Here is a 72089-nt window from a genome sequence, read left to right on the forward strand (position 1 = left end):
GTCATGTGGATGAGGTCAAACAGTGGGAGCCTGTGAACGAGACTCATAGTGAAAGAATACGTCTCAGACTTAAAGACAGAGATGATGGAGTGTTAGCTGGGAATGTGGAACAATTGTCCGATTCTTAGGAAGGGAGGGGAGGGGGTTGTGAGAAGAAAAAGTGGCAGGTGAGGAGATGGAATGGGAGCGTCAAAAGGAGGCCTCTGGAGCGATGCCAGGTATTGTGTAAGTGGTTCTGCAGCAGGCAGGCACACCTTGGTTTTTAAGAGTTACGCCACGCCACTGGATAAACAAAGGCCTGCAAACACTGCTGCGAAAACACACTCTCTCCTCACAGCATGAGCCGGCGGTTTATACTACTGTCAGAGCAGAGAGGAGCTCTGCTAATTTCCACTGACAGACAACATTACAAATCACAGGAGCAGTCCTTATCACAGAGAGAAAAAAACATCTTTAATGACAGCACAACACTTTGTGCCGTGTCAGCATGCCAATCTCTGAGATAAAGGTAACACTGCCGCTGATGTCATGTGGAAACCTCTCATATTTGAATTTTTCACTTCAGTGATACACAGCTGGACATTCCTGGACCAATTCACAGATGTGAGATCATCTGAGACCCCTCGGTTCATTTTTCATTTTTAAGGGGAGTTCCAAGAGATCTGGCCCCTGATAGGGTCACGGGTGGCCCCCCCAATCATTTTCTACAATAAAAACAAAGTGATCCACACTGGGATTTGTATTTGTACTTTTGGTAAAGATAAGGTGCCAGAGTGCATAAAATGGCATCAAAATAGAGCTTGTCCATTAAGAAAAGTGCCATTGGAGGATCCCCCACACCCTGACAGAGGCCCTAGCTAAGACCCTAATGTCCTACAATCCCAGAAATGTCCTGAAATCCTAGAAATGTCCTAAAATCTTTGAAACGTCCTAAAATCCTAATAATGGCCTTAAATCCTAGAAATGTCCTAAAATCCGAGAAATGTCCTAAAATCCTAACAATGACCTTAAATCCTAGAAATGTCCTAAATTCTAGATGTCCTAAAATCCCAGAGGCATCTCAAACTCATTGATCTATGAAAATGCCACAATGATGCACCCCCTACAGTCATCGTCTCAGACTCTCTTTATATTAGATAAATGTTTGTGAATGGCCCGTAAAATCACTGGAGGGGGAGCAGTCAAATCAGCCAAGCTCATAAAACCCAAACTCACAGATTTATCTGGTTCCTAAACAACAAAACACATCATCGTCCAATGACTGAAAAACTTTAAGATCCTTTGGTTTATTGAATATTTGTAAAAAAAAAAGTGCATGGTGGTAAAGCTAAAGTCAAGGCAAAGAGACTGAAATCCTGACATGATAACACATTCAAAATGGATTTTCAGTCCGTAGCAACAGTCATTTAAAAATAGAAAAATAAACTTTTCTTTTACAATTCTCTGAAAATATTTTCATACAGTGGGAACAAACGAGTGCTTGAAAATGAGTTCTTTGGCTGCACAATGTTGAATCGTACTGACTACCAACATCTCTGCTACAAAAATCAACTGCATCAAGGATGCATAAAAAATTCAGACATGATTTTTGCCAGTACGTAGTTCAGAGTCTGCACCAGTCTTTAACTGTCTGGTACTTCCCTGTGTGTTGTCCTGACAGACTCCTGAGAGGTGTCAGCGGCGCCCGGGGCGACAGCAGCACATGGATCCCCTGAGACACTCTCCACCGTCCCTGCAGCAGAGACAGGAGGTGCTTCAGGAGCCTGCTCACTGCCTTGATCACACTTCCTCTTCTTCCTCACATGATAGTGATGCTTTTTGGACTTCAGGTGAGCTGCAGGTGGAGAAAACAAACAGAGAACACTGTTGGATGAATTTGACATGAGACAATACTGTTTCTTCTCAGTGATTCAGGATCCAAAATGCATGCGAAGAATAAAGCATGGTGTCAAGAGCCAGGCTCCCAGAGGCCATCAGGTTTGTTGTCACTCTTTATGACACTGCGGCAAGTCTCACAACATGACTGTCTTTTACTCGTCATGGTTTTTGAAAGAAAACAAAAAGTTATGAGTTACAAAAAAATAACCTTAAATTTTGCAAAAAAAATAACGAACAGAAAAAGGCAAAGAACAAAAAACAACTACAAAATAATATGTAAACATATGGATAAAATAGTTAATAACTATAGTAATAATAAAAAATACAATTTTTCTGGACTTTTTGCCCATTATTATTATTTTTTTTCTTGCAATTTGTGGGACATTTCTTGCCAAGTTGCTCATTGCCATTATAGCCATGTTTTCAAAACAAAACAAACCAGTTTGTGTAGGTTTCAAATGTTTAAATGTATGTAAAAAGTCTGCAAAAGAAAATTGATGTCATTCCAGGTTTGAAAGGGTTAAGGTCTGTATGCAATGAAATGACTTGTGTTATATTGTGTAATGTGGGTCGGCTGCCTCACCTGTCCACTCCAGGTCACCAATAATCACTTTGTCACATAGATCACATGTGTGGTGGCTGCGTTTGTTTCTCAGCTCCGCCTCCTGCACTTTGATTGGCTGGATTACCGGCTCCTCACCCTGATGGATTGAGTGGAAAAGTTTTTTATTTTAGGTTTAAACATGCCTTTTAGAGCTGCTCTGTAAAGCTTATTTTCTGTTCAATATCATTTATCAAATCATGTGCATCATGTGGCCTATCTGTCAAACTAGGCAGCGCTGATCAGCATTTGCTGGACAAAATAACAACCAATCAGAACTGAGAATACTCGAAAGCAACGGTCAGTCACGTCACTGCTGGTGAACTGTCAAACTAGGCAGAGTGGATCATAATTGAATCAAGATGATGTTACTGTGTTGCCTATTTCTCATCTCAAATATCTTGAGAAACATATTTCAGTGTACTGTTCAGCTGTAAAATAAGAAAGCTGGTTCAGCTGGTGGGGGTGTTTCGTTTTGGCTCGACTGTTTCCAACATGGCCGCCTGGTCACAAACATTTAGGCCTATACAACTCCCTGCGTAACAGTAGATTTGTTCAATACAAATATTAAGACATTTCTATTTGTTTTTTTCTCATGAAGTTTTCATGTAGTTTGAACGGTGCTCATGGGAACATTCAGTGTGCCAGAAGCATTCGCAATATACTAAACATGCTGACAACGGATTGGAAATGTGCAGCATTGTTTTGATGGCAGCAGGGCCACATTTAGATGAAAATGACCCAACTAAAAACTGGAACGTCTTTCCTTTGCGCTTAAAATAAAAAAATTAAAAATTCCGCATTCACATGATAACATTGTGAGAACTATCCTTGTGTACACAGATCTGCAACAAAATTCAACCGCAAATGCTGTAGTATGCAGGCCTGGCCAGTAGTTGGCAGTATTACACCATAGAGGAACACCACACACCTGCGAGAAGTGTGGCTGCTCATTTCCAGTTTGCGACAGAAGAGGAGACGTTTTTAAAAGATAATACTCTGGAACCCGGTTTCAACAGTTTGCGTTTTCAGGCCCTCAAAACGCCACTGTCGTGTGAACGAAAAGTCAAACTGCAACAAAGGTTTAATGTTTCAGGCAAGAACCATTGCTATGTAAATGGTCCCTTGATATTGAACAAAAGCCAGAGATTGGACTGTATTAAGTTGCTGTGAGCTGTAAATTGGCGATGTCTAAGCAGAGGAGAGAAGATAAGGTTGTCTCAGAGCCACAGTGCAGAGTCTCTCCTCCTCAGTGCCGCTGCAGCATGTCTGCAACTGCCTGTACCAAAGAGTAGTGTGAAAGTCAAGAGCACTTACTCTACAGCAAAAACTTCCCAGAAGTACACTGAACAGCTCACTGACTGGCAAAAAGACAGCCAGACAGACAGAAGCAATTCCAGATGACTAAGGGGTCTCCGACTGATGATAAGAATCTCAGACTTTCAGGGGGCAAGCCGTCTCATTTTACATTTTTAAACCATGCACTAAAATATACTTCTGAAAACATTTGAGGTGAGAAATAGGCAACACAATAACAGAATCTTGATTCAATTAAGATACAGTCTGCCTAGTTTGACAGTTCACCAGCAGTTTTACATGACTGACAGCTGCCTCAGAGACTCCTCCTGCCTTCCTCCTTGCACTACAGGGAGGCAGAGGAGTGTGATTTTTTTTTTTTTTTTCATGTACCTCATGTCAGGATACATTGACAGTTCATAAAGCAGTTTCATAAAACATGATAAAAAGTTGTTTTAATAATCACCAGCTTTAATAGAGTGTTTAGGAAATGCTGTGTTTACCTGGTCAGTCATACCTACAGAGCAAAATGAGGAGGTTGGAAGAGTTGGAAAAGGTTGTGTAAAGCTAAAAATGAAAGGTGCATTGTGTAAGTTCTAGCCAATAGGGGGCAGTATTTCACCCTTTGGTTTCACCCTAATGTGTCCATACAACAGTAATTTACAGTCATCAGTCATAAATAAAGGCAACTCATAACTGACAGCAGAGCAAGAATACAGCTGGTCAGAATAAGGCTGCTGTCTTCTGATCTTCATGTGTGACGTTTGTGTAGAGTTTACTTTATAGCTCACTGAGCTCAGTTTTAGCAACACCACAGTGACACGAAAAAAGTCACATCACACCATCTGAAAAGTTTATAGCAAAATGTAAATGTAAGAAGCTGCTCTGTAGTCTGGTGGTTCTGCAGCAGATACTTCTGAATCTTTTTCCAGATGGCAGCAGGGTGAACAGACTGTGGCTGAGGTGGCTGCTGTCTTTCAGTATCCTGTAGGTTTTGTGCAGACACCTCACTTCAGCGAGGTCACTGATGCTCTGTAGAAGGGAACCAGTGATGTTCTGGGCAGTTTAATCACCCGCTGTAGAGCCTTCCTGTCCTGGGCCGCGCACGAACATGCTGCGTTCCATTGTACTCTTTGTACTCTGAACTTGGGAAAAGCAACCTTTAACTTGGAAAAGTGCAATGGAATGGCCACTCAAGTAGGGATTCCAAATCGAAAACTCGAGCAAGATCCATGTAGACCGAATTGTGATTGACGTCACAGCAATGTGGTGGCTCACATGGAGAATGTTAAACACAATTACCTGTTCGTCAATTTTTACTTTAAAGACGTGTGTGTGTTGTGAAACTTGCTATAACTTCATAGTGGCATTTCCATTCAGCTGATTTTTGTTTGATAAAAGTCTTTGTCAGCATGCAGTAGCTTACTAGCCTACTCCTCCTGTCTCTGTTAGCTACCTACAACAATGAATCTGCATGTAGCTGACTGTAAGATCTTAAAATCCCCAAAAAGACTTTTCTGTGGGAGGTGGAGTGTCTGGTGCTGTGGTAGCTCATGTAGGTCCTCAGTACAAGCTGCTGATGTTCAGAGGCTAACCTAACAAACATGAGTTTCCCGCAGACATCCATGTTTTCCGAGCAGATGCACTGGAACGCATTTAGATTGGAAATCAGAAAAACTGACATGGCATTATCTGCTTCCATATGCTCCAGCTGGCTCGACCTGTTAACTGTGTCCTGCGGCACACCAGAGACTACACTGACTAACTATCGCCTCTCAGGCCAGGATGTATCATTACAGCAGGACAGCCCATCCCTCGATGTTAAGCAGTGGATTTCTCTGCAGTACAGTAAAAAGGTACCTTGGACATAAAGTCAAATTTGTTGCTTCTTCACATTCTGTTGATAGGGTTAGTTCATGATTTAAACTAAAATTATGTCTTACATAATGCACCTTTAAAATACACAACAGAACAAGGGAAACAGGAAATGCTGTGTAGAAGTACAGTGGCAAAAGAAAAAGTGAATGCATGGAACAGAAAACAGAGAGGAGATAAAAAGAAGGACGAGGACCAAAAATTCGAAGTAAGTAAACCAAGGAGCGGGATAAATTAGGAGGAAGAGAACAAGCAGAGGAAAATGAAGTCATGGAAAGACGAAGAGAGAAAAAAAAAAAACAATGGGGAAAAAACAACAAAGTAAGTGATGAAAAAGTCAAGAATGAGAAAGGTGACAGGAAGAAAAGGGAGAAAAGGCAGTAAAGGCGGCAGCAGATTTATGATGCTGAGAGCTGCTGACAGCAGGCGGCTCAGGAGGCCCCACCTTAATGAGACTGTCCAGGATCTGCAGTGCAGGGTCCAGCACCAACTCCTCCCACCGCGACACGTCCGTCACATCCAGGCCAAACACCATGGGCACGTTGGCTCCTGGTCCTACACACACACAGACACACACAGACACACACACACAAACACAAACACACACACACACACACACACACACATACACACACACACATTATGGATTTTTCAAGCCCAACATGAACTGCAAATGAATGTAATAAGGGTTTGTTCAGAGGCAACATTTTGATTTAGTTTTTCCACTTTTTTTGTGAAGATTAACCCTCTGAAACCTGGCTCAAAACCAATTTTATCAATTTTTCTAACTTTTTGACCCTATAACTAAACAAACAGGTCTGATTTCTTTCCAGAAATATTGTGAAAAAAGGCAGTGACAAACTTGGCAAGAAATGCCCCACAAATGTCAAGAATATAGTAAAAGCTGACAATAAATTACCTAAAAAATGTTTAAAAATGGAGGGGGATCATTCTATTTTTTTAAAGAGGTAAATTGTCCAGAAAAGTCTTGAAAAAAATAGAACACACACACCTGAATTATATATTATAATAATTATATAAATACATATCTAAATTATGTCACAGAAAAAATATACATACATATTTTTGGAGCATATATATTATTTTTTGCACTTTTTTGGGTAATTTTCTGGTGTATTTTTGTTTTTTTTGTTTTTTACTTTTTTTGGCCTATTTTCAGGTAATTTTCCTGTAACTTTTCACTAATTTCCTTCTCAATTTGGGCCGCATCTTGTTCAGTTGCTTGTTGCCCTCTCCATGTTTTTAAAAGAAATCAAAACAATTTGCTTGGATTTAAAGGGTTAAAAAGCCTAACAACAATTCGACCGCCACGTCTAATGCTAAGAAGGTGTGTTAGTGACAATATTTCTTTAGAAAGTATTTCAGATGAGGCTTTCTCATGAACAGCCAGGGAACTGATCAGTTTTACACTCATCAAAGAACAGCAGAGGTCTACACTGAGACACGTTTGATTTTGAATACAATAAGATTTTCTTTCTGAATTATGATTGTTTTTAAACTGATGAAAACCAAACAGGCTCCAGGGTCAGTGATATGATATCAGAGAGGATGAATCCAATCCAAAGTGGGAAATGTACAGTGGCAGTGATGAGCCGGAGCCGCACCCTGAAGCTCTGTCAACCTGCTGACTCACACTGGCTCGATAATGTCTCTCCCTCTCTCTTTCCCTCCTTCCTCCCACCATCACTCTCTCTTTCGCCATCAGTCTGGCTTCAGCTTTCACTCACTCTCTCACTCCCTCCCTCCAACTCTTCAACCCCCGTGTTTCTATTTTGCATCAGTCAGCAGTCTGCAGGCCAGACCTCAGCAGTAAACAGCAGCAGCAGTCCCTGCCCTGTGTATCAGTCTGTGTGTGTGTCTGTCTGCATCCACAGCCACTGCCCTGCATCCACTGAACACACACAGATACACAGGAAATGGGCATGTGTGCACCTTGTAGAGAAAGTGAATTCCAACATCTGCAGCCGCGTGTAAACAAAGTCAAATATCATGCACACAAAATCAATTTTGAGTATCTATAAAACTATCAATTAAGTAAAATATGTGAGTAGAAAATGTTGGAAAAATAAATCAGAGTGACACTATAAATACACTATATGATTTTAAAAAAAGATAAAGGGTAGATTCATTTGTCATTTTTTGAACCCAGTTTCAAAAGAACAGATTTCAAGCTGGATTTATTCTTTTGCATTAATGGGTTACATCTACAGAGCATCAGTGACCCGCAGTTAAGTGAGGTGTCTGCACAGAGCCCAAAAGATACTGAAAGACAGCAGCCACCTCAGCCACAGTCTGTTCACCCTGCTGCCATCTGGAAAAAGATACAGAGGTATCCACTGCAGAACCCCCAGACTACAGAGCAGCTTCTTTCCCCAGACTGTGAGACTCCTCAACTCCTCCTTCGACGCCAAAAAGATGTAGCAGGATTTAAGATAAAATTTGAATTCAACTGATTTCTAAACAATGTTGAAAAAAAAAAGCCTAATAAATCTACCTTGTACATGTGTGGGCTCTGAAACTCCGTGTTCGGGCCCTGAACAGTGACGGAGATACCACATGGCAACTACAAGGACTGTGATTGGTCAGCTTGGACTGATTGTGTTTTCTCCTCCACCTCTTCAATGTTGCTGTTGTGATATGAAAAGTGAACTATAAAACAATATTTATGCTTTAGCTGATGGCATCAGGCCTCCCGTTAAGCCTCAGGCATAAATCGTTTGGGGCTGAATGCTAACATGCTCACACTGACACGGGTTCACGGCAAGAGACCACTTTCCAGACTGAGAAATGAAGCAGATGCCAAAGTGCCAAAAACTGCAGTTCATCAAATGGCCACTTGAGGTTAGCTCCAAGACAGAGTAAGGACTCATTAATGGTCAACATTAGATACAGAGACAGAGATGGACGGCGCCTCCTGTCCGTACTCTGCGTCCATTTGGTCCATATTTGTGCACGTTTTCTGAAAGCTTACAGATAAAGATGAAATAGAACAGTACCACCGGAAATTGTTGATTTTATATTATCTATGTCTAGGAAGGAATTCGCAAAAGTTACAAGAACATTGCATAAAATAGAAGAAAAGAGAAGTATAAAACAAACAAAACAAGAAAATTATCTTTAAAAGTGAAAAAAATTATATATTTTCCTTTTCTGTAACATTATTTTAAATATATTATTAAAAGACCTAAAACATAATTTTCTGGACATTTTCCCCTTGCTTTTTGATCATATCTAATTATCCCCACCAGCTGAATATTAATGCTCTTAATGTTGCACACAAAACCTTTAGGAACACATACTCATGGAGAAGAACCCCATTAACCTGCAAGGCATAACTCAGTTATGTCTTCATGTGGAGTTGAGGGCTGCTCGATACTGAAGACTGGACTAAACTTCATCTGGGACTCAGAGCCACAGTTCAACTCCCTCTGGTCTAACTCTGCATTCTGTTGGTTTAATTTACTGTCAGCCACTTAAACATGTGATGTATTTCCTTCATTTCCCATCTATGCCAGCTTTGCTTAATTGAATTGCTGACAACGGCACAACAAACACAAAGATCCTTCATGGCAACGTCTCCTGCACCTGCATCACTTTGCCTTCCTGTGTGTGTTTTCTCTGTTATACAGTCAATTTGTTAGCGTGTTTTTCTGTAAAAATAGCAGTGACTGTTAATGAAGGCCTCGGGTTTCACTGCTGTTTCTCTATACGTCAGAGAGGAAGTGCTTTGTGTTTATGGCACAATAGTGGGCAGGTGGTGGCGGTGAGCTCCACCTGGCATACCTACAGACGCAGAGTTAAGAGCTCGCTCCTGTAGCTGCTCCAATAAATACTTCACCTCACCAGCCGCCCTCCTGTGCCCTCCTGGAGCCTCTACCTCACTGTCTTTACTTAGTTCTTTTATCTGTCTCTACCTCCCACTGGGCACAGTGGTAAATAAGAGGCAGACAGGGTATGGTGGGTTGCCAGATGCTGGGTGGACCCCCCAACCCCCTCCCTCCTCTCTTGTTTGGGATCTGGTGAAATTTAACTCTGCTAATCCACTCTGTAGTGAATGAGGGCTGATAAGAAACACTGAGGGGACAAAGAGCAGGGTGGTCCATGCACGCACACACGCATGCACGCGCACGCACGCACGCACGCACGCACACACACACACACACACACACAGTGAGCTTGCCTTTCAAGCACACAGGGGAGATCGCTTTGCCAACAAGAAAGAGCATCTCCTGTCGCTAGGCAGCTGCTTGCCAGTGCGTGTGTGTGTGTGTGTGTTGAAACAGTAGTCCACCTGTTGTAACAAATGCGCCAGGAGTCATTTGCTGTGTCACCCTCATGTTTGCTAAGTGAGGATGTACCCCTGTGTGTGCTTTGCTTTAAAAACCCAACTACCAGTCTAAAGGCCCCCCCGCCCCCGCCCAGCTGTGCCTCTCTGGCTCTCCTCCACACTGAACATGACAGCTGTCTCCGTTTACTCAACAGCCTCCTTCCTCTTTCCTATAGTTCCTCTTCCACTTTTTGTCCTCTGTTAGCTGCTGTTCATGGGCGAGCGGGTCAAGTACAGGTCAGACACATTTCTGTAAGTTCGGTCAAACCGATTATGTACTCTATCAGGCTGTTTGTTGGGCTCATCCAGTCCCTGTACCTGTTATCTGTACTTTCATTCTCAATCATGGACTTTATCCTCTTACAATCCAGCTCTATTAAAGCCAAATCAATATTATTACATAAAATACATTAAAAAAGTATTTCACTGCTGGGAAGAAAACTGGGTGGTCTACCCCATAGATGCAAATACTTTTGAAATTTGTGCTACATGAGCAGAGAAAATAGAAAAAAAAATGACACTTGCTCAAGAGGAAGAAAACAACTACCAGAATGCACTGCGCTGCACAGGACCAACAAATGCTCCTGTTGGCAGGTGACATGATGCAAACATGTCTGTTTGACACTGTTTGGCAGCCAGCTAGTAACAAATCATTTCATATTATAGTTAAACTGTAAGCTAAAACATACTTCTGAAAACATCTGAGAGGAGGTAAAAGCAACACAGTGACAGAATATTGGTTTGTATTTGATTAGTATTGGTTAGTTTCACTGTCTGAGCTCCGTTTTTCTCTTGAGGATCCATTTTTACTGTGCAGGAAGCAGTACGGCGCCCACTTCCTGTTCACAAACTCACTATTTCAGCTAAACACTGCACTCACATATGTTTCTGGAACATTTTAGGTGAGAAATAAGCTTATTCTTTATTTATGGTGGTTTCTCTTGAAGAGGCTGAATTTTCTAGTCTTCCTACACTCACTGCATGGATAGAAACCTACCCACATTTACACTGGATCTCCTTTTAACTCTGTGTCAATCTCGTTCCCCTGCTCTCTCTTGTGTCTCTCTCCACCTCATAGAGGTGACAGCGAGGTCTTTGTGGCGACCATAACACTGGCTTGACTTTGTCCCCCTGGGAGGAGGCTGCGTTTGTGTGTATGGGTACATGAAAGCTTTGCACTTGCTAGAAAACAAGGGTGTAAACTTGCCCCACACCTGCTGCTCCAGCTGGATCAGATTACCTTCACTCTCTATCCACCCAGCTCCCCATGTGTGGCTCTTCTCTCTCTCCCTTCACCCATCCTTCACTCAATCGCCCACTCACTCACTCACTCACTCACTCACTCACTCACTCACGGGACTAAAAGATACCCACAACCCTGTTACTTAACACTCACGTGGCCTCAGTCAAATTACACCTGTGTGTCACGGTTACAGTGTGTGTGCTTGTGTGCATGTCTTTGGGGGAATTATGAAAAAAAAAAAAAACAACTGACGGTGCTGGCACCCTCTGCATAAAATGTGGCACTTATAAAATTAATAACCTTTAAATTACCATTTTCTTCATGGGTAATTAAATCCACTAATTAACCATTCCCCTACACACACACACACACACACACACACACACACACACACACACACACCCTATAAGCCTACACCCACATACAGACGCACTTAAAGGCAGGACAAATTAAGCTTGATTTCATTTGAGCTGGCTGACCTGCTGCTTAAATCCCCACAGCAACCAAAGGTGAGTCCATCAGCAAGCGTGAATCTTGCTGAAAAGTATTTAAGAAACCAAGCGCCCCTGAATGCTCCCTCACAGACAGTCACTGCTGGAATCTTTGAACTGTTAAACTAGGTTCAACTTGTGCCTCCCAGACGAGCATTTCTGTGTTCTCTATATGTACATGTACCATTCAGGCCAGTTTCTAGCTTCTCCAACCTACTTCATTGTGTTTGGCTCGCTGAGGCTCTCTATAATCTGCAGTTTTTCTTTCCCTTTGACCCACTAGTCTCTGTATGCTTGGGTTGGTGCGCGTAGCCCCCAGTGACCCTACTGGAGTTTGTGTGGTCGGGGCAAATTCCCGGCAGGTCTGTAATGCTTCAAGAGATTAGCCTGCTCAGCTGAGGCCTGCTGGCATCTGTGTGTGTGTGTGTGTGTGTGTCTGTGTGTGTGTGTGTGTGTGGAGGGCTCAGACAAAACAGAAAAGAGTTCAGCAGTCACAGCGAGGGAGCACAGATGATGCAGACAGAGAGGTGGGATGAGCGGGGTTAAAGAGCAAAAGCCTTGGGTTCAGACTGGAAGTGCTGATGTTTTTGTTGTGGACTTGAAGCTTCTGGTCAATAGCTGGATGTTAGTGTTAGCAGACAGTTTAACAGATATGGCGGCAACTTTAACTGTGAGCTCGGAGCTCTGCAGATACAAACACACACCTGGTCAAACTACCGCCAACACCACTCATTAAGTTAGATTGTTATCATAGCACCATTAAGCCTGATGATTTATTCTTTGTAATCTGGAAACAAACTAAAAGCTCTCCAGTTCGTATGTTAATAGTATTTGTGTATCGCAGTAGTGCTCCATGGTCGCAAAATGAGACTAAATAGTTGCGATCAGAGCTCTGCAAAAGCCCTGCTGTGTGTGTGTCTGTAGCCTCATTCCCACTGCACAAAAAAACCCTCTACCATCTGGCTCTTTAATGCAATGGGAATGCGTACAATTGGCATTCACACCCGGGTCAAATGACTCTGCAGTAGACACAGGTTTTTATCGCCTCTGGCTCCAATCGGCATTGATGGGAACACAACACCTGAGTGAATGCAGTAATTTCAGCTCTTTAACTGGCGAGATACAATAACACGCCGTCACTAATTACTGTCTGTGACCTGTGATGCAGCGCTAAAACACCGATCGAAATACATCTACACCGAGTTTGAAAGGGGGACTTAATAAGTAAGAGATAAACTAAGTGTAGAAAACCACTGAAATATTTTCAAAGACCTCTACTTCTGCCGCTGTCTACAGTTTACCTGCTCTCCGGCCTGTCTGTAACGTCACACGGACAAGACAATGCACACACAGACATGCCAGCTGACAGAAAGACTGACTCGCTCTCCAGCTGCAAGTTCAGTGGCAGTGGGAATAAAGCCATTTAGCTGGTTTACCTGTGTTTAAAAAACCCACATGCACCCGCTAATTGCGATGGTAATGAGGTATGTGAGAGGTAGAGAGCCATAGAAGAGACCCTTTTGAAGAGGCAGTCTTGGTCCAGTTACATTTAACCTCTTGTGCAGTTTGTTTGTGGTGAGAATACGTTCTGATCTCCGTCCAAACCAACTCCAGTTGCATTACATATTGTTTAGGTTAAACCAGCTCCTGTAGTCAGCTGTGCAGGGTATTATGGGCTGAGGAGGAGCACCAGTTTCATTTATTTCAACAACCAAAAACATTGCAGCACGATGACTCTGAGATTTAATAGAAACACTAGCGCGTTCTTATCCCAAGTTGTCACATAGTGCTGCTTTGCATCTAAATATTATGGGATGTCAAGAAATGCACATGCTGCCATCGATGGGTAAGGATTAGCAGAAGGAGGCACATGGTAAGGTGTAGAAGAAATGAAAAAAGGATAGGTATACGCACATCGCATAGGTGCAAAGCCTTCAAAAAACTTGCATGAGGAAGAAAAGTTAATGCCTGCACACTTACTCCACGCCATCCAAGTCTATCCAAGACAACATTTCAATCCCACATGGATCTTCGTCAGGTCAAAAGATCTGAATTATTAATACTAAGGTTTTTGATAAAAAGATGTATGATGGTATAAAGATTTTTGATATGTTTTCATTGACTGAGATAGGCTTGATGTTCTGTAATATGGCCTTGACATCACTTTTTTGTCTATTTGTTCCTTCTATGTACTCTATTTAATTGTTTATTGTCAATTGTTTAATTACCCCAAATGGTTTTGGATGGTTAACCACACCTGCAACCATAGAGCTTGTCAGCCTATTGGTGTGCATTATGTATAAATATAGGTGTGGTTTCATCTTTTCAACATTTGACCTGACGAGGAGCCAAGTGAGATCGAAACATTGTCTTGGGTGGACTTGTGTGGCATAGAGTAAGTGTGCAAGTGTTACCTTTTTTCCTCATGCAAAGTGTAGAAAAAAACCCACCACAAGACAGGTTCCGTCTGACCACGTTATGAACTTACACAGCTTGTCAGCATATCATGCTACCATGGCAGGTGCAGTCCGGCCATCCAGCAGTGTTTTATAACACAACAAACACTTCTGTCCTGCTGCATTCTCAGCTGATGCTGCCTGTTGACACATCATACAGCTGCGAAAAACACTGCAAAAGTGGCAGTATTTGCTGACTTAGGAATGAAACGGGCTGGAAACACTTTGGTCTGCTTGTAAATGCTGCCGTGAAAAAACAAGCTAACTTGTAATAAAATTGGCCCCTCATTCAGATCATAGCAAGCAAACTCGGTGTAAAAGCAGCTTTACTTTCAGGACTCAAGTCTTTGAGATCGTTTCTGTGAGTTGCAGCATTTGAGAAAGCTGTGAAGAACTCTGTGCTCAGATCAACCATCATGGCAAAAGATGAAATAATTGTAGTTTTGATAGCTTTTACAGAGCAGAATATCTAAAAGCACTGTGCAGTGTTTTGGCAGCTAAAATGCTTGAAAACTCCTGGATCTCTTAAACTACTCAAACTCCTGGATCATCTTCTCACTGGTACCTGAAGCAACACGCCCCCAATGCCTGTCAACATGTTCTTAATGCAGGACTGATTTTGTCTGAATGCCCACTGAAACCCTGGCTGACACACATCAGACTGCCTCTTTAACACCTTAAAAAACCTTCAAACCTTAACACTGACATGGACACTTTCATGGTTTTAAGGAGTTTCAGATTTTGATCTTATCCGCTGCCAGCTGTACTGTCATGTGATTTTGTAGATAACTGTCAGTCATGTTCAAAACTTACAAAAACACTCATTTTAAGCAAACATAGAAAGTAGTGTCAAAGTCCCCGCAGCCTCTGCTGTGAATGTAGAGCACAAACTACAATACCTGTGGGTATTTCGGGGGAATATTTTCAGTTTAGATGGTCTGACTTAAAGACGAGTTGTGAAAGCTATAGGAGGCTCACTCTTAGTGTCCTGATTGATGTTGCTCTTGCCAGAGTATATATTTCCTAAATGTTTCCAACAGAGGAGGTAAATAAAATGATGATGGTCACTGAAACATGGATTCTTAAATATTCTTTAAACACACCTTTATAGCATTTTTTGATTTAATAACCAACAGTTGGGAATGTGCTTTGGCCCTGACTATTTCCTGGGGGACATCATGGGGAAGAGTTTACAACCGCATTTCTATCAAAGGCTTTCTGTATAGTACCTTTCGAACCAAAAGTACCACCCACAAACATGTACTGTACCTGGACCTTAGATCTGTGCAGTGTTTTCACCGCAGACAGTACTCTTACATGTGGGCGAGGTTGTTGTCACTTGCTGCTCCATCCCGCAGCACTGAAGTCTGTACCTTGATCATTGTCCATAGAATGAGGGTGCACGCTGACATTTTTTAGAACAAAAAAGAGCAGGCTGCAGAGAGTCTCTCTCTGGCATATTTATAAAGGTAAGAGCGGGGGGTTTATTATGCCTGAGCACATCGAACGATTTTTTTCATATTTCATTTAAAATGAAAAAATAAAACAAAATCAAAAAATAATGTATTGTTTTGTTAATTGTTTATGAAACGAATATCAGAAAACAAATTGTTTGTTTTTTTGTACTTTGGATTTTATGCTCAAATCAAAAATAGGAAATGAAAAAAATGGGCCATAGGCTAAACTTGATTTGATATCTAATTTGTCTGATTTGCCGTGACCCAGAAGTTGCTCCTATGAGCTAGACGCTACCACACAGTTCCTCTCTGCCTCACTCCTTGCTGATGAGACAAGGCAACAACAACAACGGACACAGACAGCATGTGGTGTCACAGTAGGCCGCTGTGTCTAACCTGAGAAGTTTGGGTTTGCGTTGGCTTTATTTTAGTTGCTACTGCCGCTAACTGAAAGAGCATCTCCTCAGCTGCTGCCTGATCTCCTCCCAGCTGAGTAGTCTCATATGTGGGAGTGAGGCAGAAAGAGCATGGGCTGCAGTACAGTCCTCCATGAAATAATACTAAAGTAGCATGGAAAACAGCAATATGGAGCACTGAATTTGATCAAATAATGTAATAATGTCATTATGGATCCCACTACTTTTTCCCTGATTTAATTTTCCATTTTTGGATTTCAAATTGAAAATTATGAAATTATGACACACCGATTTTGTAAGGCCTAATGCTGCTGAGAACTGTCTTACAAACTGATGTGATCTGAGTGTAAGCAGTGTTTTTAAGGACAGTTACAACACACAGACAGAAACACATGCATGTACAAAAGCACAGACGAGTTCAGACAGATTAGTGCATATTTAAAAGTGCAGAGACACATGTGATGAAGACCATATGGTGCGTGCGCCGGGCAGGCAGGCGGGCAGAAAGAGGGGTATTGAGATTTAGGGTCTGGCGTGGCCTAAGCCACTTGGGCCTAACAGGATTAGGGGGCTGGGTTACTACAGGGCATGCTGCTGGTGGACACAGAAGCTAGGTTTCCATTTGGGACACAGAGGCACACTCAGCCTTTATACACACTTTAAAACATGTCTGACTTCCAGGGGTTGCTACCAGGGTGGGAAATCAGCAGCTGCCAAACACGGGTTGATGTTGGCTGTGTTGGGTACATTTATCCATCCTGCAGTGCCAGAAACAACCACATTGGTTGGTTCATTTTATACATTTGGTGGCACAGGGGACTTAATGCTGGAAAAAAGCATTAAAGGGTCTTAGCTGCAGGTGGATACTGGGGATGGATCTTGAAACAAGATCCCCTCTATAACGTCACTGCAGCTCACACACACTGGATCAGATCTAATCCAATGTTGTGCCAGTGAATAAATTAATCTGATGATTTCCACTATTTAAAAATATAGTGATAACAGACACTCCTTTCTCCAGAAAATACATAGTCATGTTTTCAGACCAATATGTCATTTTGACCATAGAAACAAACAAACAGTAAACCTGAACTGTTAAAGGAATAGTTCTGTTTTTGGTTTCTTGCTGAGAGTTGGATGAAAATGTTGACATAGTAACTTTCATATATTTTGCTAAATTTAAAGGTACATCCAAGCAGCAGTTAGCTTAGCATAGGTTACAGACTGGGAACAGTCTCTATGGGCTCATGAACCTCATTAAAGACAACAATGACTATTGTAGCAAACAGCAGCACAGGTGGAACTCTTCATGAGCTCTTTTTTTCCACAGCAGCAGTTTGTAACTCGCGGGGTGTATAAATGATCTGTTGATCAGTTCAGCTCTGGTCAGATCAGCTCAATGGACGAGAGGTGCAGCTGCTGCAAAAAACAAACTTTCAGACCCAGCAGAATGAACAGTTAAGTTTCACTTTCACTGTGCCTGATGTTCTGCTGCTCTGTCTGTGCCCAGAGTTCGCTATGCATTGCAGAACTGAAAGGTATATATATTTCTATAGTGCTCCTAATGAACGGTCCAGCTCCAAAACTAGAAAATCCATGTGTGGCAGTAGATAGTTTAATTATGGCCGAACAGTATAAGTAAGCCAGATTGAAGAAATAAGAATTACGTGTTAATTAATGCGCTTGAAGGCTGAATTCCACTGGGTCCGTCAACGTGTTACAGCCACAGCACGGCCAGGGCACGGCCACGGCATGCTGATGATTCCACCATCTCAGAAGCATCCCAGACAAGGCTCGCAGAGAAGTCTGTTTTTTGCTGGGGGTGGACAGCAGTCCCATCCAGCCACAGAGTAGATCGTACCAGGCAGGAAGTCAAGCAGCGATGCCTCCGGTCAATTTTCAAAATCAAATGCATTGCACGGACTCAGGATCATGTTTTACTTAACTAATGTTACATCCACCGTATCTGCTCCTTCTCCCTCCAGCAGCCCTCTGGATTCTGTCCAGTGCATCTAAGTATTGTTATAAATACATAAATCAAAGTGGGACCCAAGGTGCTTTTATTTTGAAGGACCTGGCTCGTCTCAGGATTTGAGTGTTGATGTTTTTGCTGTGGACTTGAAGCTTCAGGTCAACAGGTGGATGTTAGCATTAGCAGACAGTGAAACAGATACCGTAGCTCCTTTAACTGTGAGGATTCATTCACTGTGAGCGGCAACAAACTATCAGCTCTCCAGTTCAGAGATTATCAATATTTGCAAGTTGCACTGATGCTCCGTGGTCGCAAAATTTGACTAAATCACTGCGATGGAAGCTCCGCAAATACAAACACACACCTCACCTGCTCACACTACCATCACTACCACTCATTAAGTTCACTGTAAGCTGGAAACAAACTAACAGCTCTGGAGCTCTGCAAAAGCCCTGCTCTGTGTGTGAGCTGCAGGGGAGAGTGAGAGAACCAAAAAGCTGGAGGCTTATAAAAACAATGAATAATTTATACTTGATTTTTGCGATAGTCATTTTATATATTGCATTTGGAAAAAGCTGCGATACAATTTTCGATATATCACCCAGTTCTACGTCCAAGTGAATGTTTGAGCCAAATCTAAAAAAAAAAAAAATGACTTCAAGGTGTTGTTGAGATACTGCATTCACAAGAATGGGATGGACGGACAACCTGAAAACATAATGCCTCCATCGTCAACTATCACCATTTCAAGTAAACATGCTAAATTTATATCTAGAAATAGTGTGATTAATAATTAAAAATTAACTATTCTCATATTTCCTACAAACAACTTAACTGAAAAAATGTTACAAAATAAATCACGGCAACTAATGATTGTTTTGAAAGAGACATCACCCCAATCCTGGTGTGTATACACAAGCACACACTCAAACACACACACACACACACACAAACACACACACACACACACACACACACGCACTCTGTATACTCTGTAACACAATGCGGTGTCTGAGAAGAGCTTATTGTGTCTAATGGAGTGACTGAATCTCATCTTGTTAAAGAGAGTGCCGATTGTTCAGGAACTGGACACAAACGCACACACGCGCACACACACACACACACACACACACACACACACCACAGACTGCATGAGGTGGGTGAAGGGTACTCACGTTTAAGGAAGCGGTTACGGACCCATTTATTCTGTTTGCGGGCATAACGCCTCGTAGCAATCTTCAAAGCTTCTATACCTACGAAGAGTTTAAAATAGCTCATTATAGGAGGAGATTCTTCTGGTTGATCAGTCAACCACTGCAACGACCACTGAGTCCATCTGTATGACTTTGATCAAGTATCTCTCTGACCTTTGTCTCGGAGTGTGTCTCTCTCCTGCTGGGTGCAGCTTTCACGAGTGGTCAGGTAGTCATGGAACTCCTTGAAACCAATCGACTGGAAAATCCCATGTTGATAGTTCTGACTGGAGTGGAGAGGAGAGGAGAGGAGAGGAGAGGAGAGGAGAGGCGAGGAGAGGAGAGGAGAGGAGAGGCGAGGAAACTTAATCCATCTATAAAAAAAACTTTCTGTCTCCTACTTGACATTTGTAGACACCCGGTGGTGACTCATTTCACCTCCTCCTCTATCTCTCCTTCCCTCCCTGGACAAAGACTATCACTGTGAGCAGATGTGAGGCCTTTCGGGGGAGAAAGTGACAAGAATGACATTAAAAAAAGTGAATGGCACTGGCAGAGCGACCCTAGGGTGCAGGGACTCAGTAGCCTGACTGGAGTGACATTAGGCCTGGGCAGCAGCCCACTGGTTACCTCTTCAGACAGTCCAGACACAATGTTTCCATCAATGTCAAACTGCATCATCCCAGTCTGAGCACTGCTGCGTTTTGTGGCCGGCCGTACTTTTACAGATTACAGTAATAGCTCCATCTTTGGTATGCGTGTTTGGTCCAATGCCGTGGAGCTTTTGCTGAATTGGGAGTGATTGCTAAAATAGTATAGGTCAGCTGTGGCGGCATTTTTGTTTTTACATTTTTTTTCCCTTCATAACAGTAGAGTTGATGGACGAAAAATCATGTCTGGTCTCAAGTTGGGTCGATTTCCAGTTTTGCCAGTCTGGACCAGTGTACAAACTAACCCTATGCAAAACGGCCGAAGCGGCATTTGTCATTATGTCACATTCCTTTACATACTGCATCTCCAACGTCCACGTAGCATTAATTTTTGAGGACACGCACAGGTCGTTGCACCAAACCAACACAGGGGACACATGGCAGCCATCATGAGTATGCGTACACATAGTTGACAGCAAGTTCATCTCCACACACCACTCAAGTTACCCTTACAGTTTGCATCCATGTCTGTGAAAACATGAAGTCTTCACACACATCTTCCTGCTGGCAGCTCAGAAGATCTCTACAGTCAGCACTGTTTACAGATTAGCGTCACTAGCTCAGTATCTGACCAAAAGTCTCTTCTTCTATGAAGGGTTTCCCCACACATTTTTTTATTTGTGGCAGGCTACCACAAATAATAAAAATGAACTATTTATTAGAAGCGCTTTTGGAATAAATATACATTTGGTTAAAAATTACATTAAGGTGTTATTAAGATATCACACTTATAAGAATGAGACGTATGGATTCAGACCACCTGAAAACATAAGCCTCTGTGCCTGCGTTAGCCTTGGCCAGAGCTTTTATGTTTTTATTAAAACAACACAAGACTGGTGAAAAGTTATTGATGATGAACCACACTAATGTTTCAATAATTTACTCACAACACCTCTTTGTTTTTAGCCTGTAGCCTCTGCTGCTGTGTCTGCTAGCACTTCCTGTTTGCACTGTACAGACTACAGACAACTGCTGCATTACTTTAATACTGAGGCCAAAATCTGAAGCGTCTCTCTCTATGATTTTCAAACAGATTTATGAATGGCGATCAAAAAATAAGGATAACGCAGTGCTGTTTGTGTATGTTCAGAGCGCAATATCTGGTCACATCCATGTTGACATCCCTAATAAACACTAACAGTACAACTGCACTGCAATTTGGGAGCTTTCTGCCACCATCTTAAGGCCTGATTTACAAAAAAGACACAGTTTAAAATTATAATGCAACTACAATTCTTCAGAGGATATTCCAGAACTCACTGTTGCACAATCATCTGTTCAGTTTATCATCATTCTTAGCTGTTAGGGATGCACTTTCTACATGTGACCTGTATTCTGATAATGTCTAATAAGCTCATCACACTGACTGCAGTTCGTATTCATCGACTTTGATGTACATGCTTACTTTTATCTAATCGTTTGTTTAGAGTTTTTATTTCGTGTACTTTTCACCCGTAATTCATTGTTTTGGGGTTTTTTTTGCTGTCAATGTTGTCTCTTTGTCGAGCACTTTAATTTGCCATTTAACACACTGTATAACAAACATTATCACAAAATAATTACTACTTTTGGCCAGTAACATGCATTTGTAACAGAAACAGGGGAAGGAAATAACAAAAATAAATCTGGCTAGACAGGCAGAGACAGAAATTTGAGAATAGCTACAGAGCACAGGAAATGTAGAGTCAATGGAGGGAGAAAGAGAAAGACGGAGGGAGGGAGGGAGGTAGAGATATGACCTTGATGTCTGGCCACAGCAGCCAGCCGGGGATGGAGACATGAGGGTAAAGGACAGACAGACAGAGGAGGGGAGGGAGAGCAGAGTGCTTGGGTGATCAGATTGCTGAGAGGGCAATAGTGGCAGGGATGAAGAGAGGAGGAGGAGGAGCAGGAGGTTGCTGCTGGTGCATGAGGTGGGATGGGGTGATGAAAAAAGGAAGAGACGAAAGAAGAATTGGCAGCTTCCTGGGCAGCGTTCCACCAATGCATCAAGTCCTTACAGCCACACCCCATCACACACACACAGTATCAATATCTGCTGCCAACACACACACACACACACACACACACACACACACACACACACACACACACACACACACACAGACACACACACACACACACAGCATTGTTCACTCAGCGGATCTGTTGGAGCCTAAAGTGACGCCCACACACGCGTTTATACAGAGTTTTATATATATCTATATCAGAACATTGTTGGGCTGGTTTTACTGTAAGTTTAATCCTCTGGTTTTAATCATCTAGCAGCTATATTCATGTGTCGTGGTAACCCAGAGACACTGCCACACAACACTAATGAAATATAATGACAATTTAAAAAGTATTATTCTGATTAAATAAATCAAAGCAGGACCCATGGTGCTTTTATTTTGAAAGACCAGGCTCGTCTCAGGCTGAAGTGTCTATGTTTTTGCTGTGGACTTGAAGCTCCCAGTCAACAGTTGGACAATTAAACAGATACCGCAGCGCCTTTAACTGTAAGGATTCATTCACTGTGAGAGCTGTCGGAGAGCGCAACGGAGCCCAAACGTTGGTGGCTTATAAAAACGACGTGACAATTTATAATCAATGTTCTCGATATAGTCATTTCAAATATCACAAGTGGAACAAGCTGTGATACATCAAGTATATTCAATATATCGCCCGCCCCTAATCTTGCTCATATTAAGATTATCTTTAAATAGCATCTTTAAGAGACAACATGACACTGTGAGTAATATGCTCCAGCAGAATGTCCATTCAGTGTGAGGCCCTGAGAGTCAGAACAATCACCACACTCCCCTGTTAGCGCTCATGTCCTATGGAGGCCGCTTATCTCTGCAATTATTAATAATCACTGGACATCCTGAAGAACTATCAGTCCAATCTGAGCTCCACTCACAGCACTGTGGGCCAGATCTAAATTGGTCTGTAGGCCTTTGGGAAACAGAGTGACCTGTCAGACTGGGAAGGCGAAATTAATAACTGGATAGCTGCTTGACCGAGTTCAGTTCACTGCTGTTGCTCTGGTTCCATAGAAGAGAGAAAGACATGTCTGGATCCAGACTCAGTGACCTGATTTTACACATCACAGCGTGTTTGCAGGTTTTGGGAGTAATATTGCATTAAATTAAAAATCCCTTTATGTCTCCAGAGAGAGCTGCACAACTACTGATGATAAATCAATTTTTCTGTCAATTTCTGTCATTTTTCTGTGAAATCATACAACGCCTGTGAAATGAGATCTGTCTGCTCCTTCAAGCTGCACACTACAATTTGTCCCTTTTTGCATCGGCCTGTAGACTACCAGCTTAAAAAATAAAAACAACCATCCGCTTCTCTGACAAAACTTTTGTGCATCTGAGTTGCACTGTAGATGAAATAGGCTCTAGATTTTAAAAACAAAGACAATATCACTGATTCTGCTGCATGAATTTGGACCCTTTTTTTAATGCCTCTGCTGTGGCAATACCTGTGGCCTGGAAGCGTTACGTTTTAAGGTTGTTGGTCCATAGATCTGTCCATTCCTCACATGACCTATTGCTATGACCCGCCCGTGAAAGCCAGGAGCCAATCACATTTCAGGCAGTGACACAATGCACTCATACATCCTCCTTGTAGACCTCCATAGAAAAGCATCAGAAATGCTGATTTTACTGGTTTTTTTTTTGTTTTTTTTAATTTATGCACATTAAAAAATGGTATAACACTGTGCATCGGGTTAATTTAAACACTGATACGAGGTATCCTGAGTGGCTAGAGAATGGAGTGCATACAAGGATGGTATGACAATATTGTGTTAAAGGACACACGTCAAGTGTACATAACCTCACACATAGTGTATAACGTCACCTTGCAGCAAACATTGCTAGGTAACATTAGCTTAAGTTAGCCACTATCTGCTAAAGTTATGGCCAATTTCAGCTTGGTAACATCAGCTCATCATGTCATCTGTTCAACTTAGTCTCAGTATTTTTGTTCTTAGACAGTGGGACATCAGTGTTAACTGTAGCAAAAGGTTGTAATTAAAGCTCATCCAACTGAAAACCATTAACGTTAGCTTAGCTGCAACAAAGAAAGCAAAGGCTGGCTAACGCTAACACCACGCCATAGTGAGGACCCTTTTGGTGGCTTCTGTGTGAAAAAAGGAACTTCTGTCCCCAAAAGTTCTATAAAGCATCTTTGGATATGTCTTAGACACTAACAGCCGCCATTGTGAATTTAGGCAGCGCCAATTGTTTGTTTGCATGAGCTAAAGGGGCGGGCTTAACATTAGGTCAATTAACCAAGTACATTTTGGTGATCAAAGGCCAGGGTCACTGTGATCTTGCATCCATCTCATTCTTGTGAATGCAGTATCTAAAGAAGACCTTGAGCAATTTAAAGGAAAAAAAACTGGCACAAACTTGGACTAAACAATAAACTAGTTAGAATTTGGTTGTCAGTTGTCATTGTCAGTACGCTGTGACCACCTGTGAACCACATTTGACCACAACTCAAGAATTCATGCGCTATGACAAAACACAAATATCTAATAGGATAAAATGTCCAAAAGGTCAGAGGTCAAATTCATTGTGACATCATAATGTTTTCTGGCCATTATTCAGCATCTCATCTCAGGAACATAAGGGAGCACAGTTGCTTAGACACTGAGTTGGTGATGCTAATCTGTAAACTGATTGTGGAGATCTTCTGTGCTACGGGGGGGGGGGGATGTGTGAAGCGTCATGTTTTTACAAACATGGATGTAAACTCTGAGAGAAACCTGACTGGTACACTGAGGCATAAAACCATGAGGCGATAAGTGTAGTTTTAAACTGTCTATCATAAGCCGACTAAGTTATAGAAGTCTGTGCTAAAATGATGCAGTTCTCTTTCAATAAAATACCTTCAGAATCACATATATGTAAGCCCTGCATCATGTGACCCTTCATTAGACAAGATTCCCCTTATTGCAAAAATAGAACAACTGGTAAACAAGATCCTGTCAGTCCTTTTTTTTGCTTTAAGTAAGACAATTTTGGACAGCACTTAGAGATATTCAGAACAGGAGGAGGTTGACTGTGTTCCTTCTGCAGCTGGTTCTGCTAACCTGTCATCCTGCACTTTCTGCTGATTGTAGCGGACATGGAAGTCTCTGAGCTCCTCTATGAGTCCGGCAGACAGCATCTTATCTACACGAGCATCCAAGCGCTTGTCCAGAGCTGGAGAGGAAGAAATATAACACAGACACACATAAAGACGTTTTTCATACTGTGCTGAAGCTCTCATTGCTTTTCTTTAGTTGTTTTGAAAAACAGCATAACTCTTACCATCCATATCAGCATGCAGCCAAAAGATGCAGGGGTCTGGGTATCTCAGCGGCCCCCCCAGCTCATCGCCTCCCTCTTGCCCCCTTTGCTCCTCCAACCAGCGGCTGTGGGAGACGCCTGTCTCCTCATGGATCTGAAGACTCCTGTGGATAAAAAAACATACAAGCAGAGATGTAGAGGTTAAATAAAACCCTTCTCCACTGTGCAGACACAACCAAACAAAGTAGATTCTGATATTGCATGATAGTACTCTATGAGTTTACATGCTAGTCCCTGTATGTCTGGCCGCAGTGGGTAAACTGAGATTAGATGAGTTAAACAATCACTCATCCATTAAATCCAGTGGAAATGAAAATCACAACCCCCTGTCTGAAGCACAGATTTAGTCTAGTTGAGAGCAGCAATTTAAATGATTAACACACCAGCAACAATGAATTCTACAGAATTTTGAAAGAGAAGAGATAAAACAAGTAGAAATATGAATCAAGATAAAACAAGTTACGTGTATGAAATCACCCCTTTTCTCACACAGTTAATATTCAGTCAGGGCCAAACAATCTTTGAGATGCTGAGATTTAAATCCAAACCAGCCACACCACGCTGCACTCTAAGGTTATGAGGAAAAGGTGATTCCTGTCGTCTCCTGTCAGCGAGAAGAACAGGGTAACCTAACCTGCTCACACACAACACCAGAGTGCACTGACTGCTACTTATCAAGCTGTGTGTATGTGTGTGTGTGTGTGTGTGTGTGTGTGCGCACATGTTTGTGTGCGCACATGTTTGTGTGTGCATGCATGTATGTGTGTGTGTGTGTGTGTGTGTGTGTGTGTGTGTGTGTGTCTCTGTAAACAGACACTCGTCAGTGTAGAGTGGGTGGAGGCCATATAATGTGACTGTCCGCCTGAGACAGAGCGAAAGCCCTTTAGGACCTTGGACAAAACGTGAAAACTCAGCAGCGACTCAGACAAGTTAGCATGAGACACAACACGAAACAGCACACACCACATTATGGTATGGTGGAAGAATCATTTTGCCCATAGATTGTGGAAAGTGATACTAAAGTTATCATCACCCTGGTTCCCTGGTTTGTAGGATTTTTCCATTGGATTGGATCTTTGCAGAAGATAAGCTCTGTGGCAAACAAACGTTTATGATACGTTTTGTTCAGCAAGATAATCTTGACAAATGAACACTTGATGATTTCTGATTTGCAGAAGTAGAAACTAACATTAGGCTATAAACAAACTACACTATTGTAACATGACTTCACATCCCCACAACACGGATGTAGGACATTGGTCTTGTGGAGGTCTGGTGGAGTGCCCTTCTAGTTATGGATTATTTATGGCTAATGATAGCTAAAAATGGATATATGTGATTATTTTATTTAGCATTTTTAATATATCAATCCCTTTTGAAGACATTACCAGTTACATCACCTGGCTATCTTGCGTTTGTCATTGGGGTGCAACATGGCAGCCATTTTGGGGTCCACCTCCACTAGTCGTTTATGTAACTCAGCTCCTCCCAGTTTCTCCAGCTCCAACTTCCTGTTTGGAGGCCCATCTCCTCCATTCCCTGGCTCCTCGTTCTCTTGCTGTGAGACACATTTCATTTGTCATGTTAGAGTTTGCCACAGCTGCTTTCAAATACTCCTCTAAAACTCTTGTTTTCATATGCTTGAGATATGAACATGTCCTGTTAGTAAAGTTCTTGAAGTTAGCCAGAACATGCAAGACACAAGGAAATCAGAAAAATAGAGAACCCCAGGAATGAGTCCAAAAACCCGGAAATGAGTGAGCATTTCTGCAATTCTGGTTCCCTTGTCTTGAATTCAAAGGGTTTTTTGAATGGGTTTTGGTTATAAAAAAGGTCTGTGGTTTAACACATGGTGAAGAAATTTTGTGTTGTTCTATGACATAAAATACGGCAGTAAAAATCCCACTGTGAACTTTGAAGTGTTTTGTCTTAAAAACGGCAGTTGCTAACAAGTGGCTAAATGCGACTACAAAATGTCATCACATCAAGCTGCGCCGAACACTTTACAGCTTCGTAGTCGTTGTAGTGTAACCGTAGTGTATTTTGTTTTAGCCTAACATTAGCTTTTTCAATTCATTTGCATTTAAGCTTCAAAAACCCAAAAAGTTGTGCTCATTTGTGAAGATTATCTTGCTGAACAAAATGTGTAAGTATCTAAATGTATGTTTGCCACAGAGCTTATTTTCTGCAATGATCCAAAATCCAATGGAAAAATCCCATAGGCTTTTTGATGAGGGAACCAGGGCGAAATTAGCTTCTGGGCTTGCCTAAAGAAAAATGTCATTCCTGGGGCACTCTGTGTTTGCTTTTACATCCAAAAATGTGGATGAAGAGACATAAGAAACAAGCACATAGAGAGACACAGAGAATGAAGCTAGGTGTATTTGTGTCTTGCACTTACCCCTGTATCCAGCAGCACTCTCCACAGCAGGGACTCAATGTAATAGTTCGTTCCTCCTACAACCACTGGCAGTTTGTTTCTGTTGTGCATGTCATCTATGTTGGGGGCTGTTAAGGAGGAAACTGATTTATGCAAGTTTTATGTAAATGGCACCAAGGGTGGTTTCACATGTTGCTAATTTTGATAGTTTTTACATAAATGCACAGTTTAACACATTCTGAAATTATCTGTTGAGCCCATGTGATGGCATTCACACCTTAACAGCACAGACCTTTGACACAGCTGACCTCTCTGTTTTGTTGGTAAAAAACAAAGCGTATAAGTCAATGTTATATATTCTAGCTTTTTGTATAAAATGGTGTCCTACAAGGGTCCATACTGGGTACTATTTTGTTTACAATTTATAGCAATAATTTGTGTTGCAATTTTGTAAATACAAAATTATATTTTCATGCATCAGACACTATTTTGTATAGTTCTGCCTCATCTTTAGTAAGTGTTATTGAGGAGCTGCAGTCTGCTTTTAATGTGGGTTAGAAGAATCTCTGTGACTTGAGACATGTACTCAATTCTGACAAAACCAAAATAATGTGCTTTTCAAGGTCAAAGCAGACAGCTGAGGATATACATCAGATTGTTACTTTAAGTAATGAGGTGGCCAAACAAGTCTCAACTAAGAAATCCCTGGGTTTTTTTTTTTAAAGAAAATCTGTCTATTAAACATCACATTGATCGTCTTCCAAAAAAGCTCAATTGTTTGGGTTTCTATTACAGGAACAATGCTGTTTCTCTTTTGGTGCAAAGAAAAAAATTGGTTCATTTTGGTGGCATTTTATACATGCATGCAAATTCATCTTGCTATAAAATGCTAGATTCAGTGCACCATGCTGCGCTGTGATTTCTCTCTGATTTAGGTTTCCACACACATCATTGCAGTTATGTGAGAAAGTGGGTTTGTCTTCTCTTTACAACATAAATTGGAACACTGTAACATTTTTCTTTATACTGCCATTTTACATGAACTGCCTCCTAATTTATGTTCTCCACTGAAAACTGAAAACTGTCAGTAACTGTCATTAAAAACTTCTGTATGTCATTCCTCAAACTTGCATTTTTTGGGGGGGAATGATTTTAAAGTTTTAACTCCCACCGCTTGTTGTCAGCGACGAAGTCACCTAACCCTTAGTATTACACACACTCATATCACTCTGCACACAAAATGCACTATTCAAAATCAAGCTTTAAAAAATATTATACATTAATATGCTTTTCAACTTTCATTGACTTATTTTTCTGACCAACATCAGCCCCAATCATAAATATCAAATATTTATCAATGTACAGAATTTTAACCCTTTAAATGCTTTTTTTGCGTGTTTATCATGATGGCACTATGTTTTTAGATGAGCAAAAAGAAACACAAAAAATGAATTATTTTCAATATACCAAATGCTCAGTATATTAATATTGGTTTTTTTTATTATCACAGCCTGGGATATGTCAATGATCAGCAGCAACTGATTTTTATAAATTGTTACTTTTTTGTGAAGTGTGAAATAGTCACACTAATAATGCTGTGCACACAAAATTTGCTTTTCAAAATCAAGCTCTAAATTTTTTTTTTTACATTATTTTGATTTTCTTCTTTCATTGAGTTATTTTTTAACCAATATAATTTCTAAACATAAATATCAAATATATATACATATATATAAGGTTAACACTTTAAATCCCATTTTTTCCCTTAATGCCAGTATTTTTTTTAGATGAAAATCTAATGATTGATTATTGATTATTTTTTTGATGATCACAGCCCAGGATATGTCAACAATTTGCAGCATTGACTGTGACAGTGCACCTAGTGGAAATAGCATGTGTTTTCTCCATATGCCAAATAAGGTGAAAAAAAAGAAGAAAAAAACCTAAACTTTATCCCTCATGTCACAGACATGAGGGAACACAAATACATCTCTTTTACTCAAACTTTCTTGTGTCAAAATAAAAGACCCCTGACAATATTTCTGTTGACAGAATCCCTTAAGTCATTTTACTGTGAAATATATGCAGGACCATGTTTTTGACGAGGAGATGCTTGCACAGCTTCATAAAGGAGTGGAGCATTTGATCATTGTGATAATACAGAGCTCATAGCAGCAGGCAGCTCTGCAGCAGCAATGCAGCAACCATACCGCCAATGTGAACACCACGAGCATACAAGACGCAGCAGTTTGGCGAGGCTGCCGTCATGCACTGCTCACGCATGGAGTGTGTCCCAGGTGTCAGACTGTGTCTTTTAAATAAATGTTTAAGACACTGTCCTAAATTGCGAAAACAAAGCAGAGAGTATGGATAAAGACAAGGGGGTAAAAAAATCAATTTATACAGCTAAACTCTTTTTTTGTTTTGTTTTGTTCTTTCCTATAAACCATCTCAAAATAAACCTAATTTATCTCCACAAGAAGGGTTTTGACCCTAACTTTGAGATTAGAATATCTCTTGCCTGACTTTTTGAAAATGCTTTTCATTTGGGGGTTGGAAGAGGATCCAAACTGTCGCTTCTATGAAACTGAAATAGAAGACATATTGCATCTTTTTTGGTTTTGTCCACGTGGTGATGTTTTGGATGACCCTGTAAAAATGGCTAGCTACTGTTAACAATGTGCCCTCAAACAATAATACTTCAGGGCACCCGGTGGCTCAGTGGATGGAGCGCGTGCACCATGTATGGAGGCTGTGTCCTCGCCGCAGCAGCCGCAGGTTCGATTCCAGCCTTTGCCCTTTGCTGCATGGCATGGAATAAAGGCATAAAAAGCCCCCAAAACAATCTTTAAAATAAAAAAAACAATAATATTTAGTGAATTAAGAAATGGAGGTCCAAGTATTTTAAAATACAGTTATTTTATTGGCGAGAGATTTATTTTTAAACTGAAAAGAAATGAACGTTTGACATTCCCTAGTTTTCTCTTTTTTGAAACATTATTTTAGGTTAGAGGGCATTGTCGCAAAAGACAGGGAAGAATAAATAACTAGGAAAGAAAACGCAATACATTCAGGCCACGTTTAGAAGACTGATGATCAGGATGACTATGTTTTTGTTTGTTTAGTTCTTTAGTAATAGTGACTTATTCTGTCTTGTATTTGTTGTTTTTCTTTTACTCGTCTTCCGGCATCTGTTTGTGACATGTTGATGGTTTGTGATGTGTTGGTAATATGGTGCATCTTGTGTGTATTGTTTTGTTATAAATGTCATTCAAATATATCTTTAGTTTTTGAATTGTTGGTTGGATAAAACACGCAATTTGGCGATGTCAACCTTGTAACAGGGAAATTTTGATGCCCACTTTTCATAATTTTCAAAAATTTTAAAGACCAAATGGATTGATTGCTTATTAATAATTAAAACAATCATAGTTGCTCAACTCTGTCCCTTTATCACAATTTCAATATGAAGGCACTCACCCCCTAAACCATCACATAAATATCAATATTGGAAATGAAAAAGACCTCGCTGCTAACACCGACAGCGCCTGCCCGCCCGCTTGCCACATCTCATCTCCCCGACTGGCTCCCTGTTCTGTCGCATCCGCTCTCATCCTGCATCTTTCCTCCTCTCAGCTTCTCCCTCGCCCTCCTCCTCTACTCAGGGATAATCAAATAACCCCGCGAACAAGATAAAGGCTCATCAGCCGTTGCCACTCACCCTCTCTCTCATTTTCTTTCTCACACACACACACCCACACCCACACACACACACACACACACACACACACACACACACACACACCAGAGAAGGCTGCAGCAGTGTGTTTGCAGAGACAAGGAGCAGGGGATGAGGAAGAGAGCAAAGATGATCGCTGACAAGCAGCGAATAAATGAGGGAGGGAAACAGACAGAGGGCTGGAGGACTGATCATAAAGGAGAAACAGAGGTGTGTGTGTGTGTGTGTGTGTGTGTGTGTGTGTGTGTGTGTGTCTGTGTAGACAGAGAGTTTATGTGAGTGGCATCTTGAGTGAAGGATTGAGAGCTGATGATGCGCCATTAGGTCCTGCGTCTCTGAACTTCTCAAGCTTGTCAACCCTCTCCAACTATCGCACCCCCCCATCCTCTTCCTCCCTCCATTGTCTTTCTGCGGCTCTACAGTTTAAAATCCTCCACATGGCTTCTATTCCCTCTAATTTGTATTCATCTCTTTCCATTTTTCCCTCTTCCCACCAGCGAGCTCGCGCTGCACTGAGCCTATTCTTGGAGCTAACTCAGCCCCTCGCCGCACTGGTGAGTGAGTGTGTGTGTGCATGCCTTCCTGATCTATTAATACCGTCTCTAGTTATCGCCTCCTCTCTCCACATCTGTGTGATGGCCGGTGTCTGCGGGAGGGTGTGACTGCACAGAGAGAGAGTGTGTGTGCAGACGCATAGCCTCCTCTATAAATATCGTCTCTAGTGAACTCTGTCTTCTCATTTTCAGTGCAACATCTGCAGCGAGACATGTTGACAAAACGAGGACATGGCAGATGTTCTTACACATGTACCCACACACACACGCACACATACACACACACCTGCAGACCAATTAGTAAAAGTCAAATTGAATGAACCTGCAGTTAATGATCTGAATGAGAGAGGGTGTGACTGAGGTGATGGCAGCGTGTGGAGAGGCGTTACGGAAAATATTGTTCCTGTGCTTTTACTTGTTTCCAGGAAAGGATATCAGAGCCAGGGCTTTGTTCCTGAAGTCCACCACTGTGTAGCTGCTAACCAGCGGGTCCACAAAGCTGATCATGTGATGTTTGCACTGGGCGCACTCCTCAGCTGTCACCTTATTGGTGATGATGTCGAGGCCCTGGTACACCTGACGGCGAAGCAAAAGAGGCACAAAAACATGAAAACTGTGAATAAAAATATTCAAAAGTAACAGCTTATAACACGTTACAGGAGAAGAGTCTTTGCAAAAATGACATGAGGCCAGGGACCAGTTGCAGGACATTTCTAAGATTTCAGGACATTTCTAGAATAAAGCATTTCTAGGATTTTAGGAAGTTCCCAGGTTGTAAGGACATTTCTAGTATTTTAGGACATTTCTCGGATTATAGGGCATGTCTAGGAATTTAGGACATTTCTCCGATTTTAGGACGTTTGGAGGAATTTAGGAATTTTCAAGGATTTTGATAAATTTCTTCGATTTTAGAACATTAGCTAGGATCTCTGTCAGGGAGGGCTGGGGATCCTCCACTGGCACTTTTTTTTGGGATAAACAAGCTCTCTTCTGATGCTCTTTTATATATACTTTTATATATACTTAAAGTTCAAAAACAATTCCCAGTGTTAATCACTGTTTTTTTACTGTGAATTAGAAAACGGTTTGGGGTGCCATGCAGCAGCAGATCAGGGGCCAGATTTGGCCCACGGATTGTAAGTTGAGTATCACTTGTCTAAGTTGATACTCCTAAGACTGGAAGTTTAATTGAAGTTCATTGTCCTAGAAAGCATGAATCTCTGCACAACACTGAAAAACTGTGTTCATAAAACAAATCAAGCAGGAGATTGAAATATATGATAGCGGTTGTGTGTGTGTGTGTGTGTGTGTGTAACAGTGTCAGAATATGGGCATAGGTTGCTATAGAGGAAAGAATGAGGAGAACTGTATGTCGTCCATGTGAAATGGCTCTGACCATTCCTGCAAATTATAAAACACACCTCCTCTGTCCATTTTTATCATATCCCAGCAAGTGGGCTCCCTCATGGAATTTGACAGCTGGGTGTCATACAGTAGTCCGTCATGATTTTTATTCTCAGACACACACTGAGTCAGTGTGTTTTAAACAGATGTCTCGAGATACAGAAGACTTTATAACTTGTCTTTGTGAAGGCCTTTTTCTGCCCTTTAATCAAAGTCTCGCTTCTGGTGATACAGATACACAATGGTCAACTGATGGGTTCAAACTATGGCAAAATATTAATATCTCCCCTCATTAATGTAAACACACCTCTACAACCTCTGCATAGCATCTGTGTGTAGTCTACCATCAGCCATTCAAAGAAGGAGTACGCGGCTCGGAAAGAGGTGAATCAGCCTCAAGTTGCCAGGAAAACTTTATGAAACTCCTTTGAGTGAAAAAGCTCCGCTGGGATTCTGCCTTGAATGGTGCAAACTGAAAAGATTTGTGAAGCGCTCTATTGTTCAAGAATTCAGAGGAGGAAAATACAGCCTTTGATCATGCGCAGTCAGCCAGTTATTGGGACTGAAACATGGTCCTAAATGAACACACAAGAATTAGTTTTACAGCATGAATGAACGGATGGATGAAGTCACTTGACTTAAACTCATGAGCTTATTTTGTTCTGCGAAAATGATGAAAACTTCCAAGACAGACAATTTATTGTGGGGAGTTTTGATTTTTTGTTTTTCATAATCTGAGTGATTTCAGGTCCGCTGAGACGACATGGAATAGAAAAGACGAAAGATGAGGGTTAGAGGGTTTATAATTTGAAAGCACGGCTACATGCATCCTGAGTGTGTCACAGGTGTGATAATAATGAACAAAATCCTTCCCCAATCAGAGACTGTCCAGTTATCAACAGTAACTAGGAATGGCGGCCTGTTAAGCCCTGGATTTCTCCACTTGAGGAACTCTGCGTGGAGCTGTGGTCAAAGAGAAAAGGTTAATCAACTTGCACTTATATTTCTTTCTAGGCCACCAATTCACACACACATCCACACACTGGTGGCCGAGGCTGCCACACAAGCGGCCATCGTCACTTACTCATCAATTTGGGGCAATTTGGGGTTCAAGATCTTCCCCAAATATACTTTAACACGCAGACTTGCAGAGGTAGGTGGACAACTTGCTCTACCTCCTGAAAGAGTTATGAGTGTTTAGCCTTTAAAGTAAGCTGCAGTTGCTGCATGTCTGTTTAACTAGCTAACTAGAGTGTTACCTCTGAGACCAAGAGTTAGCACAACAAAAATGCTACATTAGCCCCATTGTTGACAAGCATATCCACTGTGTTTCCTCATTGTGTACAAGTCAGTCCTGGATGCTACCATGGTGAGTGTAGTCCAGCTTTAGCAGCTCTGTCCTGGTCTATATTGGATGTGTTTATGTTTAGGCTCCACATGAAATCCGAGAAAAGATCACATTTGCAAAACAAGGTTAGTCCTCAAACAAAAAGCTTTTTCTCTTGTAACTAACCTTAAGGGTTAAGGCATACTGTTAAAATATAAAGTATGTGAACTAAGCAGCCAAACATTTTTCTTATCATATGATATATATTCTGACTTTAGGGGCCAGTGTCCACATAACATTTTTCTCTCCGTTTTCCTTAACCTTCAAATTGCACAAATTGAAATTTTCAATATAAAATATGCCTAATGGAAACACGTCAATTTAAAAAAAATCCCATTTATAGCAAAAAAGTTTTTATGCTTGAGGTGGTATTTCAGGCAATTTGAAAATTTCACAAAACTGCGACTTTTTTGGCTTTTCTACATTGCATGATGCTATGGCTATGTGCTTGTCAGTAGGAACTGGCTCCCTCATGATGCAGCAGGAGCTACAAGAGCTGTTATTGCATCACATAACTATGTAAAGTTGAGCGGATCATCTGGAAGTTTTGAATCCACAATTCCTCTGTGAAACCGTGGACTATCAGCTCCCAGATATCCCTCATACGTGGCCGCTCCCACGTATAAGGGGCTCGCCTTTACATTATCACTTGCATAACGTGATCTTGGCTTGGAAATAATGACGACTAGTGCGGTGGCTGCAATAGAAATAAAGCTGCTGATGCTTTGAAGATCCATCACCATGGTTTCTGGGATGTTATCACCATAGGAGAAGTCGCAGAACATCACTCAGTGGAAACGCAGTCATCTCACAATCATGTTTTGTCGACGTTTCAAAAATATTGCTAAGGTTTTGTACAAGTCTGTACTGGAAACTTCCCTAGTGTCTTTTTTTTCAGTTGTTCCCAATTAGGATCCAGCCACCCAGAGAAAAAGCGCCAGCTACTTGGCTTTATTTGATAGGACAGTTTAAGCATGAAAGGGGGAAAGAGAGGCTAAGCTTAAGAGGACCACAAGTGTGTCTGAGCAGACCGAAGTGACATTTGATAGTAAGTTTATATAACGTACTTGTTGCTTTATGTGCTGCTGCTGACCAGCTAATTAGCTTGCTATCCAGCTCCACCTTTTGTTACCAAGCATCTGTCAGTAGTCTCTCTCTTATTTCAGTTAAGGCAACAACATTACAGACTGTTTAACCCAAAAACATGCAAGGGATGATCAATACAGCTGTACAGGTTATTGATCAAATCCTTGTTGACAGTTTTTGTGTGTGTGTGTGTTTGTGTGTGTGTGTGTGTGTATGTGTATGTGTGTGGGTTGCGTGTGCTTCACCAAATGTCCCTTAGCACCATGGTGCGCCAAAAGTGGGGAGCAGGGCAGGGCAGAACAACCCAGCCGGATAAATTATTCACGGCTTCTCTGCACGACACCACTGTCAGCCGAGGGAGGGATGGATGCATGGATGGATGGAGAGATGAAGGAGATGGGGAGCACATGAAGGTTTGGAAAGAAAAAGCGCATGGGAGAGGATGAAAGAGTAAAGACGTGAACAGACAGAAGAGGAGACAGAAGAGCGCTGTGTACTTGTTACAGAGAACAGGATGCTCCCTGACAATCTTTGAACAAATTATCCACCACTACCACCCCTCCTTTACCATCATCTCTCTCTCTCTCTCTCTCTCTCTCACACACACACACACACACACACACACATACAGTCTTGCACAGATTGTCCAGTGAACACAGAATGACAGGTAGCAGAAGGATGGCAGAATGATGGAGGAAGAAAGAAAATGCTCTAAGATAAAGGCTGGTATTGTGTGTGGGTGCGTGTGTGACATACAGAGAGACACTTGGTGTGTTTAGTGTCATGTGTGTCTCATTACGAGCCTCAGATTAATACAATTCCTTACATGATGAAAAGACAAAATGTCTTTAAAACACACACACACACACACACACACACACACACACACTTTGTTTCTCTCTTTTTTTGTCTACTCATCTATCTTGGATTTAATGCTCAGAATTAATGCCAACAGGGCAAAACCCATCTGCTGAAGAAGATCATGTGATATGAGTGCCCAGGTAGCCAAAACCACCTGACCCAGCATCAGCCTGAACTCGGCACGCCTGAAGAAATAATTTGACTCGGGTGAGACTCAGGATGAATGACGCCCCGGCTGTTGGCTCTGCCATCACTGGGCCGTTATCAAAAATGACACGGCCCAGCACTGGCCCAAACTCGGCATGCTTGAAGAAATTAGTCGGGCCGTGTCCGGTTGCTGGACTCAGGAAGAATGACACCCCTGGAATCAGGCCAAATAAACTGGCCAGATTCTGGCTGCCCTAACTGCCATCAATGGGTTGTTATCAAAAATTACCTAGCCCAGCATTGGCCCAAAGTCAGCACACCAGGAGAGGTGAGTCTGGTCTCCACGTCTTTTTGCAGGACTCAGGTGACATCCGGGATAAATGACAACCCAGAATCAGGCCAAATAAACTGTCCCAATTCTGGCTGTCAACTCTGCCATCACTTTGCTATTATCAAAAATGACACTGCCCAGCACTGGCTCAAACTCGGCATGCCAGAAGAAATAAGTCAGGCCACGTCTGGTTGCCGCACTCAGCTGACAATGACGCCCCAGAATCGGGCTGAATAAACTGGCCTGACTCTGGCTGCTGACACAGCCATCACTGGATGAGAACAGCCACTCAATGCACTTTTTCCCCTCTCCTGCTTTTGTCTCCACCCTTTCCTTTACATTATGGCTAACAGGGCCAAAATCTCCCAAAACTGTTTCACCCCAGCAGTAGTGAAGTTTCTTCTCATCCATCGGTCCTCCTCCTCTTCCCAATCCCCCCCATTCCTACCTGCCACTGAGAGAACGTAGTTAACCCTTATGTAATCACTCCTCAATGTAAATTTTACACGTTCTCGTGCAAAAGTGTTGCAAAAAACAGATTGTGATTTTAATTTTGCCTAAACGAGAATGAGGAGACCCGAGAGTAAGAGCAGGCAGAGGGGGAGCAGAGTGTAAATCAGAAAAATGAAAAGAGCCACTTGAGTGGAAGATATGAGGAGAAAAATGCTTTGAGGGGGAGCTGCAAATGAGCGGGAAAATGAGGAAGAAATGAAGACCTCCAGTCGAAGAGCTGGAAATGAGCTACAAATTGCAGCAATGTCTGAGCTCTGCCTCATAAAGGAATCAAAGATAAAAATCAACATCACTAATTGTGTTTACAAGTGTCCTCTGGAGGAAACTGTCACAATAAAAGGAGGAGACTGAATGAGTAACTGTTGAGTATTGTTTTGAATCAACATTTCAAATGATGCAAAAGTGAGATTTTTGTATTTGGGTTGAAGGGAAGATTTAAAATACTGTGATTTAGGGATAAAGAGATGACAAACAGTGGAGGGAGAGCTGATCGGTGCTGAGTTGTTCTTTGGTTTCAGTTAAAGCTGCTCATGATTCACACCCTCTGAGGACCAAACACGAAAAGTTCTCAAAGGAGACTTTCAGAACAATTTTAGCACTGTATCCTTTTATGTAGAGGAACAGAGTTTAACATTTAGGAAGATTTAGTGGAATCTAGCAGATTGCAACCATCTGAAATTTCCCCTGGTTAGAATTCCTTCAGTGTTCATTGATCAGGAGCTTTTTTTAGCAGGAGCTGCGTTCTCTTCCTCTCCACAACAAACAGATCAGGTGATTTAAACTTGTAAAAACACGGGATAAAGCAGTTTGAGGTTAAATAAAGTGAGGTGTTTTTCATGCTGCTTGTTGCGAAAGGGATGCTAAATTTGGTGGCCAACACAAAAACGCGAATGGCCCTATCTAGGGCCAGTGGTTGGTTTGTCCAAACCAGCATAAGTTAACATATCCATGAAGTAATTTTTCACCAGTTCCAATCCAAATTAAAGATATCTAGAATTTATTTCTCACTAGTCAAATTGTTAATTCTTGATATCAACATGTTATTTCTTACTAGTAGAAATGTCCTATGCAGATATGTGTAACTTAATTATAACTATTAAAACTTTATCATCGACTTCTATTCAAAATAAATAACAGACATCTATATCTCAGTTTTTTAGCGTTGTAATTCAAAGTCAATTTATCCGTAAGGTAATTTTAACTTGTTGCAATTCTAAGCAATGATACTCATTCATCATTATCCATGCCCACCTATCCTTTTTCAGGCTGATATCAGGGCAGAGACGGGTGTCCCCTGCACAGGTCGCTACACTAACACAGGACTGACACACAGAGACAGACAAATTCATATTTATTGGCAATTTAGAGCCACCTAACCTAACCTAACCTGCATGTCTTTGGACAGAGGGAGGAAGCTGGAAAACCAGGAGAAAACTCACACTGACACGTGGAGAACATGCAAACTCCACAGAGAGGGGCCCCGGTAGGCCTGGGCAATAAACCGAAAATGTATCGATACCGAAATTTACGACGATAACCGACGTCATTTTGCCCATGTCGTTATATTCGGTGTTTAAAAAAAAAAGAAAATGAAAGTTGGTTTTGGTTATGTGTAGGTAGGCTATGTTCTCATGTCCCTTTAAGATGCTGTACTCCGTCAGAGATGTGACTCCACCCCACCCAGGCTGTAACAAACAGGGAAAGAGAGGTGAGGAGATGGAGGACGGTTTGAAAGTTGTAGCGGCTGCTGCGGCGGCTGAAGTAGACGAAGTTGATGTGGTCGAGGGAGAAGGTGAGCAGCTTGTTCCAAAAAGAAATGCTTCATCAATCGTTTGGCAGTATTTTGGGTTCAGCAAGGACGATGTCGACCAAAAAAATGTGAACTGTAAACTGTGCCAAAATAATGTGGCGACAAGTGACAGTAACACATCCAACCTCTTCCACCACCTGCAGTACAACCATGTGATTCAATTCGAAGAAATAAAAAAAGCTCAAAGCGAGAAGCGATCAGGACCAGCAACAAGTGCTTCCACCACCAGGCAGCAGCCTATAACCAAAGCATTTGCTAGTACTCAACAATATGAGCGAACATCAAAAAGATGGATCGAAATCACCAATGCTATAGGCTACCATATAGCAAACGACATGGCTCCCATTGCTACAGTGGAGCGCAAGGGGTTCATACACCTCATGAAAACCATCGACGAGATACAGCCTGCCATCGCGAAAATATTTTTCGAAAACAGTGATTCCCAGGATGTACAGAACAGAGAGAGAAAGGGTCGCTGCTGAGTTGAGATATATTAAGCACTTTGCAGCCACATCCGATCTCTGGTCCAGTCGCACCATGGAGCCCTATATCAGTCTGACAGTGCATTACATCGACGACAAATGGAAATTGTGCACCAGAGTGCTCGAGACGGCATATTTTCCATCTGATCACACAGGAGAGATGGTCGGACAGAGCTTAAGAACGATGCTGTCTGCATGGGACATCAGGGAAGAGGACCTCGTCGCCATAACAACTGACAATGGCACCAATATTGTGAAAGCTGCCGAGCTCAACGGATGGACGCGTGTGCAATGTTTCGGACACCGGCTGCACCTGGCAATTGGTAAGTGAGCAGATCTTAATGGGGATATCTTTTGGTGCTGACCTGCTGTTACACTGTGTGTTTTTGTGTGTTCAATTGTATAATGTAGGACATATTATAATATTAAATTCTGTCTTTTTGCCACATAATAGAGCTACAGCAGTAACGTTTTAGCTATAGAATTACAGTTAAATGGGTACAGCTATTTTTCCTTCTCTTAATGTGTGTGTGTGTGTGTGTGTGTGTGTGTGTGTGTGTGTGTGTGTGCGTGCATGCTTGCTCTTCAGAAAACGCCCTGACAAATCAAGCCCCTGTGGAACGGGCAATGAAGGTCTGCAAAAAGATCGTCAGTGCCTTTTCTTACAGTTGGAAAAAGAAGAAGACATTACAGAAGGTACAACAAGAGATAAACCTGCCAACTCACAAGCTCAAAACAGCATGTCCAACCAGATGGGGATCCATGCAGATGATGACAGCAAGGATCCTGGAGCAGAAGAATGCCATCACACAGGTAGGCTATGATCCTTGGTACTCTATTTTATTGTGTGTCTTTTAGTGGCTGGGCTCATGTAATGATTTTAGACTTTATTGTAATTGCTCTGATCTGTCATTTAAGATGAAAAGCGCAATATAAATAAAATAAATAATAATAATAATCATTATCATTATTATTATTACAGGTCCTGGCTGATGACAAGGCATCAAGGCATCTTGTTCCAAAATGGTCAGACCTGGATGTCTTGGAGGCTGTAAACAAAGCTCTCGCTCCATTGGTGGAGTTCACCGACGCCCTGTCGGGTGAAGAGTATGTCAAGTCTCATCTGTGAAGCCTGTCCTACACATTCTCCATTCACAAGTGCTGGCTGAGGAAGAAGATGATGTGGCGCTGACCAAAGCCATCAAATCTCACATCCTTGTGTACCTTGATGAGAAGTTCTCAGATCCCCCCCACTGTAGAGCTTTTGGACACAGCCAGTTTTGTTGACCCAAGATTCAAAGCAGCATACATTTCTGCATACTGTGTCACCGCCATTCAAGAGAAAGTGAAAACAGAGATGAAGTCAGCAGCTGCAGTCCACACAGGAAGTACCGCAGAGAGCACCGAGCCTCAGCCTTCTACATCATCAGAAGCAAAAAAGCCAAAGAGATCACTGGGAAGCTTTTTCAAAGGAAGTGAGGCTACCCTTCAACTGCACCCATTGTGTCATCTGAGCAAGCAGTAGAAGCAGAGCTGAGCAGCTACTTAGTGTCTCCTGTGCAGGATAGTGAGAGAAATCCACTAGACTGGTGGAGGGAGCATCAGGTACACTTTCCCACTCTAAGTAAAGTGGCAAAAAAGTACCTTTGCATACCAGCCACTAGCTCCCCATCCGAGCAGGTTTTCAGTTCTGGAGGAAACATTGTTACATGCCTCAGATCCTGCCTGAAACCTGAAATGGTAAACATGCTAGTGTTTCTTAACAAGAACCTGGAGTAAACACTAGTGCATAGAGTAGAGTGATCACATGCAACAGCAGCCATGAGTCGGATTCACATCTACAACACTAGTCTGAGTAAACAGTTTAGGATACCAAGTCTGCTGCTCCTTTTTGAGGCAACCTGTTCAAGCCCCTCTTATTCGTAATCATCAGTGTTATATTGACATTTCTGCACACGGCACTATTTAATGTATTTGCTTAAAAGAGTTTAAAGCTGTCAATTGTCACCTGTCACATGGCAGTGTTTAGTGTTTATTTGCAATATTTTTTTCGATGTTCTATTGACATTTTTGTTCATGACATTATTTATTATTTTACAAGTGACACTACCTCCAAGTCCTTTACACAGAGATAGGCCTTTGCACAAGGCATTGTTTAGCCTTTAATATTTACTTAAAAGCAACACTACCTCCAAGGCCTTTACACAGAGACAGGCCTTTGCACATGATGGTTTTACCTTTGCACAAGTCATTGTTTACTTGCACAAATGTGAAATTTTTTTAGTTTACAAGGGATGCAACTTGTTTCTCTCATTATAGAGAACCTGATTACTTGACAACTCAAATGTGGCCATTTTGGAGTAAGCTCTTTGTAATATCCATATTTAGAATTTGTTTATAAGAAATTGATAAGAAATTGTATTTTTAATACTTTGTGTTTGCAGGAAATTTAAGTTATCGTTCTCATTTCAAGTAATCTGTGCTTATCAGCTGTTCAATAAATCTTAACAGCTAAAAGTACTTAATTTGTATTTTCTTCATTTATTTTCAGACAGTGTGGTTTTACAGTCCTTTAAAGTGGCAAAATAATTGCAATAAATAGGTCCAGGGGAGTCATACTATGAATGTAACTGCCACAGCCCCATCTATGGCCAAACTTTTTTTTTTGCGCAGGGGGCGCAGGGTTATCATCCATTTAAAGTTATCGAGGTGAGCTGCTCAATATATCGTGATATTGATTTGAGGCCATATCGCCCAGCCCTAGGCCCTGGCTGGCCAGCGGGTTCAAACCCAGAACCCTCTTGCTGTGAGGCAGCAGTTCTGCACCACCATACCACCTATTTAATGATATCTACAACTCTATCCTCACTATAGGCAAAATATCAATTGCTGATATCAACATTTCAATTCTCACTAGTGGCAATGTTCATTGTAGATATGTGCTATTGTTCTTCATAATATCTGGAACTCAGTTCCCACTAGTCAAAATTAAGTGACTTATATGTCTGCTTAGAATTGTCAAAAGTAGGAATGTAACTTCAAAGAACTGCATTTCAGATATCTGAAATACAATTTTAACTCATGGAAATGGCATTTGTACTAGTAACAATTATATTTAAGACATGTAAAATTTCTTTTCATAATTTGTCAGAATTTAATTTTATATAAGAAAAAAAAGAGAAATTCCATTATTCAAATATCATTGTAGATATCTGTACGTTCACATGAAAAATGATTAAGCTAATTTAAAAGGCAGCTTTGTGGTATACAAATGATATGATGCCAACATATCCAAAATAATTTACTGATGTGTCAGACATGTCAAAAATGTAATTTTTGATGTCCGAAATGGGTAATAACATTTCCAAGAGTCACAATCATTTCTCAACTTGTGGAAATGTATTCATAGATACTGGTGATCATTATTCTTATTCTGAAAAAAAGATTTCCGGTATTCATAAATTAAGGTTATCTATATATCAGGATTTAGTTGTTGAAATGTAATTTCCATATGTGAAAATGTATCATGCTAAAAATGTTTTGGAGATTACTTAAATTCATATTTTGAGTTGTCGAAATATCTTTTCCACTAGTTTCTACTTGTCAGCGCCACAGATTAAATGTTAAAGGACTCGTCACATTCAGCGCTCCTCATTCCAAACGCTTGATGTACTTCAATGAAATGAGCTAATGTGGGTTCAGCTGCCTACTCCTTCCTGTCTCGCTTTTAAATGGATGTGAATGGATGTGACCGTGTGGCTTGTGTGCGAGTAACGGGAGGAATGTGTGTGCGTGTGTGAGTGTGTGTGTGTGTGTGTGTGTGTGAGACAATGAGCTCAGTGTTCGAGCCATGCAGAGCCTGCAGCCCGCCTGCCTGGCCAACCTTACGCCCTGCACGAGACAGCTGTTCCTCTGCCACATAAATAAGGGGGGAGCATGGCCAAATGAAAGGAAGAGGGCAGGAGAGACAGAGGGGAGAGGAGAAAAGAAGGAGACAGAGAGAACAAACACTCACTGAGACATAAAGTAAGATTCAGAGAAAGCCAAAAGCTGAAAGAACGGGATAAAGCAGACCTTTTACAACAGTGTTAGACCCATGTATCTGATTAGTATTTTTAATAGCCAGAGATGACCACAACAGACCATAAAATAGACAAGGGATACTCAACATGCTCTGCTTGGGGGCCAATTTTGCAAAAAGACAGGAGGCCAGGGGCCAGTCACTCAGTTCCATACATTTCTAGGATTTTAGGACATTTTTTTAGGACTTAGGATGTTTCTAATATGTCAGGATATTTATATGATTTTAGGATGCTTCTAGGATTTTAGAACATTTCTGGGATATTAGAAGGTTTCAAGGATTTTAGGGAGTTTCTAGGATTTAAGGAAAATTCTCAGATGTGTTTAGAATATTAGGATCTTAGTTAGGACCTCTGTGGGGGGGTGTTGGATCCTCCATTGGCACTTTTTTTTTTTTTTTTTTAATCAATAAGCTCTATTTTGATGCTGTTTTATGCACCTTATGTATACTAAAAGTACAAAAACAATTCCCAGTGTGAATCACTTTAATTTTAATGTCAATCAGAAAATGGCTGGGGGGCCACCTGGCATCCTTTCAGGTCCAGATTTTGCCCACAGGCCGTAGGTTGAGTATCACTGCAATAGACCATATAAAGGATTTAAAACATTAGCTTTATGTGTTTTATTTTATTTTATTTTCCTCGTATAATTATTTCGGGATGCACAGGCAGTTATTAACCCAACTGAGCAGGTCAAGTATCAGCAATATGTCATTGATCCACATATAGTTTTCATTTGAAGGCATCTTAAGAAATGTGCTCACCACTGTGTAGCTGATGATTCTGGGTAGCAGCCATACTTGGCACCCATACTGTGCTGAAATTTTCATTTTAACAGTAGTTTTAGCTTCAGTGAACGATGTATGATGATTGTAAATAACATTTAATAGGATTTTATTCAGCCCTTTCTCATTCCCAACTTGTAAAATAGAACTGCTTTGTCAGTACTTTTGATGCTCAATGCCAAAAGGCACCATGAAATGCTGCTGGACAGCGTCAGGTAATAATGCGGCTGGACAAAACCTGTCGCTGTGTTATTATACAAAGGTGGCGTCCATTAGGAATGCGGACGGAACATGTCGTATGAACATGAAATGCGGCAGCACGGCACCAGATTGAAACGCAGCTGGTAACAATTAAATTTTAAGGAGTGTGAGGTGCTTATAGGTCAGCCAAGAGGGGCAGTGGATGGGTCCTGGACTTTCATGCAGGAGTCTGGTGTGCGCTTCCCCTAATCCTAACCATCCGTGCCAGCTTGTGCATTTGTTGATGTGCCGGCGTTGGTTACTATGTGGTGCTGTTGCTTAAACATAACCACATGAAGCAGCATCCCACCATGTGCTGTTGACATCATGGCAGCGGCATTCTGGAACGTAAACAGCAGACGCAGAAGGATACGTAACTCGTAATATGTAGACGCACAAGTCCAATGCAACATGTGATGAGGTGGGATGAGAATGTGTTATTTTATTCTAAAAGAAAGAAAGAACGAAAAATCTGGGGAAAATGCTTTTTCTTCAACTTTTTTGCACAAAAAATGGAACTTAAGAGAAAAAATAAATGCCAAAAGGTTAAAAGCTTAGATAAAAAACAACAGGAGGGTCAGTCCGTTTGTCAGTGGACTCTGGTCAAGAGAGGATGACGGTACAGTCCGTCCTTACTCTGACCCCTGGACACAGATGCACATTCAACAGCTCCAACTGGAAGCTGCACTGTTTTATTTTTATCCTTCCCTCCATTACACTTACCACAGAATACCTATCCGCTTATTTCCTTTTTTTACCCCTTCTCTCCTCGCCCCTCAAGGCACCATCCTTCAACAATTTATCCCTCCATCTTCCTCTCCTCTCTCTGTGGGAAATGGCCCAGTAATGCCAGACTAATAAATCATTCATGGCGTTGCCCCCCCCCCCCACCTCCTTCTCTCCCAACCTGCCATCCTCCTCTCCCTCGCTGCTTTACTGTAGTGGCGTCCGCATCACCACACCCGCAGACTGCATACTCACACACACACACACACACACACACACACACACACACACACACACACACACACACACACACCAAGAATAAGAGTTAATCAGTGCTCTTTTCTGGCTCTCTCCTACACAGGCTTAGATTACTTGAAGGGATGCATCATAAAATAGGATGTGGGAGGCAGCATCGGCTGAGTTACAATACAAACTGATACGTCAAAGCCCAGACAGGTCATAGCCACAGCAGACAGATAGAGAGACAGTGGGAGGGGGACAGAGAGAGAGATGCACAGAGAGGGAAAGAGAAGGAGAAAGGAGGAGGAGGATGACTGCGAGCGAATTAGAGGGATATAACACGTCGCTGGACAGTGTTTGAGCGTAGGATGTGTTTAATGCGCAGATAAGCAGGTGGTGTTGGTGTATGGGTGTGTATGGTGTAATAACCTCTGGCCAATAATAAGCCTTTCCCCTCCCCACACACACACACACACGCACACACACACACACACACACACACAGAGCGCTCCAATCAGTCAGTTTCATCACCATCACATTTCCAAATTTATGACTTAAAAGGCGAAGCAGCCCTCAGTGTTTCTACCAAGAACACCTCCTTCACTCCACTTTTATGGCACTATGAGGGTCAAGATGACACATAACAGCTTTACTACTGTTCGGGCCAATTTCTCACATCCAACACAAAACCACAAGCCTGACAAATTGTCTGCCTTTGGCGCAATTTTGGTTGCTCATGTTTTTTGAAAGAATACGGCCACTCCCCTGGTCTATGCATGCTGAAAGCAAAGGGTCAGCGGCCTCCGACACCCCCAACAGCCTCACACTCTAAAGTCATGGTGCATACATGTGCATGACCTGTAAAATTGCCCTTTAGGACCTCTGATGATGCTATGATACCCCCCAGCCCCATGCACACATAACTCAAACACACAGTCCTTAAACACCCTGCAGGGAGAGCATTTATCTTGTGGTAACAATGTGTTTTTAGTTAATGCGTTCACCAGGAGACAGAGGGTAACTGCCCAGAGAAATCTGCTATCACACAAACTGTTTGGAGGGAAGAAAGTGGAGAATAATTCAAATCCTTCATAAAGTGCTGTCAATCAGGGTGTCTACATGGATCACACTGCAATCTATTGCTTTCTAGGACCTTTTCAAGATCATTTTTAACCGAATTTAAGACAGATTTTTGAAAAAAAAATCATCATTTTCTCATTTAAGCATTCCAAAGTCCCATTTCACTCAACTTCCTCTTAAGGCTTAAACCGTTTTACTAACACAGTTCAGCCTCATCTAATCAGCGTTAACTCGAGCCAGGCTGGAATAAGCTCCAACTCAATGCGCGCACCGAGTACAAAAGCAGCCCCGAAAAGAGGATATTTTAACCCAAAAGTAAGATTAAATGAGAGCCATGTTCTTCTCAGAAGCAGAGCAAATTTGCTGATGAAGCTCCATGAAGAATATAAAGCAGTATATACTCGGCGTGAGGTGACGGCCTGGGGAGAAATACTGAGACTAAAAGCAGAAGTTATAAAAGCCTACTTATTATTTTTAATTGTATTTGATGATAAATGAACAGTCAGACAGGCTTACGACTATGTCTGTATTATCAGTAGGCTAGATCATATCAGGTGTGTTTAAAATGATTGTTTACCCTGCATTAGCTTTAAAAAGATTAAACGAATTTAAAAAAATCATTAAAAACAACACATTAAATAAGGCTGCACTGTGCATAACGATTACAATAACAGCATAAACCACTATGCTCTGAATAGAAAAACTATGAACCAAAAGGTGACTTTTGCGTTTTGGAACATGAAACAGTAAACTTAACTGCAAAGCACAATCTACTCAGTCCTTCACAGGGGTGACCGTGAAGACAATCAAGATTTACTGAAATAGGCTGGCCTTATATCAAATAATCTACTGGCTTTTTAAAACAGTAAATATGGTGAGACATGATTTGATTTTTTTTTTTTAGACGTATTATGACATTCTTTGTAATTAAATCATTTCTCATACTTGGTTAAAAAAATCTCTGAAACATGGAACAAAAATGGTAAAATGGACTGTACTTTAATAGCACTTTTCTAGTCGACCACTCAAAGCGCTTTCACACTAAACTGTCACATTCACTCATTCGCACACACATTCACACAGTGGCGGCAGAGGTGTCAGCTGCTACTCAATACCCATTCACACGCGGCATGACGTGGCATCGGGGGCAATTTGGGGCTCGGTATCCTGCCTAAGGATACTACTCACACTCCAATGACGTGGCGTCGGGAGCAATTTGGGGCTCAGTATCTTGCCTAAGGATACTTCGACATGTTGCCCGGAGGAGCCGGGAATCGAACTGCTGACCTTCCGATTAGAAAACGACCCTCTCTACCTCTGAGCCACAGCCGCCCACCATGAAAGTGGGCTGCTCTACTGAGCTGTCTTTGATATGGCACAAAAATTAAACCTGACATTTATCCTGCCAATAGTTCAGAGTGTATGGTCATTAATGTCAGTTAGGTTAGTCTATATTTTGCAAACAGGTAACATACCACTGAACCTCATGCTGTCTTTTTACATTATACTTATATAAAGTAGAAGTATGTTATGTATGTGAAGTATGATGTTCAGTGGTGTATTTAAAGATGTTTAACAAAAAGGTTGATTCATTTAAAAAAAAATTATGTTGAATAAATTAAATTAGATTAAACATTTGAAATATTTATCGCAATAAAGACCCCACAAATTCAAATTTAAGACTAAGGCCGAATATTTATAAAAATTTAAATGAAAATATAGGACTATATATATTTTCGGACACCCTGATTAACAGAGTCATGCTGGTGGTTTTGTGTGATGGAGCCAATTTATTCACAAAGTGGACGTCATATCACTGATGATCAATTTTGATTCATTTCCTGCCTACAGATGTTTCAATTTATTTAATTATCCAATTGAAAGCTCCAGTGAGTAGGCTTTAAAGGAATATATTGTCATTAAGGTGACCGCTGCTGACAATTAGGCTTCCTGCAAACCTCCTGAATGCTTGGATCTTAAGTTGTAAGAAAACAAAAGAAAAAATGTGAGCACACATTAGCATGTGTTGGATGAGCCACCTGCACCGGCATGCTTAAAAGTGTCGTAAATGCACGACTTGTAACTTGAAATTGCTTTATTCTGTGTTTTTACCTGTTTGAGGGGCTGTTAACGTGGCAACGGTTCTTGCATGAAACGTTAAACGCCTGTGGCTTGGACTTTCGTTCACACAACAGCATTTTGGGGGCCTGAAAACACATAATTTTTGAAACCGGGTTCCAGAGTGTCATTTTTTGACAACGCCGCCCCTTCTTTCGTCGTGTAAACTGGGAATGTTCCGATCCTGTGAGCACGGTGCTGAAAGTGAAAGTCAGGAATGAGTTACTGATGTTCACCTCTGGTCAGAGAGGGAGAGAAGCCTGACTGACACATGTCAACAGGCAAGTTATAAGCTGTCTACGTTTACTTTTTTTTTTCATAAAAAAAGGTCTGAACCTTCAGGTGCGCAATTTTAAAACTAAGAATAGAGGAGGAGGAAAAGATATACAAATAGAGAGGTATGTCTTCTTTTATAACATAAAAAAGGCAGTTTTGTGTGAAGACGTTTCATTTGAACTACCTATCTCAGGTAAAAAAATCAAGCAAAGCTACATAATGGTGCTCAATAATGATGCTATGATAGCTGCTAAGAATTGAAGGATTTTTATGAATCATCTAAATGGAGAGCCACTAGTTTATATAGTTCATTACTGCTGCTGCTGGCTGCTTAGTGCTGCTCTTTCTACCCAGCAAGTACGTTAGCTATTGTGCTGAAATTAGCTGACCAATATGAACAAATAATTACTCATATTGTTCAGCATGTGTAACTGTTTAATTGTGGTGCATCCTCTTTTATTTTATTAATGAATAATCACAACAAAGAAATAATTGATGCACTGCAGCAGTTGTTTGTCCTATACTGTCTGCTGCAGGTTCATGTTTTTGCTTGTGCAGTAATTGGCTAATGTACTCTATAACTGTCCAGATGCACTCAGGTGACTTTAGCAGAAGCTCCCAGCAGCTGCCAGAGAAGGGCCTTCTAATTTACATCTATACATCTCTGTGAAGCGGGAACATGTAGACAATTATTTGTGGTCTCTGAGAAGCTGCTGTTATCATTGTTGTTGTTGTTGTTACTGAATATTACTGTTAAATCTTGTTCCAAACTAAATGCAGGTCTTGGTCAATTAAATCAAGTTGGTTTGTTCAGTGCTGCTTTACATTGAGTAGAATGAAACAACAGATTTAATGCAGTGGTGTAACAGTGTGGATTGTATGTTTAAATCCAGCTGCAGGTCAGACAGCAGACACCAGCAGATCACCACATCCACGCAGTTTTATAGTGTAAATCTCAGTGTCTCTGATACACTTCAGTAATTAGTACTATTACTTAATGTTCCAGTTAAACCTTGTTACAATATCATAGAAATCCAAAAGATATTTTATTGGCATCCTGAAGTGTCTGCATCCTTAGTTAAAGCACTACGAAAACTTTAATTGCTTCTGTCAAAATAGTCATTACCAAGAGGAAGAGAGACAAGACAATGACTAAAAACAGTCTACACACTATCTTTGCAGCTGCAGATACCCTTGACATGAAGAGTGAGACAGGCAGTCTCTGCTGTAATGTGAAAGAGTTCATAAACGAGACAGCGTTTGAACGATGATCACAGCTCTGAGTAAACCGCTCTAATGTTTCAGTCTGAGCACTTGTCACATGAATCACCTCTGGAGAGGACTCACTCTGTCCCCTCACTGTCATCGCACACGTAAAATGTGTCTTCTTCTTACCAATAATGCTTTGTGCCTGGATAAATAGTCCTCTCACCTCAGGTGACACTTGATTAACAAATGCAGGCAGTGCAACAGTAACTGCTGACCTTGATGTAGTATCATTATACACTACACATAAACTTAAACACAATATTTTTGTTTTTGCTTCCATTTTTCACAGGTATAACATCCCTTTCCCATTATATATATTTAATTTTTTTTACGGGGAAAAAATTAACCAAATAATTTTAAAAAATTTCTGCAATTTTTTTCAGGACATTTTCTGTTTTGTTTCTTCTCTTTTTTTGTGCTTACTTTCAAGTAATTTCCCTGTAACTTTTTACTAATTTACTAGCTAACTGTGCTTTTTTTGGGGGGCCATGTGCTCTTAAGTTGCCTATTGTCTTCCCCACATATTTTTGAAAGAAATTGCTCAGAAATTGCTCAATTGCTTAGGTTTCACAGGGTTAAATAACTGGCTAATTTAGGACCTTTCACTCTCTGGTTTCTAATGACACAATTCAGCTGCATATAGATAAGACGACAGGTACAGTGAGGACTGTAAAAGCTTAAATCACACTCATACTGTACACACACATTCTCCCATCAGTCCAGCCTGTGGGGAGTGAGAGAGCCTCTGAAGGGACCCCCGCTGGTCCCAGGACCCCCACTTTGGGAACCCTAGGTTTACACTACTTAGCAGCGTCTCATTCACTGGCAGTACAGAATGAGCACTTGTGTGTGTGCCATAGATAGCATGTTCATTTAATGAGTGAATAATGTCCAATGAACTGTGGGTTGAGGGCATGGGCCAGGGGCAGGGGGGGGGGGGGGGTGTTGAGAGGGACACAATAGGAGTGTTAGGGTAGTGTGGGAACCAATTCTCCCCGGGACAATAGACACTTCCCAGTGGCCACAGCGTGCCCATTCACTATCAGCTGCTGGGCCAGCGGAGCATGGCGCTGAATATGCACCAGCTCAGCACAATGCTGCTTTCTCCCAAACAAGACCAGACTGTTTCCTATCCCAAAGACAACACAGGCCCGCTCCAGCCCATACACAGCCTCATTCTCACATGAGCAGTCTCTTTCTCACTCACTCCATGTCTGCATGTCTCTGTCGCTGTCACACACACCAACAGGAGGACAGCAACAAGGCCGGGGATTGTGGAGATGGGCTTGGGCTGCCGTGCCGTAACTAGGCCACAGTTTCTCTCCACCAGGGCTGCTGGTCGCTCAGATATTCTGGGCTCAAACGTTATTAGCGTAACCCAGTTTACCCAGTACCAGGTGACTGCTGGAAGAGTGCTACCCGCTGGGATGCACACTCTTAAGGACAATGCACACCACCAAGAGGCAGAGAGGAGGGGGAGGAAAGATGGAGCTGGAACAGGAGGAAGGTGATGAAAGAGTGAACGGGGATGTGACTGGGTGAATTCTGCAGTCAGAGGAATCACTGCTGGCTCATTTGGATGAAGTGGAGTTACTGTGGGTGTTTCTGTGTGTGTGTGTGTGTGTGTGTATGTATGTGTGTGTGTGTGTCCACTCTGCGCTCTGCTGTGACCCAAACCTGTACCCAACCTTTTCTTTTGTGTGCACGCCCTCTGGTTGCTGTGGCAACGGAGCCTGAGAACTGAAAGGCAGGGCGGGGCTGAGAGACAGAGAGAGAGAGAGAGAGAGAGAGAGAGAGAGAGAGAGAGAGAGAGAGAGAGGCGCGGAGAGGCACACATGAGAGTGTTTTAAATGTCATGGCGTTGACACACACACACACACACACACACACACACACACACACACACACACACAGAGAAGTGAAAGTGAGAATAGAATATCTTTTCATGTCAACACAGTCATCTGTCATACAGCCCAAACATCTCACAGCTTATCTATAAACCTGTAACTACTTCCTCTTAACCTTTTGAAACCTCAGCAAATCTGAAGTAAATCTACTTATTTCTTGAAATTCTTTAAACATTTCTCACTCCCTTTTTCCCCATATTTTGGAAAGAAAATCACACCAATTTGCTCAGAATTCAAAGGTTAAAATACATGTGAAAGGCATCTGAAAACAGCACAAGAAAAGTGATGTCCCTGGTTTCAAAGGGTTAAATATGCTTATTTGTACAGTGATGGATGAACCAAACCTTATCTTTACAGTGACATTTCAACATTAACAGTTTAAAATATAAGATTTTAACAACATTAAAAAGTTGTTTTGAGGCCTAAAGAGTAGTGATCACCTTCACATTTACCCTCCAGCCAAACTTGATTTTATCCTCCATCAAATATCTTAAATATTAGGACACATTTAGACAAGAACGACTCTAATAAAAACTCAAAAGTCCTTCTTTTGCATTTTCAAAAAAATCTGCATTCATATGATAACACTGTAAGAACAATCCTCATATACCAAGATCCACAAAACAACCAAAACGCTGTAGTATGCATGCCAGGCCAGTAGCTGGCTGTGTAACTTTGTAATGACACACCACAGAAGAAGACCACACTTACAAGCAAAGTGCAGCTGTGATGTCAACATTTTCAAGGGATCCGCACACTGCCAGTTTACACAGCGACAGAAAGGGTGGCGTTTTCAAAAGATTACACTCTGGAAACCTGTTTCAAAAGTTTGCGTTTTCAGACCCCCAAAACACTGTTGTCATGTGAATAAAAGGTCAAACTGCAACTAAAGTTTGACCTTTCATGCAAGGTGCCGTGTAAATGATCCCCTAGACTGTGCAATAACTGTTTTCATGCTGCTAACGCTGTCCTCTGCAGATGCAACACACCTGTCCAGCCTGATTCCATACATCTAAGAGCAATGTTTGCATTCACTTATTTACTGAATTAAACTTTGTATTTACTACTTATAGAGATACGAGTGACTCCATAAACCCAGAAATCTATTATTATTTAAGCACCTCTGGTTCTCTCCTCTCAAAGTCAATGGGTTTCTTCAATGTGTTTTTGGCCTGAAATAAGGTCTTTGGATAACAAAAGATAAAGAGACTTTGACGTTTTGTTCTACGATGTAAAATAAGTCAGTAAATACCGTACTGTGAACTTCGAAGCTTTTATGTTTCTAAAAATTTTGGTTGCTGACTGGTGGCTAGCTGAGACTACAGAACGTCATCACGCAGAACAGCACTCAACATGGCTTTACAGCCTTGCAGCAGTAGCGAAGCGACCAAAGTGTATTTTGTTCATAGCCTTGCATAAGCTTTTAACTTCTGGCAACTGTATTTAGGGTTCAAAAATCCTGAAAGTTGTGTTCATTTGTGAATATGATCTTGCTGAACAAAATGTGTAAGTATCATAAACATTTGTTTGCAACAGAGCTTATTTTCTTCAATGATCCAAAATCCAATGGAAAAACCCCATCAGCTTTTTGACGTGGGAACCAGGGCAACGCTAACATCTGTGTTGGCCCAGTCATGCTTGTATGGTAGATGTTCATATTTGAGCGTTTTACAGATAGTTTTCTGTTCAATTCATCCAGCATTTCGCTGCTGAGACATTTCGCTGTCAAGTTTGTGGTAGGGGGTCACTTTGGTCTTTTTATTTATTCATTAATTTTTTATCTTTTAATTGTTTGTCTGTCCCTTTGTATCATCTCACTCAAAATTCAGATGTTTTAATGGGTCTGTGAACATAGTGCAACAGGTGGAGCTCTCCATGAGTTCTGTTTTGTCCTCAGCAGCAGTTTGTCACTCACAGGCTGGATAATTGATCTCTTGATCTGTTCATAGCTGATCAGTTCAAATTGATGGATGAGAGTTAGGTGTCACTTTCAACGCGCCTGATGTTCTGCTGCACCCTCTGCTTGTTTTTAGCTTCTAGCTTAATTTCTGATATCAGCCAACTTCAGTTGCCAAATCTCGAAAGAGTGTGTTGCAAAGCAGACATATCTCTGATAAAATTAGTTTTCCTCTGATCTTTCCATCTGAAAAAATGCCATTTCAGTTTGAGAATGTTTAGAAGTGCTGGGGCTTGTGACAAATGGGTTCAATATTGACTTCAGTAACTCTGGGACTCATAATCTGGACTCTCGTTCACTTTTCCCTTTGGAATGAATGGACCCAGGGCTGCCGCTAGTCTCCTGAGGAGGCAGAGCAGTTACCAAACCAAGCCCCCAGGAAGTGCGCCAGACTATAGAGCAAATTTTACATAGTGGCCAAAAGTGGATTTACACCATCGGGGTCTGTCACGTGATGCCATGGGGCCCGGAAAGACTTTTTCCCATTGACTTACATTGATGAGACAAAGACAGAGATGTCTGAAAATCAGTGGATAGATTTTTGGGAGCATTAAAACCCCCATGGAATGTCACTGTCAAGATTTAATCCATTCAGTTCAATAACATTTGTAAAGTCTTCACGAGCCACAAGGTTAAATTATTTGATCGCCAAGCTGGCAAAGTGCGAAAGCTGTTGTCAGTCGCTCCACTCGAAAAAGTTACCTGCTGAAGACCCCTCAGCTGCACTCAGCAGTAAGTCTCTAGTGTTCATGCCTTAGGGGCCCCATGAGGCGGAAGAGCCAGGTTCTTTAATACTGCGTAAACAGAGTTTTTTTTGCTTGAGACTAATGATGTGAATGTTATTTAATGTGCATCACTGTTTAAGATTCAGTGAACTTGTTCGATCACTTAATGAAACATAAGCTGAGGTACATATGTGATGGAAGGGAGGTACAACAGATGTGATGTTGGACACAGCGTATTGTGATTAAGCTAATGTACATCCCACACACACAAGCTTGTGTATATCATATAATACGAATATGATGTACTGAATTTTGGACGCCAGGAAGATTAGCTGTGTCACTGCTATCAGCTAATGGGGACCCTTTTAAATAAATTAATAAATACTGACTGTATAAAAAAATATCAGAAATGCCTTCACCATTGTGTACCACCCTCTCCCCTCTCAAAAATACAGAACAGTCCCTTTCCAGCTAGCAGGGAATATTCCCTCAACATTGGCTTACATATCCAACAAGTTGCAATAATGTTTTAAAGAAAACATTTTAATCTAATATTCAAAGAATATTTTAAGGCTGTTCATCATTTCAGATAATGTCCCTATAAGGTAAAGGCTGACTAAGACATAATGTTATTACTGCAACATTCTGAGGATTTGGTGATGTTTATAACACATTCCCACAATGTTACATAAAAACAAAGGAATCTTTCAAAGTAACATTCATATTTTTTTAGGACTGAGATTACAGAACATTTTTTATGTGATATAATGTGATAGGTTTACAGAAAAACAAAACATTTTAAACGCCTTATGATGTTTGTAGAGAATATTACTTTAAGAAGCACGTTCTGGGAACTAAAAGAAAACTTGCCCTTACAAAAAACTGTCATAAACTAAACGTTACTAAAAACTGCATTGGTTGCATTGTACCATTCTCGGACAGTTTTTAGAACCAAAAATTGCTAGCTGAGTTAGATGACTTCATGTATTTAAACAGACCTTTAAGGACAGACAGACTGGGCTGCGTGTCTCTAACAGGATGTCCAGTTGAGTCCAGCTGCTGTGGACCTGGGCTGTAGTGTTGGACAGGAGTCAGTGCAGACCGTGCAAACTCGTCATGGAGATGAAATATCGCGATATAATGACATTTTACTGTCGTTTTCTCAGTCTGACAGACTGTTTAGCTAACAGCTAGCGTAGCATTTAGCTATGGACAGCCTCGTCATAGAGAGACACGGTGAGACAGCTGACAGTCTGCTGGCTTCTGTCTCTGTCTGCTTTAATTTAGCAGCTCAGCACATGTTTGATTCGTCTTTACTCGACTTATTTCCATCATGTTACAGTGTCACACAGAGCATAATGGCTGCCATGTCAAGGTCCCCCTGCTCTTCCCCTCATGTCCCCTGTTTTCCTACCTGCATGGAGTCCGCGCTGATTATTTCCCCCTGAAGCCGTCTTCCGATCTCGATCGCTAGCTTGGACTTCCCGGTGCCGGTAGCCCCTAAAATCACCACCAACGACGGAACCATCGCCTTCCGTAAGGTACAGTGCACGCTAACAGCGGACGCCGCCATGATGCTGCTTCATCGGCGCCCAGCTGACTGCAACACGCATGCGCAGTCAGAGCAGAGATGAGAGGTGGGCTCTGTTACCAGGCAACAGGCAGCCGTAACTGTGGCAACACTGATTGATGAGGTGGTGCTGTGATGCGGAGGCTCTATAAATATAATTATTTAACATTTAACTGGTGTCAGTGAGACGCTCTGATTGGACGCTGCAGTTTCACGTGTCATTAAACTGCATCAAAAACAGTTCAGTCATAATAATCTTCAGTCAAGGCGTCTCATTAGAGGTATCCCTCCTTATTCCTGCTTAGTGAACATATCCGATTGATGAAAACGTTCAGGTCAATGATACTCAACTGACGGTCTGCGGGCCAAATCGGGCCCCCGACTGGGTGCTGGGTGGCCCCTAGCCATTTTCTAGTTCACAATAAAAAATAAAGTGATTGGGAATTGTTTTTGTACTTTTAGTGTACATATGGTGCCGGGGTGCATGAAACAGCATAAAAATAGAGCAAAAAAAAAAAAACCTGCAATCCCCAACAGAAGTTCTCAGTAAGACCTTGATGTCCTCAAATCCTAAAAAACATCCTAAGATCCTTGAAACATCTGAAAATCCTAAATATGTGCTAAAATCCTAGTAACTTCCTAAAATCCTTCAAACGTTCTAAAATCCTAGAAGTATCCTGAAATCCTAGAAATGTCCTAAAATCCTAGCAACATATATGGGGCTGCTGCAACTGGCCCCCTGTCATATTACAAAAGTGGCCCCTGAGCAGAGCAAGTTGATTATGACTGGTTTAAGCTATCATGTTTGTGAGATGCCTTTATGGGGGATTGCACCATAGTTACTATAATTGTTTCTATGGAAACTGACTCTGCTCTGCAGCAGTGAGCAAAGATGCCTGTTGCCATGGCAAAGATGCCAGGATCAGTTACCTTGGAGACTGCTGGGAACAAATGGCGGTAAGGGAAAGAGGGAGGCGTGTGCTGATTCATACAGGTGGTGTTAATGGAAGACAAATGAGCACAAGACAATAATCCTCTGATCCAGCTCAAAACAACATTGTATATACAAATAGCAAATACAAATACATATTAAGATGAAGTCAAGTAATGTGGGACTTCAAGTTGAATGGGAAAAATAAGATTTTACATCTCTGGCTCTTAAAATATTGACAGCCAGTTACAAAATATGTTGTTGCAATGCTAATGTTTGGTTATTGGTCTGAGAGAATGGACAGAGCAAGTGGCACTAAAATCACTGATCCTTGAACTTACACAACCATGTGGCATGTTGGTTTTCTCTAATTAATAAGAGTACTGCAGCTAAAACAATAAGGTTATAACAGCAAATATAAACCAAATATTTTTATAGTACACTTGAAGTGAAACCAGCATGTGTTTTGACTAAAGTGTGCCACCGTCTCATACTTGTTATTTAACCCTTTGAAACCTGGAACAACATCACTTTTCTTTTTTTTCTTTCAGATGCCTTTCACAAAACCTTTGAACTCTGAGCAAGTTGGTGCAATTTACTTTTTTACAGGGAAAAAAAAGGCAATGAGCAACTTGGTAAGAAATGTTCTACAAATTACAAAAAATCACAAGATGTAGAAAATTACTTTTTAAAAGCTAGAGTAAAATGCCCAGGAAAAAAAGAGATAAGCTGGGGAAAATTTTATGTTGAATTATTAATTACTATTATTATTATATTAAAAATATGTTGAAAAATTATTATAATTTTAAGCAATTTTTCCGGTCATTTCCTCATTTCTTTTTATTTTTATTTTCTTTTTCCATTTCTTTTCTTTTTCCTTTTTTGTATACATTTCCAGTCAAATTTCTTTTTTTTTTTTTTTTTAATATTTGGGACATTTTCTTTTATTGCTTGTTGCCTTCTTTCCACATTTTTGAAAGAAATCAATCCAAATTGCTCACGTTTTGAAGGATTAAAAAATATTAATAATACAGCCACAGTTCATGCATGCTCATTGTAGACACTAACAGACAGCAAAAGAACAAGGTGAGCATGGCATGGACAATACTGTTAAATGAATAGTTAGTTTACATTATTTATTCAATGAATTAATGACTGAACTGACGAATGAATTTGAAAAATACAAGGACTGTCCCATTTTACCTGAACATGTCATGTGAGTGGAGTCAGGGTGCTTGATGTTTTTGATCATCCTTACTTTCAAAGTTATTTTACTTGGCAACATGTTTTCTTCATAGAAATATAGCAGACACCCATCACAAGTTCTAAAGAAGGGTTTCCGCACATTTTCACTGACAAAATTTCAGAACTTTTCAGTGACTTTTCAAGGACCCAGAATTCCTGCCCTACTTGCCTGGCATTTTTCAAACATCACATCTATTCAAACATAGTGTCAGCTCAGCTGTATACATAAAGCAAAAGCCCACAGAGAAAATGATAGAAAAAAAAAGGGACTTGGTTGAAACGTCACACATTGATGCAAGTTAGAGTTACATTATGCTGACACCTACAGAAAATAAATGAGCTGTTGTGTTACATTGTGTGGAAAAATATAAGTCTTAACCAAAATTCCAACAAAATTCCATGACTTTTCCAAAACTCTCAATGATTTTCACCAATTCTATGACTTTCAAGGCCTGGGAATGTGATTGTGAAATTCCATGACTTTTCCAGGTTTTCCATGACTGTGGGGACCCTGTAAAAGTAACACTTAACCCTTTGAAAGCTTACTGACTTGATTTTTTTCCGAAACATGGGAAGGAGGCAATGGGCAACTTGAGAAGAAATGACCCCAAAATTAGCAAGAAATTAGTACAATAAAACAAAAAGTACAATGGAATTAAGGGAAAAAATTGGCGAAAAAAGGGAATAAAAAACAAAAACAGAACAAAACAAATGGAAGAAAAACCCCAAGGAAATTACTTGACAATGTTGTTTAATTAATAACAATGATTATTTTTGATTTCTTGCAATTTGTGGAACATTTCTTGCCAAGATGCTCACTGCCTTTGTGTTTTCGAAAGAAATCAATTTGCTCAGGGTTTATTGTTTAAATACCTGTGAAATGCACCTGAACGCAGCACAACAAGTGCAAATCTACAAAAAAGTATCCTAATTTACCTGACTTCACCCTAAATAAATATGTGTGTGTGCGTGTGTGTGTGTGTGTGTGTATGTCAGAGACAAACAGACAAGGAAAACAGGTAATTTATGATGTCAACCCATGAATTTATTTTTTTTCTGACTTACTCTTCATACACAGAGGCTTATGAGGTACAGAAAAAACAAAGTGCTGAGACAAGGCTCCAAAATCCCTATAGTGAAATTCCCAAAGTAAGTAAGCAACATCTACTGCTACTGTGACTGTGCCAATAGCAGAGACCAAAACAAGTCTAACAAAAAAAAAAAAAAAAAGAAAAAAAAAGGGGCCAACATCTGCTATGAGTTCACCTCCCCAAAAAACAGTCAGGGCTGATGGTAGTTTGTGCTGAATTCATTAGCAGAAAAAAATATGAGAGCTAATTCAGAAGAATGAGGGAGAGCATTAATGATCCTCAAGTGTCGGTCCATCATGTTTCCTCTGATCTTATGTGTGTGTGTGTGTGTGTGTGCGGCTCTGGTGTTACGTTCCAGCATATGAAAGCGGGGGCTAATGTCCTCAAGCACAGCCTATGGCCCCATCACAAGAGCTACAGGCTACGTGGGAGTTTCCTGAGTGCTGGTATAAGAGCAGAGCATGCTACTCCACATGTCAGTTACAGTACTAGATCCAGGGAGACAGTGTTCTCTTTTGCATGGCTTATGGGAACAATAGGGAGCACCGGGGTTGCAAAAAATAGCAGAGGGAAAGCTGTAAGGTCACTACAGGCTACACACAGCCACAAGTTTAATTGGTAGATCCTCTTAAGCCCCCCCCACCCCCTCCCCACACCAGCGGCAGATTTAAGAGAGCGCTGCTGAGACACTAGGCGGGTTTCCATTACAGATTTGCGCAAAACTTAAGCGATATTTTCAAAATGACGATAAAACACAATTGCGAGATGACTGTTTCCATTGAGAGATGTTCTGTGACTTCTCCTCTGGTGTTAACATCCCAGTAACCATAGCAATGGATGTTTAAAACATTAGCAGTTTTATTTCTATTGCAGCCACCACACTAGCTGTCATTATTTCCAATCCAAGGCCACGTTTTTTTCTAAATTGACATGTTTCCATTAGGCATATTCTATATTCTTAATTTCAATTTACAGTTAGAAGGTTCATGGAAACCTGTCTAGTGATTGAACAAAGGAGCATTCAATTGCTTTTCCACTCCACACGCATAAAACACAACGCCAATTTTCAGCACATAACCACCAATAAAGCCTCGCCAGCTACAAGAACAGAAACAGTCATAAGCTCACACTGAAACAACTCGGTAGGAAAATATAGTATAAAACTTTTGTACAAATAAAAGAAACCTCAGAGACGGTAAAGAAAAGAAAACAAGTAGGCATTGCAAAACAAACACAGTGACAAAGTGGCTAGTGTGATCAATGTTCAGTATGTGTTTTATTTTGACTCTTTTTTCATAATCATTTTATTAACAAAAATAGAAGCTTTGAGTTATCTTTGAAAAGCCGGCAAGCTTGGGCCCCCGGTGTAAGACGCGGGGCCCGACGAAAACTAGGAGAGTATAGTAGACAGCTCTGGTTTTGGTTTGAAGGGACTGTACAGTGAGGGATCTATATACACAACATCCATCAGGATCTTCTACAGACATTGAAAGGCTTCTATAGGCGTTACATCAAATGCAAAAAAAACCATTTACGAATATTAGACAGCTAGATAAAGGAAATGTACAGTTGGAACTCAGTGGGCTTCATCTTAAAGCAGAAGTTGACATTGATGTTGGATTCAGTTTAAGTCATTGTCAAGTTTCTTTTGGTTGATAATTTGAAGTCAACATTCACCTTTTGGCTGCTCTCTATGGCACAACAATAACAGATAGATACAGAGAAATCTTGGTGAAAATCTTCATTGTTTTTTTGGAGATACTGATTGAGAGTTGGATTAAACAATGCCTGTATGGCAACATATTTTATCATTTTCTCCAAATAATTAAGCTAAGAAACTGGTCGTTCCTGTGGTGCTGCTGCTGAGACGTCTGTGATGCAAGAAGAGGATGCTGAATGGAAACCTGCAGGCACTCAAGTAAGGACTTAACCTGAGCTATTCCAGAGGTGCAGAATATATCCAGTTGTAACATCGGTGTTGCGTGGCTCAATACAGTCCCACTGCAGCCCCCTTCATTCCCAAAAAACACTAACAAGAAGTGTGAAGAGAAGAACAAGAGGAAGGAGGTTAGATGTTGGAAGATGAGAGACGAGACAGGAAAAGAGCAGAAACACGACACAACTTGACAACTAAATGTCCGAGTTGTACGCCGAGCGCTGAGAGCAGAGGACTTTAAAGAACAGAGAGAAGGAGACTCTACAGAGACACTTGAGGAGGCCCTTTAGACCGTGGACAGACAGAAAGAGGAGACATCTCTGCTGTGCAAGCACACTGAGCCCAATCACAACCAGACCATGCAGCAGGCACACAGCACAGCTGCAGCAGTTTATCAGCTACAAGCTGCTGCATTCACAGCCAGCAACAGTTTTTCAGCGAGGGGGGAAATTTAACAGTTTGACAACCTGTACTGAGTAACCATGGACATATTCATCTGCCTGTAAGACGCCTCATAACATCAGTCCCTGGCCTACTGTCTGGCCTCGTCAATCACTCACAAGCTAATGTGCAAACCACAAAAATAGAAAACAAAAAAAAAATCCACCCGCACCAATTCAAAGTGAACATTAGTGACTCTTCTCCTTCATATCGTGCCGCTCCGCTCTCAGTGTCCGTGTGTGTGTGTGTGTGTGTGTGTGTGTTGACACTCAGGAGCGTTTGAGCAGTGCCAGCCTCTGCAGCAGCTGCATCTGTCTGGATTTCAGCTGCTTCCTCTCCTGAGCCTTCTGCCGCTCGCTGGCGTGCAGCTGCTGCAGGTACTCAGTGGCTCGCATCAGGATTGCCACTTTGGGCGTCTTGGGGCAGTCCGCTAAGCCAGGGATCTCATCCCGCAGCGACAGGAAACGCGAGCGCAGGTCGTTCCTTCGCTTGCGCTCGAGGAAGTTGTGCGCCCTGCGTTTGTCTGTGTCCTCGCAGTCGGGGGACTGGGGGCTGGAAAGCTGGTAGAAGGAGTGCGGCTTGGAGGGGGAGCTTTGGGAATGGGGGGAAGAGGAGGAGGAGGAGGAGGAGGGAGGAGACGAAGGGGACATGGAGGTAGGAGAGGAGGCGCTGAGGTTAGGTGACTCTGACCTGACTCCGGCCACGGTCACAGGACACTTCCTGCTGTCTAAGTTCAGAGGCGTGTGGCCAGGCCGCGGCTGCTGCTGATGAGAGTTCTGGTGCGGCTGCGCGGCCTGAGACGACACCTCGTTACGGAGCCTCTTCCGCGGCGGCTCAGCCGGTGGAGGCAGCGTGTCCGGGGAGGGGGCAGCATAGTTGTGCTGCTGTTGGTGGATGGAGATGTGGAAACGCTTCATGCCGGGGTCCAGGGGGTCTGCACGTACTGTTATGGTCACTGGTTTGCGGGTGTTGACCAGTCGACGAGGTTTGCGTTGCTGCTTGTGCTCCACTGTCACCACGTCGATCTCCTCTTCATCCTCATCCTTGTCATCCTCATCATCTGAGAGGGCAAAGCAGAAGGTTTAAAATCATGTGTGTGCTCATATGAAACATGTGCTAATGACTGCAGGCAACAGCTGAGGTGGGAAACACTCGCCCTCACCTCCTGCCACCCCACACCAATCACATGCCTCCGTAAAAACCACTTCACACATCCTCATAACATACACATGATCTCACACACACTGCAGGATCCACACAGTCACAGCCATGATTCAGTGCATGACGTCAGCTCCCACTCTCACTCTTAAATCTGACTTCATCTTGTTAACTGCCTTGAAATGGAAAGTAAAAACTACTTACCTTAATTTAAGTTGAATTTATATTGAATTGTTTACTAATGATTTTGCTGTATTAACTTAATTTTGTTAAGTTGCTGCAACTTAAAAACATCATGTGAAATGACATTGTTCTAAGTGTTAGCAACTTCAGTAAACCAAGTTAATCTGACTTAACTTGATGACAAACAAGATTTAGCCAATAATGAAGCTAGAAGATCTGCCAGCTCTGTTTTTTTAACATGCTTATGAAAATATGAATGAATAATTTGCGACTAGCAGAATGCAGATAAGAAAACTTGTTTTACCTAAGTTGCTAAACTCAGAAAGATTGATTTATGTGTCATTTTTTAAGTTGCAACAAAATTATTACAAAAAAGGAAATGAGTTTCTTAGATTTTTTAAAGTAAAATGCACTTGTCAGTTTTTGTAGTGCAGGTGCATATCAACCTATATTTTACCAAAAAAAGGAATAAAAATCATTGGTGCACCTTAAATAGTTTGCAGAGAACATATTTGTTTTGCTAACATGTATTTTTATTTGCACTTAAAGCTACCCTGAAAAAAGGGGAATTTGTAAAAATGACATTCCATTGTGTGAAATTGAACTAGGATAACTGCTTGTTAATTCTGATGTAAAAAGTTATCAGACTAAATGTTGAGAATCTAACTTTTACTTGTTTATTTTACTTTGGTTGTGTATAATTTTGTTTGATTGTTACAAACAGAAATCATTATTTTATTGTATGTGAAAAAGTGCTCATTGTAGATTTTTTAAAAATAAACAGCACTTGACATATTTAGTTTGCTCAAACTAAACTTAAAAACTTACTTATTTTACTTAAACTTACTTTAATCCAGAGTCTCTTTTTTTTTTTCACTGTACGTCTCGTTAAAATACGCCAACTTGTATTCAATGCGGGTTTGAAACCGTTTTCTGCTCTATTTACCAGAGTGGAGACGGGGTATTAAACATGTGGAAATGTCTCATCGACTTGAATTCCGCTAAATGACAAGACTCCTGGGAGATCTTTAATACTCTTGTAAATTGTTTTAAAGTCATTGCACCTGTGTGGATTTGACTGCTCAGTAATCTCTATATGATCAGCCAGCATAGGAGGAGACAACAAAGAGCTGTCCTTATTATCGTCAACAGCATTTATATAACAAAATATGACATCTCATAACACAGGGCGTACAGAATTGATTCCCCGCAAGTAGCACTAATGGCTCTTTATTAGAGCCTCTAAGCATTTCCTGTATGACTGCTCATTCTCCTCCTCTTTGAGCGTATATTATTCTGTGAAATGCTGTGAAACACTGCCTCAAAACTCACGTCAAAGAATTCTGCATGCCCAGCCGACCTCCTAAACGGCTAATTCCGCTCTATTCACAGCGCGGGCTGGCTCAGACCAAATCCACCCACTGACACAATTGGCGCCGCAGCCTGTTGAGCGCAGGAATGCAGCAACAAGTTCCCTTTGTGACATTCCACACACCATTATGCACGGTCCAGGCTCAGCATCACATGGCAGCCTACACACCAAGCTCCACCATATGGCCTCACAGAGTGCAGGAGCAGCTCTGGAGTCAAGGGGGAGAATTTGGGATAAGACTGGGTGATATTCCTTCACCTCCGTGTTCCATAGATAATAATGAACTGCTGTCAGACGGGAGCCAGGGGGAGCGCAGAGGATATTGTTATCAGCAGGGAGACTGGAGGAGCAGGGAGAAAGAGGGCAGCTGGTCTGCTGGAGCCAGGCCAGGCAGCACATGTTTCGATGGGCGTGTCCCTCTCTGGCCTTCAAGCGTGTGTTGCATGCACCAAGGTAACACAATGCAGTCATAGTGTGCCATGCTGGACCTTAGTGCCAGATTATGGCTGATCACAGCTAAATATTAACTGAATGAGAGAGACAAACAGGACACCTGAGGACAAACTAAGTCCTCAGTCACCCTTACAAAAGATTACTTGGATAAAATGTGTAAACAGGAAAATATAGAGAAACTATACTAATTAGGGATGCACAATTTGATTTTTTTTTCTTCTGATATCCAATCAGCTGAAAAAGAACAACTCATTTGGCTGATAGATATATCCACTTTTTCACCATCTAATTTTATTTCAAGTCTCTTCTGCAGTGGAATTATCATATTATGCATACTCCTATCATGGTGGCCCACCATAGACTGTATATGTGTATGCTGAAGTGCATTGAAGACGTCATTTGGAGCCAAAGTCTGCGCAGAAGTGACAACCGTGGTGGTGGAGTTCACGTGAAAAAACACCTGTCCAACCAATTGCCAGCAGCCTCATTAAAAGCGAGCGCACAGATTGGTTGTCACAGCTGTCAATCATGGCAGAAACTCCCCTTTTTGTGTCATTTAATAACTCATTAAAACCGAATTTATCATAAAAAAGAATACTTGAACAAACATCAGGGTGATGAGAACTACCTTCAGTAACAGAAACCATCTTTAGGAAAACTTTTTTTGGCATGCACTTTGAGTTATTAGTTTGGCCTTCATCCCAGTCACTAACATGGAGGGGCGGGCTTTATGACCTATACTGCAGACAGACACCAGGGGGCGATCCAGATTGAAAAGCCACACTTCAGGGGAGCTGTCATATCGTCCATCTTTATATACAGTCTATGTAGCCCATCAGCAGATGGAGACACAAAATACAATGCTTTTCAGTATATGTAATATTTATTCATTGTGCAATATAAGAAGTCAACTTAAGATTGAAATTCTGTACGTTACCTTTGTCAATTAAAAAAAAATAGGTTTGTAATATGGGCAAAAAAATCAGCATGTCAGCCCATTTCGATATTTCGTTCTAAAGCCAATATCTACTGATACTGATGCCAAAATCATCTTGCATCCCTAATTCATATCTTTTTAAAAGAATTAAATAAATACTTTAGAACACTATCATAAGGTGGATTATGGTCACTAAACTATCTGCAGAGCATCACAGACACAAATAGTAACAAAAAGCTGACTTCACCACAAACTAGAAGTCAAAGATGAACTTGTCCTCCACACAGAGAAGTCCTACATCGTTAATATTACTGACCTGATGAGTCGGTGTGAGAATCGGAACCAGAGGACACTTGTTTCTTGCATCCACTGGTTAACGGGAAAGTGAGCACGGCAGCTGGGTCCACACAGTCCACAGCCAGTCCACTCAGGGCCGATGCTTCGCCAGGGGCACCCTGTGCTCTCCCTGGAGAGGGGACAGCCGAGCTGGCTGCCACTTTGGCAACAGCCCCTGTCCCGGGACAGGAGGCGCACCGCTCCCCTACAACTCTCTCCAGCTGTTGTCCGGCAGAGAAGCCGCTCCACATGCAGTCCTGGATGATGATGGAGCTCAGGTTCCCAAACGAGTCACTGGCCGTGGTCAGCTTGCAGGGCAGGTCCTGCTGCTGGTCGTCCTCTTGTCCTAAGAACTGAGACACCCACTCCAGCTTGTCTCCAAGAGATGGGCACAGCAGCCTGCCAGACCCCTCCACCGCCCGGATGGGGGACATGGGCGGGGTTGGGACCAGCTCGAATTTCTTCCATATGTCCTCACTGGGCGCGGTGGATTTGAAGAAATCCTCGTCTGGGTCGTGGTGGTCGTCATAGAAATAATGTTGGTAGTGGTCGAGGTGGTCCATGTCCCAGCTGTCATAACGAGGCGCGGTGGAGCTGATGCCCGGCATGGGGACTGCAGGCCGGGGGGTAATCACTCCCTGTTCCCTGTGACTGCAGACGGAGACAGGTGGACCACAACTGAGACTTATTCTCCTCAAAATAATCCTGACCATGCATAATGCAGCAAAAACAGTTTTCTTTAACATTTTTGAAAACAGTACACTCAGTGGCCAATTCATTCAGTTAAGTTTGCGCATTAAGTGGCAAGTAATGACCTTAATTTACAAATTAAAGTCATGAGACAAGTAGGTATAAATCAGACAGACTAAAAAAAAAAAGATTTAAAAAAATAAAAATAAAATAAAACAGACACAAATATGAACACACAGGGGTTTACGCAATTAGTTATAAGGCATTAAGATTTGCATATATTAATAGTTTTGATTATTTTTAAATGTGATACTGTTTTCAGATCTTCTATCTAGATCTTATTATTTTAAAGTTGTATATGAATGATGATATTTTATTATATTAATATAAAATGTAGTTAAATAAAGAGCAATTTAATTAATTATATATCTATATACATACATACTGTTCAACCTTGGAAATCATGTTCTTTGAGTGGAATGCGCTTGCCAAAATGTTTTTTGGAGATCCAACTGAAAATCAGTCCATGTGCAAGTTGAAAAAAATGAGTGTTGTAACATTTCTACCACACTGTTACAGAGGGTGCACATGTCATCCATATCTGAAGTGCATCTATGAGTACTAGATTACACTGGATAGTATCTGTGTATAAATAATGCATCAGACTTGACCTGTTATCTTATTTACAGTTAAATATTGTCCCACCTTTCAGAGAAAAGACCCGCTGAGGTGGACCAGATAAACGAGCTAGAACGATCAGAACACAGTGTGCCAATTAAGACAAGAGTCCTTGTGAGGTCACAGTGGCACAAAAACTGCTCATTTTTCGGGCACAAATCGTGCTCCGGTCGTCCGATCTGTGCTTAGATGCAAAAAGTTAAAGTTAAACTCCTCTGCGTTGCTGCTGAGAAGTTCAAGTTTCGCAACAGTGTTTCATTACATAACACTGCTTTAGTAGTATGCTGTGACAGAGGGGAGAGGACAGGGAGGGAGGCGGCGGAGGGGGGAGTCTATTTTCTGCTGACTGCTCAGCAGCAAATAAGACTGATTCAGGGTGATTGAAACAGATTACTTGGATGGACAGGTATCCGTGCGGAGTGCGGAGTGTGTCTGTGTGTGTTTGAGTGTGTGTGTGCGGCTCCTCCTCGGTGATCAGGCTCACAGAACTCAGCTGCGCCTCAAACTGCGCTTAATTAAGCGGCACGCGCGCGCTCATAAACTGCAAAACCTAAACTTCACGCGCTTCGTTTGTTGTGTGAAGTCTCTGTTGACGTGCCCGCGTGCTGGGAGAAGTTGCGGGAGAGATCAGAAATACTTTTACCTGGTGCTGAGAGTGAGAAAGCCGCGCGCTCCTTCATAGATCCGCCGTGCGCAGTGTTAGAGTCCACACAACAGCAGGAGCACCGACTCCCTCCGTGTGATCCGCCTCCGGTGTGAGCGTTACAGCGGACCCTCCCGGTGTCTTTTCTCCGTTTGTAAACAGTCTATGAGGTGAATGAGTCCGTGTGGTGGCGGTGTCCCGCTCTCAGGGCTTCACGGCTCCGGCTGCGGACACTTTGTTTGCAGACTGCTGCACTGTGTGATCCGGGGGAAGGACGGCTGGCTGTTATGCATAAAAGGCGGGTCGTAGTAGCAGAGCCACGCCCGCTGCTTAAAGGCGCAGCACGCTCAAAAAAAGACGCAAGATGTGCAGGCGGGAGAGCGCACGGTTACATATGGCAATGATTTCATAAGATGACACTGTTCTGCTCCTGCTGTAATTATGCAAACATAATAACAAAGCGCGTGCGAGTAAACACAGTTATGCAAATGCACGAGCACTTGTATTTAACCATCACGCTGCATAAAAAGGCTGTATTAAAGAGGTATACTCTACAACAGGGAGAGAAAAGCGTGTGTGTGTGTGTGTGTGTGTGTGTGTGTGTAAGGGCGCAGGTTTTGCTTCAACATTGGGGGTCACACGACACAGGGGGTCTGGGGCCCCTCTGCCAGGAGATTTTAAGCATCACACACTTAACTTGGCTTTATTTCTTCCAAAAACACGCGCAGAAATCAATGAGCAACGAAAGAAAAACTGACCCCACATTTTTCAAGAAATTAGGGAAAAAGTACAAGAAAATTACCCTAACAAGTAAAAGAAAAAAAAGTAAAAGACATTAAAAAACAATAACAACACAGAAATGACCTGGAAAAAGTGCTTTAAAAAATTCTAATGATTTTGTAACATAATTTTGAATATGTCATGATGATAATTATGATTATAGGCTATCTTTTGTGAAACACTTTGTTGCTCATTGCCTTTTTCCCCATGTTTTTTTTTTTTTTTTTTTTTTTTTGATAAAGGTCACACCAATGTGCTTAGGGTTCAGAGGTTTAAATGCTTGTGAAAGGTGTCCGGGTAATGTCAATCCAGGTTTCAAAGAGTTAATTTCCTGCATTCTGGTGAATTTTCATGCACCGCTATCTGCTTTTCTGCATCAATTTAGTTTAGTTTTCATCAATTTAGTTTTAGTTTAGTTTTCACAGGCCTAAATCCATGCTGCTTTCTAATGTTTACCTGTTTTCTGGCCTGCCTGTAAGGTCGAAAATGACACACAACATCATTAACGAACATCATTCCTTCTCATAAATATCGAATATTCATTAATCTTCAGATTTTTAACCATTTAAATGGCAGGTTTTTGTCACACACACACACACACATACTAAAACTGAATTAATATATTTGTTTATCGAATACTCACACTCATACCGCTCTGCATTCAAAATGTGCTTTTCAAAATATAGCTATAAACAATATTATACATTGATGTGATTTTCTACTTTCATTGAGTTAATGATTTGCAGCAACACTGATCGTGACAATGGACCTGTTGGAAATGTTTTGTATTTTTCCCCATATGCCAAATATGGGAAAAATTACATCATCAGGTGGGAAACAGTAAAAATGACAAATTTCAGGACAAAAGCCCAGAATGACACCCAGAATTATTACAAAGCATGTTTTTATGCTTTGATGGCTGTGGTATCAAAAACTTTTGAATGGGTTCCAATTGAGCATTTTTTGCACTTAACAGTCTGAATGTAACACCTTTGTTCACACAGTGTATTTTAGACGTATTAAACAAAAATACACAGTGTTGCCAAAATTTATACCATACACATAAACACAGCCAAAGTGACCAAATGAAGAATGAAAAATGCATAAAATGCAATAACAGTCCACAAGGATTAATTTTCTCCATTGTGGTGATTTTTATGAACCAATTTGTGCTTTTTCCACATCAATTTATGATGCAAATGCTTTTAATATTGTCAATAAAGTCCTCTACCACTGTGATGTTTTTGTAGTAGTGCACATGCTCTAAATATTGAGGGGGATGTGTCCCCTGCACACCCCAAAATCTACACTTTTGTGTTCATGTGTGTGTATGTGTGTGTGTGTGTGTGTAAGACCATCACAGTGATGTCATGAGGACATATGGCTGCAGGATCTGATGTCGGTCATTCATCTCATAGTCTCTGTAATCAATATCCAGCTTATAACACAGAGCCCCTCCCTCTGAGCGAGTCCATGCCATGTGTGTGTCACAACAGCTGCACACACACCACACGCACACACACACACACACACACACACACATACACACACACACCCACACACACACACACACACACACACACACACACACACACACACATACACTCACACACTCACACACTCACACACTCACAACTGCTGATTCTGTTTTCCTTGCCATATGAAACCCTTTCAGTCATGCCTCTTTTTTTGTAGCTATGAAACTATGCCGCAATAAAGTTTGGTGCACTGGCTCTTGAGGGCCGTGATTGAGAAACATCCGTCCCATAACTGCTCCTCCGAAGTTGCCCCCCCTCCAGCTTGCGCTGAAGCAGACAGCGTGAAATCCTTGTCTGTCCCCCTCATCTTCCCATCCATCTCAGACCCCCTCTCTTTCCCTCAGCCCTGTGTTCTGTCACTCATCCTCTCCTCTTCTCTCCTCGGTCTTACTCTCCCAACCCCCCCTCCTGCGCTTTTATCCTCAGTCACCTCTGATCAAAAAGACCTTGACCCTACATGAAATAGGGAGACTTTAGCGGGTTATATCCTCTGTTTCCCAGGAGAGAGCCTGCAAAGACACAGCTCTAACAGACTGCAGAAACACAAGCAACAATCCTTCAATTTCCCCATCTGAATCACTTTCTCTCTCTCTCAGCTGCTCCTGATCCCTCTCTCTCTTTCTCTCTGCACTTTTATCTGCCTTCTCGCTGTCTTCTGCCTTGTTACATACTCCGAAATGCTTAATCTGCCTCCCCGCTTTGAATTAATCATCAAAAGTGAATG

General features: G+C 41.5%; 2 protein-coding genes across 3 annotated transcripts; both read right to left on the bottom strand.

Annotated features, from left to right (window-relative positions):
• Window positions 1–1262: 1262 nt before the first annotated feature.
• On the bottom strand, window positions 1263–56994 carry trit1 (tRNA isopentenyltransferase 1). 2 transcript variants are annotated; one of them, XM_042507106.1, is made up of 11 exons: window positions 56798–56994; window positions 32396–32536; window positions 27689–27787; window positions 26688–26845; window positions 25249–25391; window positions 25029–25140; window positions 19401–19513; window positions 19209–19286; window positions 6096–6205; window positions 2462–2579; window positions 1263–1834 (listed from the first exon to the last, which is right to left on the bottom strand). In XM_042507106.1, the coding sequence occupies exons 1-11, from the start codon at window positions 56954–56956 to the stop codon at window positions 1623–1625; spliced, it is 1443 nt and encodes a 480-aa protein (XP_042363040.1). In that variant the 5' UTR covers window positions 56957–56994; the 3' UTR covers window positions 1263–1622. The 2 variants fall into 2 exon arrangements, with proteins under 2 accessions (XP_042363040.1, XP_042363039.1); XM_042507105.1 differs by lacking the exons at window positions 1263–1834; window positions 2462–2579; window positions 6096–6205; window positions 19209–19286; window positions 19401–19513 and adding an exon at window positions 21364–21834 and having other exon boundaries at window positions 56798–56968.
• A 4131-nt stretch (window positions 56995–61125) lies between these two features.
• On the bottom strand, window positions 61126–69290 carry myclb (MYCL proto-oncogene, bHLH transcription factor b). Its single transcript, XM_042506926.1, has 3 exons — window positions 69048–69290; window positions 67017–67687; window positions 61126–63657 (listed from the first exon to the last, which is right to left on the bottom strand). Exons 2-3 carry the CDS (start codon window positions 67642–67644, stop codon window positions 62867–62869), a joined length of 1419 nt encoding a protein of 472 aa, XP_042362860.1. The 5' UTR covers window positions 67645–67687; window positions 69048–69290; the 3' UTR covers window positions 61126–62866.
• Window positions 69291–72089: the final 2799 nt, after the last annotated feature.

This window comes from Plectropomus leopardus, chromosome 18, assembly GCF_008729295.1.
Source record: "Plectropomus leopardus isolate mb chromosome 18, YSFRI_Pleo_2.0, whole genome shotgun sequence".
NCBI lineage: Eukaryota > Metazoa > Chordata > Actinopteri > Perciformes > Serranidae > Plectropomus > Plectropomus leopardus.

What these genes read in the sequence shown, in the direction of transcription:
- trit1 (XM_042507106.1), bottom strand. Translation starts at nt 56,956, where the DNA reads ATGGCGGCGTCCGCTGTTAGCGTGCACTGTACCTTACGGAAGGCGATG. An exon ending in GACAAACGCAAGATAGCCAG is followed by an intron (nt 25,392 to 26,687) that starts GTGATGTAACTG and finishes TTTTATCCACAG; the next exon opens with GAGTCTTCAGATCCATGAGG. An exon ending in TGGTGACCTGGAGTGGACAG is followed by an intron (nt 1,835 to 2,461) that starts GTGAGGCAGCCG and finishes CTCCACCTGCAG; the next exon opens with CTCACCTGAAGTCCAAAAAG.
- myclb (XM_042506926.1), bottom strand. Translation starts at nt 67,644, where the DNA reads ATGCCGGGCATCAGCTCCACCGCGCCTCGTTATGACAGCTGGGACATG. An exon ending in TTCTCACACCGACTCATCAG is followed by an intron (nt 63,658 to 67,016) that starts GTCAGTAATATT and finishes TTGCCCTCTCAG; the next exon opens with ATGATGAGGATGACAAGGAT.